Consider the following 60,948-nt stretch of genomic DNA (forward strand, 5'->3'; position numbering starts at 1 on the left):
ACCCATATTATCATTCATAGACCCACATCTCTAGCATGGCTCTAAAAAGACTTAAATGGAGAGTGTAAAAGTATTTGAAGAATCAGTTGTGGAATTTATATGTAGAGGTATGATTACTAAACTAAAGGTCACAAGTTAAAAGGAAGGCCATGACTTTTACCATCAAAATGATTCATGTTAATGCTACTCATTGATGTGCTGCCGACGTAATAGCAATGTGTCAAGACAAAGCAATATATCAAGAGTAACAGGACATAATAACTTTTTTTCTAAAACCTCAACCTCAAAATTTGTATTTTCTTCATGTCACCATGTCATTTCTCAGACATTTCTGCTTGAACACCAGAATTGAATGACTGGTTTGAGCTTGGTCAACAAAAAAGCTCATTACAACAAAACTGGTAGGGGAGGCCTGATGGGAAAGGAAAGACATCAAACATACAAAATACACATTAAATTCAGATCTATTAGGGACAAACTGGAGCAACCTGACAAAACACATAAAAAGGCGTTTGATTGTTCTATTTTTGTCGTGGTAGTTTTCTTTAAAAAAATATATATATATATTTTTTAAAAGGAATCATTACAGACAGACAGCAATATTATTGAACATGGAGATGTGACTGGTTGGCTTACTGTTTAAACTCACTGTCATATCCCAATATCACAAAGATATCTCTGCAACTTTTTTTTCAATTTGTAGTACAGTGTCCACATTCACATTAATTAATAGTATGTTCTTTTTTGAGACATGAAAACAAATGTAAATTGTTGAGGCAAGGCAGAGGACATTTAGAACTCTAAAATCAATCTAGCAGTTATATTGAATAATTAAATGACTTACTGGTGTGAAGTACAGGCTTTAGAGTAAATAACTTTAAGTTGGTTAGGTTACACACCTCACCATGCTGCTATGTGGGAGCTTGTGAAGCCCTGTCTCTCTATGGTACAGTACAGTATGTCTACCCAGAGAGGCAGCCGGCTTGAGAGGGAGAGAGGGAGGTGAGAAGTTCCCGTCGCTCGCCAACTGGTCAGATGTCCTCGTAAAAGTCCTGAAGTCCTGAATGTCATGTATGACATACAGTAACCATGGTGATGAACCTGTACATTTTACACTGTATTGTTGTTCTGTGTCTTTGCTCTCTGATGCTTTATAAAAACCAAAACCTAGAGACCTAAAGAAAATGTCTGGTGTAAAAACATTTAGGATGAAATAAGTGCTTCCTTGTGGCTTTTTAGTTTTAGGTGTACTGTATGTACAGTACTGCCATCTACTGTACATACTGGTAACAATTATTGATGTGGTAACTTTACAATTATGCACAGAGTTTATGAGGCAAGAAGGTCATATGTAAAGACACACACTGACATATATCTACGTTGTGAGGAGAATAAAGGTAGACCAACCCGTTTGCATGGTATCATTCAGTAATTTAATCTCCCTGAGGGCAAAGCAGATATCGCAGGATATTACCAGGAAATTGCAGACCAATATCAAGCCTGTTTCTGATATTCTCTATAGTACATGTTTCTTGTTTTTTATCTTTCATTATCTGATCCTGACATCTCTCACCCTTACTGACACCTGCTCTAAATACAACTGAGGTGCAGTCACTATGTGATCCTTGTATTTCTGGGTGGTAACAGATATGAGATTTAATAATAGTGCAAAGTGGATTTGTAAGAATCATTTTAAAGGGTATTCCAACAATCAAGAGGAGATACCCCCCTGCTATGAGTTAGCAAGATATTTAAAACTCTGTGTGTCTGTACATGTCTGTGGGTTCTTGAACAAATTAAGTAATCTGTTTTCTTGATATTTATAATTTTCTTAAAGAATTGTACAAATATCTCTCATCAGGAAGAAAAGCGTGTTTAATGTTCTGGAAGAGAAACTGACTTCATTTAGTTTGCTTGAAATTAACTGGATGTACCACAGAGCAGTGCACATTTGTGAATGGTGGTACTCATGTATTTCAGAAATTATAACTATAAAGGTTTTTTTTCTCTGAGAAGTACAGAAGAGGAAAATGTCTGTGGGAGGTTGTAATGAAGGCCCAATACTAACTCTGTGAAACTCTGTAAGAGTTCTAGATGCTTTTTTCTCCTTTTTGTAAACTGATATGCACATATCTGTGTGCATATAACAAACCTGACAGTGACAGAGCTTATTTCAAGCAACAGACCTACTGAATTACCAGGATTATTTTGCTAAGTAAGAAGAGATCCCTCACTACTTAATTTATTATTCCTTTGGTACTCCTATGGTAAATGTTGATCCACATATACCCAATAAGAACTGCACAAAACAAATATGCATTGAACAAGGTATTAAATCATTCTTGTGCATCTCCTCATTAAAATTCCAGAGCTCTATCTCCTACTCACAGTTCTACAGTTTGTAATTAATGTGATCTCAGCCTGATTGATCCCATATTACTGAGCAGCAAACAGTAGATCATAATTAAAGTCAAGAGAGCTGAGATGGGTGTTGACGAGCTCGTCGTTGGTTGTCTTCACAGTGGCTATCACCGGCTTATTGGCATGTTACACTTGGACTCTTTCTGCCTTGAAAGTACACAGGCTAAAAAAGTACAACCTTGAGGTAACATGCAGATGTTCTGAAGGGATTTTCACATTCACAGCAGCTGAACCTACATCAAATAGCTGATAAAAGTGATCTAATTGGTGCAAATGTAATATAATTATTATGAAAGTAGTGGGTGCATAAAATACAACGTTAATCAACATCTTGTGGTGAAGTATATTTTCAGAGAGAAGATAATTCATGCATGTGATTGAGACAGATAGTTAGGGACAGTGTGTGCAGTAGTAGATCCATCGTGTCCAATAAGAGTTTTATTGATTGCAGTTGCAAACCAAATATATTTATCAGTTAAAATGAATCCATGCAAGCATGTTTTGTCTGAGACTCATCAGTCATGACTGTGGATCAGATGCAAGCTGAATATCTGGAATGAGCGGTAAAACCTGGCAGTCTACAAGCTGCCTAGTACAATTACATCCATATTACTGATAATAGATAAATATTACACCATCATAATATAATTAAAGACAAACTTCTTCTATTGCACCTGAACAAATAAAACCTCTGTGGTGCACACAATTACCGTTAATTTGAAATGTAAAATCAATGAATGACTGAATGATTTGAAAAGAAAGTAAATATTTACAGGTAAAATACAAAAAAATACAAAAAACAAACAGCATAATGCTATCATTGCCACTTTCAGAATAGCTTATCTACAGCAACCTGCAAATCATAGCCTTTTGTTACACTGCTGGCCAGGAACATGTTTGTGTATTTCTGAGATTGGCTTCTCACTTTTTGATTTTGGGAGACACAAAACTGCAAGCTCTAATGAAAGTAATTGTCATCAAGCCTTCTATCTGCTCTCATAATGAGTGTCAAGAAACGCACTGTAAAATCACAACCTTTCAGAAAGACAAAAAATGTCACAGTTTCTATTGCAAACTAAAAAAAAAAAAGAAACCTGTGTTGGTCAGCCAATGGCCCATTCACCACCAACTTAGGTGGAGCTAATAACAGCTGCTTTGATTTTGGTAATGTCCTTATGCTCTATGGGCTATGACACTCCAGGTGTTGGTGCTCATCAGTGTTACAGTTGAGCCAAACACAGATGATAATCACAGAAGCCAATAGGAGAGCAGACAGATTCAGTAATGTGTTTCGATCAACGCATCACTGAAAAGAAGACAACAGCCGACAGCTTTCATAATGGATGCTGCTTACATATATCACTAACATAATGTAATCTGATATATGTTCACGTTTAGCTTTTTACAGAAAATGTCTGGTGATGTTGCAACAAACTAAATTGATAGAAAAGGAGAAATGGCATGACACATGTAACGTTTACACAGGGAAGGTATGATTTATCAGTTTATCGTTTGACTTCATCTGATGATCCATATGAGATGAATGGAGTGGATACAAGTTAACTGTGACTCTAATGATGTGTGAAGGCTAAAATGGGTTTTTTTTAAAAAGAAAAAACAAAGAAAAACTTTGCTCTTGCTGATAGAATCACAGAAGTACTATTTGAGCAGTGACATCCAGACAAAACCATAAGAAGTATAAATTGCCAGCATGACACACACACACCTATTAAAAATACTTTTTTTTTTCTTTTTTTTTTTTTTTATCTCAGTTCAGTGTGAAAGTATTATTTCTAATCTTCCAAAGCTTCATAGAACAGCGACTCAAAAACATTAAGAGGAACAAAGAAAACTCATTTTGCTGTTTCCAGCTTATTGAACTGATATTTTGAGCCACATTTGTTGTCATTCATACCTCCTAAAGGGTGGTGATGTGTGCTAATGAAGACCTTTTTTTGTCCTCCCAGCGAACGCGTTGTCAGGGAGACAGATCATGTCTGTATAACATCAGTATGGCCCTTTTGTACGTCTGGTGGACGTCCAAGTTGGGTTTGATATCAGAACATCTGAATGTCTCAGTAGTATCCTGTTTAGATCTTTGGTTAAAATATCCCCATTCAAATTCAGTTAAAGTGCACCAACATTCATTGTGCTCCATACCAGTAAAGCCAAAGCATTGTTTTTTAAGAAATAATATGCAATTTCGCATAATTTTAAATCTTTATTTTACCATATGTGTGTACAAAATAATAAACAACATCCATAGAGAACGTTTAAAAGAAGTTTTAAAAGCCGTCTCTTTAACGTTCAACATTGATGTTGAGGTGACATCAATAGTGAATTCTCAAAAGACATTTGTAAAAAACTTTTATTCTACTCAGTGGACGTGATTTGAAAGTTTGGCAAAGATTTTAAACCAAAGTCTTCTTCAACCTCAGCCATGCTGGTGTCTCGGTCGAAGAATGGGACATGAGGATGTGGTTAGTTTTCTACATATTTTCACCATCTATCAGGCTAGTAAATGCTATATTATTGGGTAAGTGGTATGTACATGAAAAGTTAGGACCAGGGGAGAGCCACAGTGAATTATTAGACAGCATGAAATGTATATATTTGCAGTGTCAACCATGATATGCCCCCAGTAAGCTTTAGGATTTGGAAGCAGCTGTTATAGAGTCATCACATGTCCATGTGAGAGCAGCACAGATGCTAAGCAGCCCAGAGATGATAGCAATATAAAACCCCATCCAGAACAGGGCTTACCCCTATACAGATGAATTATTTGTGTTCTAGTGATTTTTATCTTTCTCAACAGGTAGGCTGTGGATAAACCCACTGCCTCTCATTTTCAACTAAATTATGCCCAGGGTAACCTGAGATATTGGGTTTGGTCATGCAGGGCACGGTGTGAAAAAATATCTGCATAAAATATGGAATTTATCAGGCCATTAGAGCAATGGTAATGAGAGTTAAAATGGAAGTGCACTTCAGTGGTTTTCATTTTAGGGAGCTGGATTATCGGAAGAGTACTACATTTCACATCAAAAGTTACATAATAAATAAATTAAAAAAAGATGAGAACTTTGTTCCTGACTCACTGAGAGTGTCATCAGTGACTTGTTATGGTTGTGTTAAAAGCTGTATGCTGACAAATGAGTCGTTTGTTCTGCATTTCTATTGCAAGATAAGAGGATGCTTTATAACAATGTTATCATTGTTTTACACCTTAAGCCATTGCCAAAAATTATTAAAACACACAAAACTCAAAATGGAAGTTGCTGAAATAAAAGCAAACCTTCTTCAGGGACTTATGGTTTACTTAGAGATATTGTGTTGTGAAAAAAAAAATATTTTTAGATAAAAGGTACCCACGAAGAATGTCTGACCACATGAGCAAAGGAGGGATGTGATATACATTTCTTCCAACTGTAGTGGTCTGTAATATGCTGAAACAGGTAGAAATGTTCCAAAATCATCCTGACCTGCAAATTAAAAAAATATTGTGGTCTCTGAGGAACTTACCAAGGATCTCCCCATCTACCTTTGTAATTTGCCTAATCAATAAATTCTCTAGTAATTAGGAGTGACCTTTTTTTTTTTTTTTAGACAAAATGTCCCCCAATGCCTTTAATATTGCAAGATCATTCTTAAAATGTTCCCTGAAATGGAACTTTGGATTGGACCTCTTTCTTATTTTCTTTTTACAAAACCAACATACTTACTGTGAAAAGTTTGGTCTTTTGGTACTCTATCTGTCCCAAACATAGGTTTATCCCCCCTGAGCATGAACCTATTTCTTCTATAAAGTAAACACACTCTTGCAGACCGTAAAAATAGGACAGCACAGTGAGATTTCTCTCCCAGCAGGGGCAACGTAATTGGTGGTGACATGTTTGAGGGTTGTGAAGACATGGCACCAAAGAGGTCACACACAGAATTTCTTCGATCTTTTCCGTATTCTGTTTGGATAGAGAAGTGGAAGCGTGCCTCGTTTATTTTACAACCACATCTGAGCAGGTCGTTGGGTTAGTACAGAAACCTTAAACACTTGATGAGAAGAAAGAAAACTGCACATGACTCGTGGACCAGGGGGGGCAGATCCAATCTAAATGCTTCAATGCAGGGGCAGGACCATTGCTGATGAACGGATAAAAGCATAAATAGGGTTGTTATTATTGTTGTTGAGTGTTAATTGGGATCAGAGGTCATTTAATGAGAGCTTCCATTGGACCAAGCTTGATTTCAAGAACAGGCAGTAAAAGGGGACATGAAGTGGTTTCAAAGCCAGAGGACTCATCTGAGAGGTTGGCATGGTGAAAATGTGCTTGTTGTGCAGGTTGCATCTTCGTGTAACATAGATAGCTTTATGCTTTATACAATGGCAAAGCGCAGTCTATTTGTGGTAAATACTGTACCTATTAAAGCAGAGCTATTTTCAAACACAATGATCAGTAACTGAGAGGCAAAATAAATTGAAGTAACTTACCGTACAGTGATGTTGTTATTGCAGCCCAGTCTGCAGCCCTTTTCTGGAAATAAGCTATGTTCACAAGCTGGCGAGGAGTCTGTCTTTATGATGGCCTTTAACTAACCTATAAGATAATAGCAAATTATCTTTTAGCAATAAAAAAAAAAGCTGTAATTTACAACTAATTAAATATTTGATTAACTCATGATTAAGAATGTTTATATTTTCAGTTTTCAGCTACAGAAAAAAAGCAAAAAAGCTCCATCAGAACTTTATGGCTTTAAAAAAGAGAACTGTGTCTTTATTGTTTGTTTAGCAAGAAAAATGGTTTTAAGAAAATTTCGAACATAATATAGAGAGATAATATGATTGAGCAGCGGCTGTGGACATTTTGATATTTCTTTTGTCAAATTTGAAAGTGCTATAAATAATCAGAATTACACTAATAAAACAACTGCAATTTGCACTTCTGACTTCAGTAATGAGCCATCTGTGGCAATCATCAAAAACAATCTATACATACATAGCACTGTGTATATGCAAACACTGCCTCCAGTGAGTGCACTCTTATCGCTGACTTGCAAAGAGACAATATATTATTTAAGGATATAAATAATGCAGTCTGGGGGGCATTTTGTTTTCCTGTTTTTACCTGAAAACAATTTTTTTTCTAATAAGGAGTTTGAGGTATGGTTTATTTCCATACTAACTGCTCTTTTTTTTTTTTTTAATCTTTTTTTTGTCTCAATGAATTTATTACAGTGACACCTGCTAATACCTGCTAGTACCTCCACCTAATTCACACTCACAATAAAATGAACTGTTTCAATATTAGGCTTAAAGGAAAAAATGTCCCATTATACATTGAAAAGAGTCATAAATAGTATTCCTCCTATTCTTTAAAATGATAGCTCTCAGTCCAAGCAGCTCCTCATCTCATATGCGATCACTTAAACAGAATCCTTCAACACCCCTTACTAAAGCCACAGCTTGACACCAAACCTTGAAACCCTTCACTACAGTAACCCTTCTGGCATTAAAGCAATTTCAACTCCACAGCAGTGGGGAGATAAATATACGCCTGCTGTGATATGTACAGCCCTTCAAAATATCAATATATATGTTCTCCTCTGCAGATGTCCCACTTTGAGTAACAACTCCACACACATATTGACCTCTTTTGTATGTCCTGGTGATTTTGTTAGTTTTGTTTTGGGTTCATGATGGTTCATGATGGCTGCATGTCACCAGTCACTCATCTGTATGTCACAGCTTCATGTGTCTCAATGACCCCTCTGCTTCGTGGTTTCAGAGCTGCTTTGATCCATTTATCTCCATATGTGAGCCATTACGTTGCTCTAAGGCAGGGAAATTGGCAAGGATGGGTCAAGATGTGCTTAGTACATTAAGTCCTAAATTATTCTTTACACCTACAGTGATTAACTGGGTCATGGCACAGTGGTTATCAGCGCTGATGTCAGGTCCACACTGACACAGGTAAATGTTCCTGTTTCTCCATACAAAGAAATGGGGGTTTTCAAGAGTGAGGTGTTTCAATGTGAGACCATGAGTTCTTGTTTTCAAATTCAGATATCATGCTCTCCTTTAAAGTTCCGCCCTCGCACTCAAATAGTCCGTGCTTCTGCGCAGATAAACTGTGCATCATCAGTCATGTACTCCAGCATGCACAAATTATCTGCAAATTTTTGCCACAAACTTCGACCTCCCAGCCAAATGCTGAAATGGGCGCGAATACAGCGAGCAAAAAAAATCCCTGGTTTAATTCTCTCCCTACAATCAAAAAAACCAAATGGACAAGGATAGTGCAGACCAACGTTGCATCTCATTCTGTACATTAATAAATACATTTTTGAAAAGTAATTTAAGAGCATTACAACCTCACATGCATTAAAATATATTTCGTACTATAGCTTTTCAGCTATTCGAATGAAGATTACTTTAAGAAGGAGTGAGCAACTGTAACATTGAACATTATTAAATACAAAGCAGCAAAGATATAACTGGATCAATGCAAAAACATTGAATAAATGCGGTTGTATTCAAAAACAATCCATTAGAGCTGCATTTGATGCTCAGGTTTCATGTAATCCATACACAATCATACAAAAGATTAAAACTAGAGGAAAGAGGTCGCACAGGTTCAAATTAAAGTGAACCCAGCTGTAATCCAGAGGAACATATTAGGATGAGATACAGGATATTATCAAGCTTGCATTGCAGACTGTTTCAATTTTCTTGGCTTGTGAAGAATAATAATTTCAAAACCAGCATGACAACAAATTCCAAAGCTCGGGACAACAGGGCATAACCTCCTGTGACACAGCGAAGGAAGCACAATAACAGAGGATGTCATCTCCTTTTCCTCAAGCTAAATATCTGCATTAAGGGTCAACACATCACAGGCACTTCTGACTGAAGTACAGCAGCTTCAGCACCAAGGCACAACTAATGATTGTAACACGTCACGTCTGTTTCTGTTTTCACTCGATTTACTCTCCTTAAGGCCCATCCATCCACATCACTTCGCCTCATCACAGGCAGGTACGAGTTGTCAGAGTGCCCAAGTGTCACCTGGAGTTATGTAAACACGAGCAATGAGCTGCAGCTTCTTCCTCTCAGCAGCGTAATGTGACAGTGATTTGAAAGGACTCACAGGGTAACATTTGGTGTGAAAAGAGTGGGCTGACTATTCTTTCAAGGATTGTTTTAGAAAGTGGAACAGACAGTACATCTCAGTTCCCTGTGTTTTGCCACTATTTGCTCACATTCATACAAAAGTTATTAGTGCAACAACACTACGGAGACATATGTAATGTAATGCATTTTAATGAGTCATAATTTGCATGAAGGTAAATAGCGCTATTTGCTAAATACCACACTATTAGCTATAATGGCCCTTAGTGCTGCTTGTATCTGTTTTGTTTAATGTAATTTGAGGTTATTTATGTTTCATTATTGAACCTTTACTGTGCAATTACACATGGCAGGTTCCAATAACGACAGAACTGTTGCTTTGTATGATATTAAACATCCATTAAGAGGCGGGCAATGCTTTATTGAAGCAGGGTTTGTTTCTGCAGCCGCAGGCGGCTAAACTCTCCATCCCTGTCACTGTGTCTCTGCCATATGGTAACGCACACTGCTGCTGCCACAGTAAAGCAACCATCTCACTTTTCCATGCTCCCTGTCTCCGTTTGCCAATTGCAGTGTTTCTCCTTACACAGCCATCTGTCCCCGGCTTGTGTGTTTTGTGCTCTGTGTTGCTGAGCAAACGTTACAAAGGCCTCAGATACAGTGTTTGCCTCAATCTATAAGCCATTTATCACAAGGCACTTTGTACATAAACAAACCATTACTTCTTCTATGGGAAACACAAACAAACCATGAATAAATATGTAAGTAAACAAATAGATGCATGAAATCTGTTTTGGGATAATGAACTTCCTGTTTACTGATTAGTGGGACTGTTTGACTTGAAATGACACTGCCACCAGTGTAGTAACCACAAGGCAGCAGGTTCAATTGTTTTAAAGAAAAAAGGAAAAGGAGGACAGCGCTGCAGGGCAGTTGACAGCCAGTGTATATCAAACCGTTTTAAAAAGGACATCCATCTGGCTATTGCACATACATTACATGCATCCCAAATTTCTCTCCCAGAGATAAGCAGTGATGCTGAAAGCAGAAAATGGCAAACCAAAGTGAAACCAAGCAGCAGAGACAGAGAAATTTCACAGACAGCTTAATTCATCAGGATTTCTTTTTGTTTTTGTGCATCAACATACAATTTCAATATTTCACATTTTCACAATACTTTTACGCATCAATCAGCCTAATGGCACTTATCAAAGGGGAAAGTAGCAGCTCTGCCAAAGTCTAGGATTACAGCTATTTGAATTAAACAACGATTGTGTTCTGCAGTGAGACGCATTCGAGCCTAAAGCAATGCAAGCACTGTTTGTTTTCAATTAATCTTGTATGTTGTGTTAACTCCCATTTAAATCTGCCTTTATACACAGCCAGAACAAGCAAACTGATGCGCCCATTGTATGGATCAATCGATCGGCCACAACGCTGCTCACACTACATGTAAACATAATTATCAATTGTTCAGTTTTATATCACAGCAGTTTCATTCTAGACTTGAAACCACAACATAAAATATAAGACAACTAGATAGAAACTGAAGATTCTGACATCCAGATGATCATTTGACACATTTGTGATCATTCAGGTAATTAGGCATTGTGACACACCTAAAAATGCACATCAAATGTCTAAAGAAACCAAGACCAACAGAAAACTGCCCCATTAAAAAGGTCCGAAGTCAAAGTCCCCAATTCTGGGTTAAAATGAAGTTTAATCTGACACCCACTCACTAACTGACAGACAAAAGAACTACAAAGCTACCAAGTTGTGCTCAGCCAAAAATTATGCCATCCCTCCTCCTCTCATTTGATTCAATTCAGATTATTTTTTTCCTGCCACATGACATGGCAGACAAACAGCATTTGGTGTAACTCGTTCCCAAACCTCTGTCACACAGCAAACGTTGGCATGCCATGTGCGTCCAGCAAAACCACTATCAATGATGCTTGTTTGTTGGAGGAGCCGTGCATGATGGAGTCCTCCACATCTCCAAACCAATATATCACCGTATGAAAGGGATTTATACATAAAGGTGACCACTATTATACTGCGTCATGGCAACTTGCCTAAAACGAAAATGTCAAACAAAACCCCAACCAGGTTTCAATATTTACTTCGCAGAAACATAAATTATGCCTGTTATAACCTGAGTTTGTGCTTATGTGTGTTTGAAAGACTCAAAGCAGTGACATTTAAGCAGGATGAATGGCAGTCCATATGTTTCCTCAAAGGGCCACAGGCTGCGCATTGTAAGCATGAATGAAGCCAGAGCCAAGAAGCATTCATGTCAGACAGACCGAGATGGACAGAGAACATCATGCAGCAGCCTAGAAGGGCACTCTGACCTCAGACCTCAGCCAGGGCCAATAATCTACTTGATATGCAAATCTGCAACCGCAACCATCATGTATGTCGGAATTTATTTTTTGAACATTATGTTAAAATAAGCTGGAACCTCATATCTCAGCTGTTCCTCCAGGTCTCATCTATGTAACGTCTGTCCCTAGCAGTGCTCCATAACAACTGCTTGCTGCATTAAGTTTGAGCAAGTACATGTGTATCCGAGAAGATTGCTGATACCTGTGAATGTGGATTGTGACATGAAGTCATTGTATTTCTACAATTGCCTATGTTTTGTCAATATTGAACTTTCTCCTGGATTTTAGGATGTGTGGCATTTGATAGGCCAAAGGCCCCATGTGTGCAATGGTAATGAAAGGGCATGATTCAGATCTACTGAAAAATTGAATAGATCCTTCCTTGGCTCAGGCTCAACCTTCCCGCCAAGTTTTACTAAAACCAGGCCGTAATTCTACTCACCAATAGACAAATAGACAAACAGAATAACAGACAAACAAACAGCATTGAAAACATAACATACATTGTGTTGGCACAAATATAGAGAGGAATGAGGAAGGCTAAGAAGCCATGAGGAAGGAGAAGGTGTCTGTTTAACTTAATTAGAATAATAAAGACACTTCAGATATAGATGCAAAAAAAACATCTGGTCTTGTAAGTAGTAGTCATCAGTTAGCAGTGGGAATTACTGAATCTCTACTGCCACTGTAAAACAAAACTGCATTTAGTGGATCATGCATTTGATCTCGCACTTGTTTCTTTGTTAAAGGCTCACTTTTAAAGTTGACAGTTTGTAGTCAGGGTCAGTTTACTGAAATGTAACGTGGTTATTTTTTCTAATGATATGTAAGAAGCAAAAAGCAACAACAAAATGAGCAGAGACAGGTAACATCTAATTTGGATTTCACCCAGTCCATCGCTGCATACATTACATACATGATGAACCAGCTCATGTCAACTGAACTATTGCCTAAACACGGTCCTCAGATTTCAGAAGACTGTAGAACCAATAAGAACATAAAACGGTCTTCAAAAGGCTGCCTTATCTGCAAGATGAAGAGCAGAGTAAGATGAAGTAAAGGGATACAAATCAGCAAAATATCAGCTTGAATAGAGAACATCAAAGTCAATTAAAGCCTCTTTTACAGCCACAAGATTTAGTTTCTGAATCTTGAGCACATGAATAAGAACTCTTTTCATATTCTGTCATACAAAAATCAATTTCAAATCTTTCATTTACTTTTACCTTTTGGCATACAATTTTACACTTTTTAATTATTACTACAATTCCATCCTGATCCATACAATTTACTAGAAGGTCAGAATTCAGAAGACTAGAAAGCACATCCATAGTCCATACACATATATTCAAAATATATTAAATAAAAACAACAGAACGAGCGAGGCTTACATTTGCAAAGCTCATTACCTTGTAGCTTGCACTAAATGTAAATACATCATCCTCAGGCATGATAAATACATTCAGCCAGTCGTGTTATAAAATGAGAGTTCAGGCTGCTTAAGGGCTTATTTTACTTTTATAAGCAATCTGAATGTCGACAGGTGCTTCAGTTGAGGCTGGTAGATGAGAGGTCTATGTTATGCAGATGGCTGTGCATTCTGTTTACACCTCTCCTCGAGAACAGAGTTGCAGATCTGCCTGCCCTGTCTGAACGCTAAAATATTAAGTGCAGCACAGTCTTCTTCACACGTGCACGCACACACACATAAAGACAGCCCTTTGAAGTAAATCATTCTTTGCTGTTGCCTTTAAAAACACAACTGCCTGTTGCTGTACCTTGAGGTTTTTCTGTCTGGAAGGAGAACAACAACACATTCACCTGCAGTTAACAAGCAGTAAAATGGGTCTCGTGGTACCCAGCGAAGACAAGGGGAGTAAAAAAAAAAAAAATATCGATACACTTGATATTGATACACAATATTATGTTTTGTACATCGATTCTCAAAAACACTTTATCGATTTGTAATTAATAGCTTACATGCAAGGATTTATGGCAGACAATGGTTAATTTTTTTTGTATATGTTTAAACACCCAACAGCTGGATAGAAGTGTTGTTTCCTATCTTCAGCCATTTGATTCTTCCCCTCTAACAAAAGACCGAAAACTGAGACAGGAAGTAACATAACAACGCACTGCTAACATTTATACAATGACAGCCTTCCTAAAATTAAATTTTTAAAAACTGCAATACATCACCTTGCCTACAGAATCTCAATATAATGAACCCTAACCTCTGTAAAATTATACTTATTGTATCCCCTGATTATTGCCAATACACAGTCCTGAAGACATATTAAATTAAATTACAATAAAAGAGAAGAAAAAAAAAAATCCAAAAACAAAAGACATACCAATTTATACAGAGCTTCAAGACTTCAAAACAGTTCAGCTGGGATGAAAGTAGGTGTAACAGCAGCTAACTTCAAATATATCTAAACATTATCATTCCCTTGTCAGATTTATTTTTTTACATAGATCTGGAGTCAAACATTGTGCTGTGCACAACATTTACGTACTGGTTTGATATCATAAATTTGTAGCTTTATCAAAATTTTGATTTTACCTGGCAAGTTTTTATCTACTTTGAAAGAAAGAAGAGAACTGGAAGCAATTGTTATTCACTCAATTAATTCCATTGCAATCCAAAGGCAATTTATAAATACACTGTACTCTGAAAGATGTGTCTTTGTTTTCAGCCTATTGTTGATTTCTTTGAATGTCAAACACTATGCAACATTTATTAAAGAAGAATCTGCAAACCACAGACAAACTCATTACATACTGAACTTTGTAAGGAGCCCAGGGTATAAGGAGACAAATATTTTTACCTTGGGAGACTAATAACAATTTGAAATGATAGGTAATTTACAAAGACGATGTCTTGCTGATGTTTTGTCGATTGTTCCGGGATAATAAACAGAAATTATTGGCATTTGAGGTGACATTCACTAAACACTGCACCAGGCACAAACGAATAGACATTTAATAATTGATTTTAGATGTAGAGAAATGGTAACTGTGAAGTCGCAGCTGCAATTTTCCATCCTTTAAAGGCAGCTCTGCACACCACTTAAGGTGATGTCTAGATCAGTGGAGCTGGAGATGTAAAATGACAAGTGAAATAAAAGCAAAGTCATTGTTTGAACCGAGGGCCATTGTTTTTTTCAAAGAGTGCTGATCCTGGGATTATAATGATTTTTTTGTTGTTGTTTGTTTGTTTGCTTTTTTTTTGGGGGGGGGGGGGGAGGGGGGGGTTGACAGACACTGTGCAGTGATTCATGCAAGGCACTGACAGCTCATTCAGGCAAAGCCCACCTGAGAAATCTTATCCAACGCCTGCCTCCCTCCACGAGCTACTTTATCTACCATCTCTGGGCTCTGCAAAGAAGAGTGAAAACCAATTGGTTTCATAAGATTAGAAAGCTGCACACAGTGACCAGACGTTCCACTTCTCAGTTTATACTCTCGCAAACATTTGTGAAGCAGGACAGTGGTCATATGAACGCTACCTTGAGAAATAAAAAAGATTCACCACAGAATTGCCACAAGTGATAATGGTTGAGCCCAAATGTAGATTACCGCTCACGTGTTGGAAGCACACCTGGGCGCTTCCTGTGTGGACATTATAAGATGAGAATGTAAACTTTTGGGCATTAATATCATGTGTGTAAAAGGCTCTTAATAATTCAAATCTGCTGCATTTAAAACTAAACCTACAGCAGTACAATAGATTATAGTAAAATTATAAATATTCAGTTTAATTTGATTAAAAAAATACTAAACTATGACCAAAATTTTACATTAGGGTTGATCATTTCAAAATCGTTTTCTTGTTGTTTAAAGAGGAACTCTGCTGCTTTGTGTTTTATTTAAGGATCATATCCACAGCACCTAAAAGGTTTTCTGTCTGCCAGACATATAACCAGCCAACCAGCTATTAAATCTTGACAGAGAATATGAGTCAGGCAATGTCACAGCTGTGACGAAGAAGTTTATAAAACTGTCTCCAAAGTTCACCTTGAAAAGTGGATGAAAAACAATTCTAAGGATCTTAAATCAATATCAGGACGAAAAGAAAATATTGAGAACATGGGAAAAAAAATGTGGTCTTCCAGTAGTCTTTGATGCTAACCCTAAAGACATTCTGCAATAAAGACCCTGGGATGCCAACCTACATGCATGTAAAGGTTGTGAGCCAAGCTAAGACATGGCACTGATCTTTAAGTCTAAAAATAACATATACAAAGGTTTCATCTACATTTTAATTACTTTTTTCAAATGGAAAAATAAAATGTGTATTCACAATTAAAACAAAATGAAATTAAGAAAGTGAGACTTGAAACACAAGAAAAACAAAAAGTGCCACACCAGAAAAGAAATACAAGCCACATCAAAACAAACAGCACAAATATTGATTTCAATCAATGACTTTAGATGTTTTGGTCTCTAATGTGTTACTCATAAAACACACTTATGTCTCTCTAATCTTTGAAGTTGTGAAAGTGAATTTGATGAAAGAGATATACTGCTGGCAATTGTTCCAAAGAAAAGGTAATTATGGATTGAACCTGAGACTTTTAAGTAGTCAGGAAGGCACGATCTGTGGCAGACACAATCAATCACAGTTAACAGCTCTGAAATTAGCAGTTCTTAAGCTCCACTTCAACAACAACAACAAAAAGTGAGCAGCTGCTGGTTTTCATGCCCAAAAACTGGTCATGACAAGCCTCCGAGGAGCACAGGCCAGGCCAGGAACTGACCAGCTGATATACACAAACAAGTGACAACAGGTAGAACAGCGGCTGTGGAGAAGCCACAAAACTCAACTCTCTTAATATTAATATTGTTATTACATAGTATGATCAATTATAGAACATATAATTACATCTGAGCTGCATTTGTGAAACAAATCTCATGCTGATACAGTCGTTTTAGCAATAAGGTTACACCGACTGAGCGTTCAAAGAAATAAATATTAAAACGTAAAATTGAATCTGCTACGCCACAGAGGTTTGCACCACACAGACAAAGGTAATAATTTTTACTGACACCATTACTCCTATGGCAGTATCATCTCAACGTCACCCACAAGTTCTATCATTTATAATTTAATTTTATGTGAAGAATTGCAACCAATCAGATTCATATGTAATTAATTTAAATTTAACATGCTGTTTTGTCAAATGTCACTGGAACATCTATTATGGGAAATGGGAAATGGGATAGTAATTATATTCTCCATCAAGCACTGATTTTCTCTGAATCTTAAATGATTCTTCATCAGCCAGATATTTGTTATTGAGACATTACATTTCATTTAGCTGACGCTTTTGTCCAAAGCGACTTACAATAAGTGCATTTCAACCATGAGGGTACAAAACCCAGAACAACAAGAATCAAGAAAATACAATTTCTTCAAGAAAGCCAAACTACAAAGTGCTAAAAGTAAGTGCCATTTTAAGTGCTACTTTAAGACCCACACTGTTTGTTCCTCGTTAGATTGTAACCTGCAGCTTCACATCTATACCTGCTCGATAAACAGCACAATGATATCACACCTGTGGTTCATTCCAAAGATCATTTGGCTTCTTTGAAGTGCGCTTGTATGAGGCACTTTTCCGTTCTGTGTGTTAGTAGATGGGGACATCCCCAAACTGCAGGTGAAAAAAATCTATTTAAGTGTATGCTTTAGAATATTCTGACTACTTTACCTTGCCATCAGAAAGCCCTTTTCGACAGGAAACTGAAGCCGTTATACCCCTCTCTTCAGAGCCACCAGACTCCCTTTGGTGGTGTTAGTCACACAGTAACACAAACAAACTAACTGACAGAGGCAGCGGTAAACAAGCAGCTCCTGTGTGTCTCAGGTAAACTTACTGCTTCTGTCAAGGGAGTCTGGTGGCTCGGAAGAGAGCGATAAAACAGCTTCAGTTCTCTGTTGGTGAGAGCTGTCTGACAGCTAAGTAAAGCAGTGACAATATTCTAAATATAGTGTACACTTAAGCTGAAATAAATTTTTTAGGTTGCCCTTTCCTTATGTGGCTATGTTTTGTTGTTGATCCCGTTGACGCCAGTTGTTCAGCTTCTGTGCCAGTACAGCTTCTGTTTCTCCAGACTGTGAGACATGCTGACCCCATCTACTGCAGGTAATACACATAGTATGGATATGAATCAGTACTTCATACCATCCCACTTAAAATTAAAATTAAATAAAATAAGTCTTTAATGCCCTGCAGAAATTCCCCAGTCACAAAAACTACAGTGGCTGACAAAAAAAAAAAAAAAAAAAAAAGTAGTGATTATATATTATCACTAATGTATATTTTCAAAAACAATTCTGACTAGTAAAAGCTATGAAAAGAGGCCATAGAGTGAGCAAAGAATATAACTTTCCTGCTTTTTCCAGCTTTCAGCTGCATCTCTTCATCAGTTTGCTCATGTGTTGTGAAGATTGCTGAGTTGACACATTGCCTAAGTAAGAACTCATGTCATGTTAGCAGAAGTGGTTGCACATCTGCTGCCTGTGCTCAAGGACCATTTTTGGCAAATGTTGCTGTGGACTGAGAGATGCAGTTGAAACCTCTAAAACAAAACAGACATTGGATTTCTTATTTTCCCAAACTTCCAAGGTTAACAATAGATCTTTACGCTCAATGAGACATCAGTGTTTTAAAGGCAGGTTGCAAAAGCAGATATTTTATGAACAAATTCATGCAACACGAGAGTGGCATCAGGCCCATTTCTGATTCTTTGAGCTTTCTCTTTGAATAAAGCAACTGGAAAAACACCAAACACTAACAGATCAACATCCTCCAGAATCACCACCCAACTGTGTCTCTTTGGTGCTGGAGTCCACATCATCAGGCTTTATCACAGCAGCCAGACTCATTTTATGTAAATAAACAGCAATGTGTAAAGAGTACAGACAGATGGCTTTCATTGATAAGAGTCAAAATGATGTGGCAACTATGAATTGTTGTTTTTATACTGTGGTAGTAGAAAATAGTTGTTACTGACTGGCTGACAAATTAATTTTGACTATCAGAACATCTCAAACACAGTTATACCCTTCCTGAATTAGTGTGCCAAATATATCTAACTGCAAGTAAACATAGCAACAACATCCATTTGTAAAAAAAAAAAAAAACGCTGCCTGCCTCGTTCTGTGTTGAGAGGCAGATAATAACAGGTTGTGCGGTATAACAGGAGGGCTGTAATGATAGCCAAATAATAATGTTCTATTGGTGAGGATTTTCTACTGCTCTTTATCATGTAATTGGCTAAAAAAATAATAATTTGGGGCAATGTTAGTCAGGTAAAACCCACAATCTGAGTATGTCACGCTGTGGGACATTGAAATCAGACGTTTTATAAATCTATTAATCAAGACTGATCAGCAGATTAGTTGCAGTTCTAAGGCAGAGGAAACCAACTGCTGCTTCGTCTTAGTTTTTCCTGCATATTTTAAGAGACCTCATCCAAAACAATCATTTACATAATTATAGGTTTGCCAGTCCATTTAGCAGGTGGACAAATCAGCTAGTTTTTTTTTTAATTAAAAAACTGACAGCACCGCCCAGACGGTAAAATGCACCACCAAAACAGGCCTTAGGCTTTGATCCATTGAACCAAAACCTACCAACTCCAGTCTTATTTGTCACTTAATGAATCGAAAAATGAGAAAAAGCCTGCTTGAACCCACTGACTAACATAAAACTGTTGTTCTGTGTTAACTTATTGCTTCAATACCTTCTAAAACTTCTGGTTAAACTGTGTCTCGCATGGGAAGAATCATTACAAAAATGCCAAAAGCATCAGGAGTCTTCATGAAATATTTTGCAGCTGCCTCGGGCTACTAAATGTTTGTCAATTTGCCCTGGCAGGATGTATAATCAATAGTTTCAATTCAGGTCCTGAACCAGAGAGGTGCTTGATCATGCCTTGGTAATTACAAAAGCAAAACGAGAATAATTTTACAAAAGACAATAGGGCTTTCGCACCATCGGTGCTCGGGCCCTAAAAAGACCTGAACTAGCCAGTCAAGATTACTCTCTGCACATCATTCAGCGCCATGATATACTGGCACACTTTATTTATTCACTCAAAGAAGCACTGCTGGTACCTGAAGGTCTTTTTAGTTTGTGTTATCAAACATCCAGAGAAGGTCAATGAGAATACAGTTTTATATTATATGTCAATGTTAAAATGTCACAGCAAAATTTAGTTTAGTTTAGTTTACCCATATTGTATTTCAAATACAATCAAGTTAATGGGACATTGATTGTTTCTCGTGGCAAGATAGCTAATAATAAATTATCTCGCTCCCTTCCGAAGCTGTTGAATTTCCCTGTGACCTTTTCACTTGCTCTGTTTATGGCAAAACAAAGAGTGAGAGAAACTCCATCATTTTATTTTTGTTTAATAGTTAAAATCTGCTTTTTTTTTTTTTTTTTTTTTTTCTGTGTTTTGAGTTTCATGGGCTTAAGCCAATTTTAAAAGGCAAGATGAGCAGAAAAACATCTGCAATACAGTACACAGAGTGCCTCTTTTCCCCTCAGCTGCTGTTTATGTAAAACAAGGTGTGTGTGTGCTTTTAAATTTCTAATGTAATTTCAATTATTAATATTTTTTTCTAAATCTGAAAAAAGTGTTTTAAGACAAATTAAAGGCTACATCTACAGCAGACACAATGGATTTGGCCTGAGTTTATCCCTAAATTGTCCGACCCTGACTGACTTCACAATCGGGATCAATTTCTGTCAGATCAGTTATCGTTTTAATGTGTCATGAGCAGTACAACAATGTGAGGCCATGCGGGCCTCTCAGAGCGGAACTGACGAATCAGCAGTCCTTGCTGTTGTAGCAAAACATCCACCTTTATCCAAAACAGCCGTCTCCATCCAGCTTGAGTAGTACCACAGTAAAGACATCATAATGACAAAAAAAAATGTTGGGCAGCATGTTACATGCAACATCTAGGTTAAATCCTAAAAGCCTTGAAAAAAACATACATCTCTTTACTGTAAAGGCTGTTTAAAGCTTTACTTTTGTCTTTTTGTCTTTGCATTTGTACAGACAACAAAACAACCAGTTGAGTGATATTGAAATGTCTTACCTGTGCAGCTGATTGGATTGCAGTCATACCAGTACCACTGGGTGGGCCGTAGAAGACTTCTGCCAAAGGGTGAAGGGCTGAGTGTTGATGTTGATTTTGCTGGCCCCTTTGAAGAGAGGATGCTCCTGATTGCAGTGGATGCTCATAGTAAACGGCCAGACGTTTTCATCACGAGAGCTACCACAGTAGAGAAAACCATTGAGAAACTTGGGCGAAATGTTCAGTCGATTTGGCTTTCTTGAACAACTTGTGAATGATAATGGGGCCCCAATATATCTCACAAGAGTTCAAGAGATTTCTGGAGGTCAATGGAGTGCAACACATCTGCTCTGCTCCACACCACCCATCCACTAATGGATTAGCAGAGAGGTTTGTTCAGAGCATGAAAAATGCTTTGAAGGCTTCACAGGGGAAAAAAGGCTGTCTTCACCAACGGCTAAACAACTTCCTGCTTGTCCTACAGAAATGTTACACACGCAACCACTAAAGATGCACCAACCACACTTCTCCTTGGGAGACCGCTGCGCACTAACTTTCGACCTGCTGAGACCTACCAAGACTGAAAACATTGTCCAGCAAAAACAACAAGCTCAGGTTGAGCGACGCAGAACCAGAGCAAAACAAAGGGCTTTCCAACACGGGTGATCAGGTGCAGGCACGAAACTCCCAACAACGGACCAAAATGGGTGCCTGCAACCATCATAGCACAGACGGGCACTGTGTCTTATACAGTCAGGGTCACGGAGGACGTTGTCTTGAGAAGACACATGGACCTACCATGCCTGTGGAAATTCCACCAGTGACTTATGCTGAAACTTTCAAACAGGTCGCTCCAGCTCAGACCACTCTGACCCAGGAGGCATAAGTGAGAAGAGTATGTGATATATTGTACCGCGCTAGTGTGGGATTAAATAAAAACGAGTCAGTTCCCGTTGAGCAGTTGTGGAATAAAGAAGCATTCGACCTGAGGCGTGTGTCCGTATTCTTAATGTTGTACTGAAAGTATAAGTTGGAGCGATATGTCAGAGTATACATCAAGTACACGTGTTCAAAATACAATATTTCATCTATAGGCTCAAATGAAGAAATGGACCTAGAGGCACGAGTAAACTGGAGTTACTATGATATTTTTGAAGTTAATATGCTTTGAGAGGCAAAGGGAAAATATATTTTTGGAGAACATTTCCTGGCTTTAACAACTCAGTTTCAGTCTCAGGTTGGTTAAACCACTGACACACAAGTCAGTGTGAATGTTGCCCTGGACTGTACACCTGGATTCTGGGAGCTCCGATCCTCACGTACCCATAAGACTTGTGTTTTCAGTAAGTTTGATGAGACAATTTGAGTTTGCCTGTTTTTAGGACTTGTTATCGACTTCGATGTCATCTTGTCAATATATGCAGCCAGCCTGTCGTTGATCGGTCTACGACAGTCACTGCGTGCGTCAGTAAATGTGCCATTAAAGTGCATCCTCCAAGTAAATCAGATCAATCTGTATGCAGGACTGGATATCTGCATCATAGGAGGCAGACTCTCTCTTCTTTCAGAGGTGAGTCGAGTCCAAAACCTCCTCGGCGCTGTTGGTGTGCGTCCTTTAACATCTCCGCGCCCTCCAGACTGGAGACAGTCTCGACGCGCATCACACCACGACCACATCGGAGCTTAATCCTTCTCTCGTTTTGTGTCCTCGTGTGTCATGCACAATTCATTATGGGATTATTTAAAGGCAAAATCACATTACCGGGAGGTTTTTCCACCTCGATGCCGATGAGAAAAACTTGAGGAATATTGGAAGATGAAGATGATTCTACCTTAAACACTTTCATCCAAACAGAAGCAGCGTATTTTGTGAACAGTGATCTTAAACACAGTTACAGGTAAGACGACAACCTACGAATTTACTTTTGAGTGATTGGCACAGGTGTACTGTTGGATGTGCAAAAATAATGCAGTGGCAATGTCTTTATTCAAATTAGCCTACTTTGGATTTTTGGAACATGTTTTAATATATAGGCAGTCACTTCAGGGTCTTGTTGATTTAAACGATTTTACTGTTACTGGTTGTGTATTTACACAAGTGCAATTTACACAAAGAGTTTCATAACATCGTTAATGACTGACTTGACCTCCCTCTTACTGTGCTCGCCATAAAAGGAATTTGCATGATTTACTGAGCATGAAATAATTTATTCAGCTGCATATCTATCTTCTACCTGTTAGCTACTAAAAGCAAAGGTTGGAGTAGAAATCATGGCCTTCAGCAGTGAGAAAGAAATATAGCTTAGTTGAAAAATTTAAAGTGCATGAGCAATTTATTAAAATTGCATTGGTTCTGACTGCAAACCACATTCGTTGCTTTCTTCGGAGGGCTTGTTTCAACTGAGATAATACCTGTTGCACAGTTTACACAGTGCCTCACATAGCAGTCTTTCAACAGTTCACAAGGAAACCTTTTACATTGGTGACAAATTATTACTAATACCAACATTTTTCAGTGATTTTTGATTTAACTGAAGTTATTCTATGTGTTTCCTGCTGATACATTATGCAATACTCTGTCCATGCACCTGACTCAGATAACATACATCTAGTTGTCACTGTGCTCAAACGCCCCTTTTTATGAACATTTGATCAGCTCTTCTTCAAATACAGGACTGCACAGTCCAGCAAATCCTGCTGGCAAATCCTGGTATAATAAAACCTCTTATGTTATTGGCAGCAAACTAAGTTGTCACACCATGTTTGTCTTGTGTATTGGCAGTGACAAGCACTTCATTTTGACAGTGGCAAGACTATTGGCAGTGCAGTGATTCCTCTCATTCTAATTACTTAGGCTGAGATTAATTTACATCCATGCATACCCCCTAATAAATTGAAAAGAAATGTGTCAGTAAAGAATAGAGTGTAACCTGTCACAGCTGATCCTTTCGCTGCACGTGAAGTGCAAGTATTCCCCCCCGGAGAGCTCATCATGACTTTAGGGTGTGTGGAGTGATTTCCCTTGGTAGTCATAGGCTTAACCAAATAAACTCACAACTAAGGTCTGGCCTCATGTCAAAAGCACTGCCTAAAACGGTGTACTTCTTTAAATACCTTATCAATCAGAGCTGGTCTCAAGAGAGATGATCAGGATGTAAAATCCGTTAATTCCCCATAGGAACTGCTAGCCTTCAGCAAAACTAGAAAAAGGAAGCAAGCAAACATACTTGTAAAACGCTGAGAAGACAATACTGCATTGTGTCACTCATACGAACAGTATTGTTGCAAAATGCCATGTGATAGCTCTTCATTACATTCAGATCAATTTGGACGACTCGCTAACACCCATCAGCACGTGGTCGGAATGGAGAAAGGAAGAGGGATCACATTCAATATCTGATGACAATGATGACTATAGGGAAGAACAAAAATCACTGTCAAAACCCATATCAAGTGAAAATCAGCCAGACCAGAACTGTCATGACTGGAAAAATATTTTATAACAGAGAGGTATTTTTTTTTTAAAGTACTGGTACTGACGGAGCTCTTCTTGTGTACAGGTGGGATGTCATAACGAGTGGGAGAGTCACTGAGGTACCATGGACACCTGGATCTTCCCATCATCCCCTCCGAACCTGTCGGAGCACCTCATGTATGACAGCTTCCTGCAGGGCAATGAGTCCACCCTCCACGGGAACTACACGGACCACAGCTTCAACAAAACCAGCACGGTGGTCATCACCTGCATGTACTTTCTGGTTTGCACCGTGGGGCTCTGCGGAAACGCCCTCGTCATCTACGTCATCCTGCGCTATGCCAAGATGAAAACTGTCACCAACATCTACATCCTCAACTTGGCAGTGGCCGACGTGCTTTTCATGCTTGGTCTGCCGTTCATTGCCATCCAGTTGGCGCTGGTCCACTGGCCGTTCGGGCCCGTGCTCTGCAGGGTCGTGATGACTGTCGACTCTCTGAATCAGTTCACCTCCATCTTCTGCCTGATGGTGATGAGCATCGACCGCTATCTGGCTGTGGTGCATCCCATTAAATCCACAAAGTGGAGGAAGCCACGCATGGCCAAGACTATCAACCTGGCGGTGTGGGGGGTGTCGCTAATGGTTAACCTGCCCATCGTCATCTACAGCGGCGTGATTACGAAGCATAACGGCTGCTTCTGCACCATTGTGTGGCCCGAGCCTCAAGAGGCTTACTACACAGCATTCATGTTCTACACCTTCATTCTGGGCTTCTTTCTGCCCCTCATGGTCATCTGCCTTTGCTACTTGTTCATCATCATCAAGGTGAAGTCCTCGGGCATCCGCGTGGGCTCCTCCAAGAGGAAGCGCTCAGAACGGAGGGTGACCCGGATGGTGTCCATCGTGGTGGCAGTGTTTGTTTTCTGCTGGCTGCCTTTCTATGTCTTCAACGTCACCTCAGTGACAGGCACCATCAGCACCACTCCCATCCTGAGAAGTACCTTTGCTTTCGTGGTGGTTCTGGGATATGCCAACAGCTGTGCTAACCCCATCCTCTACGCCTTCCTATCAGAGAACTTCAAGAAGAGTTTCCAGAATGTTCTGTGTCTCAAGAAGGTCGGAGGGCTGGATGAGGTCGAGCGCAGCGATAGCCGGCAGGACAAACCTCGCATGATGAATGACCCGACGGAGACCCAGAGTACTGTGCTGAATGGTGACCTGCAGACCAGCATTTGAGAGGAGGAGGATCGGACTCTCAGTCACACACAAGCAGACAGACCTCTCTTTTAGAGACAATCATTTCCTGCTCTTCTTTCTGAGGGCACATTGGAAAGGACATTATTAAATATTGAACTTATTAAGGAGGAGCACCAACAGAAATGAAAAATCAGAAAGATGTAAAACGTGCTCCTCTTTTTGGCTTCCTCAGACTGTAAACAAATCCATTGATATATAACGTTTTGTAAATTAACGGAAAATGAAATCTTTCTGACTCCTCTGAGCCCTGAGTGTACAGACTCGGAGGTAAGATTGAACAGACATCAACAACCACTTACAAATGGTCTCTTGGTGACACAGATTTTCCCTAGAGAGCCAGGATTATAGTTATTGTTTACGGCCGAGGGCCTGTGCCAGGTTTCTCTATTTCTGTATTATGTGAAAATAACAATAGAACAATGAGCTCATATGCTGTAAAACAACATCTGTTGGGAAAAAGCTGCCAACTGCTATGATTCATCTATTTCTGTTCCTATCTCGTCTGCAGGTTGTTGTTTTCAGGAAAATGGTTTGACTGTATATAACTGTACAGAATATGGGCCAAGAGACTGTATACGAATACTTTTATATTTAGTGTCACATAGTTTTGAAGCTGTTAATCTGGCTTGATAAAAGCAATGACTTCTTTCTATGTTCTGAAGAACATAATGAACGCCACTGCTGTTGTGCCGTTATGTTCTATAACACAGCAGTCTCGTTCTTTTTCCAAATTCGTGTGAGCAGTTTTACTTGAAATACAAATGTAAATGTAATTAACTGTTCAGTAATGGTTATGTGTCACTGTAGACTGTGATACTAAATTATTCAGTACAAATCCTAAGTAGGGACTAATTTCACTTCCCTATTCCCCTCTCTCTCTATCCAAATACAGGAAACCTGTTCTGTGACAGTTAGAAGAAGAGGATGGGTCATTATTCTCAAAGTTGTGGGCTCTAACTTAAGCTGGAGCAAACAGCATGTTCAGTTAGTTCCCGTTTCTACAAGGGCTTGTCCCCTACTGCCTCACATGCCACCGCTGACCCATCGGTGGCATTTGGGAGGCGACATTTCAAGTGTGGTTTGTGACACTGGGCGACTGCGTGATGTTTAATTTGTGAAGGGCTAGAACACTTCTCCTCAAGAGGCCGTGGTGTTCCTTTATAATCACCACAGTTCTGCTCCAGGAAACCACAGCTCACCTTGACAACCTGTCTCTTGCCATCATCAGATCTTTGTGATTTATTAAATATTTACACATACATGTGCAGTTTCCCTCAAACACATCAAAGCTAGCGGTAGATTTGAATCAACGCACAAAGAATCCTGACTGTGAGTGCGCTTTACGAACATCCCAGCAAGCAACCTCTGGCAAACAAGTGAGCTAAATGTGTTACTATAGGCGTGTCGTCTTGAATATATCCACATAACTTCTCCGTGTATGTATGATACACAGACGCCCGCACACACACATTGTGAGCCACCATGCTTGACTAATCGAATTCCATATCCATTTTCTGTCTCAGCAGTATTTCTGAATTTGTTACCTGGACTGTGATGGCACCCCTCTCTATTTCTATAGCAACAGTGACCAGTGAGTGTAGAAACTTGAATTAGCATGAGAAAAACAGAAGCGGCTCCAGCGATGAATTCTGAATGTAGACATTGCTCAGACGACAGAAAAAAAAAAAAAAAAGAGAAGAATCAATAGAGGCTGCAAAAAGCCCACCATCGATGAAATGTGAAACTAAACCTCGGTTACATGAAACTAGACTAAATGTATAGTTTGTATTAGTGTGCCGTATAAAATGTGAGCCAAAGCAAACCAAGATATCTTGCATTATGTATCATAGTAGCAGATGTTACAGAGAACAGTGTTATTGTTTGTGATTAACTTATGCAGACATCTTATAACAATGCTTTTAGACATATCTTTTATGGTGTATTTTTTTTTTTTTTAAATAGCTGCATTTCATAAGATCACATCACTGGTTTTCTATTTGGTGTTTGTTCCGTCGGGGTTTTAGTTCAGTGTTTGTAACGATGAGTTTATACTGTGTCTGCAGAAAGTGTGCATTATGTATGTTCTTCCAGCTTCTGTTGTTAAATTACATTGGAAAAAAAAAAAAAGAAGCTTGAGGAGCAATGACTGTGTATAACTGTGTTGAAACTGAATAAAGAATAAGCAACATAATTAGTTTTTCGTGCAAATTTTTTGGGGAATCCCCCCCCCTCCCCCAACTCCACCCCACCTGAAACAAATGTGTGCTGAAAGGTACCAAATGCTGAAATTAAAAGCCAATTTAAGTACTTAAAAAAAAAAAAAAAAAATCTTTTAATTAAGGGTGAGATATATCTACATCAAATTAAATTTTTGACTTTCCACATCACATGTTCATCCAAAATAACTGTCATTTCAAATCACAAATAAAGTACACGTTTAAGTCACATGTCATGTAATATTTCAGGTGATGCCTAACTAAATTACCTTAAAAATGTGCAGCATTTTAGAACCATGGCATGAAAACAATTGTTTTGTGTAAAGCTCTTTAATTGAAGGAATACAATGTCCTCTTCTTTTTTCAGTCTGGAATGTGATTAAATGCCCTGATTGGCAACAACCAGGCTTCTTCTTTCCTTTTTTTTTTTGTTGTTGTCAAGACTATATTGTGCTTCTTGGTGTGACCACAAAGTGGCGCCATAATCAAATGCATAACTTCATCTGCTCAAATACCAGACACGCAACACCGAGCTGGTCTGTAAGTGTGTTTCACTGTGTTCAGTCTATCAGCTCCTGACAAACAGCTTGTATTTCCGTTTCTGTCCTCTCTTGTTTCACCATGAGGACACCGTGGGAGTAATACAGGAACTGTACAGCAGACTACTCACACAGATGGCAGTGCTCGGATGCACTGCAGGACTTCGCATCTGAAAATATACTGTCCCAATGAGTGAGTGTAAAGGGAAAGTGAGACAAAAGACAGCACGTACACACTCCAGTTTTGTTCTGAGTTTAATCACTGAAACGGATAATGAAGCTCTCCTCTTCCTTTTCGTTTCAGCTGTGTCCCTGAATGTCCTTGGGTGTAGCCTTAACTGCTCCGTGATAGTGTGACCATTTCACAAGTCTTTCATTTTACTTTTTAGAAATCCACCATTGCCTTCAAGCCGAGGCTCTGCAGCAGACCAAAGGATATGCATGTTTGTTTTCAATTACAGAGCAGCTCAACAAACAGGGGTTGTGTGTGGTGTGGTGTGTGTGTGTGTGTGTGTGTGTGTGTGTGTGTGTGTGTGTGTGTGTGCGTGCGTGTGTTTTTTTATGTGGCATTACTTTGTGATAGGTTAGGGCCCTCGTTTTTTTTTTTTTTTTTTTTTTTACATGAGGGGGTCATATTTAATTCTGTATTTATTTATTTTTATGCATCCACCATCAGTGACCACAAGACTCCGATGTGCGTGTGCATTATCTAAAGTCTGACTTGACGGCATACTGATTATAGAGAAGTACTGGGTTTACTGCACTGCAGAGGCAAGACAAACCACAATCCACACCGGTCTACACCAGCCACAGTTGCCATGGAGAAAATTAACACTGATGGATTCAGAGCCAGGCTGTAGTCGCATAGTGCCCGCATGTGTGCAATGTGTTTTACCCTCACACAATCGCCTTCCCGTCCCCAAACTACACGACAAAAATCATGATGGACTGCAAGCCTTGAGCCATTACTGAGGGCAATTTTTTCACATATTATAAGATCATGACAGCCCAGTCGCATGCAGTGTTGTTAAATGGGCTTTTTTTTTTTTTTTTTTCTGTTGCACAGAACATTCAAGGTGTTCAGTTCGGAGAGAACGCATCACCCTCACATATTATAGGACCTGATCTGCAGTTCACGGATTGAGTCTTCTCGTCAGAATGCCGTACGAAACCCGAAGCTCATATTCAACATACAGTTTCTAAACAGCAAAGGTGAGCCAATTAATCATCACCATCATTAAACCAACAATTCCACAAGAATAAAAGTATAATACGTCCAAAAACATTTCCAGTACCGGGACAGCGAGGGACATTTGACTGTACTGAAAATTAAAAAAAAAGAAAAAAAGAAACAGTAAACAAAAACTCAATATTCAATGAGATACTAAAAAAACAAAATAGATATTCCCTGCCCTCAACCAAACTTTAAAAAAAAATGAAACAATCAACACAGTAAATAATGGAACATGAGAACACTCAGGTCCAAATCTGTTCAGTTTCCATGGCAGCGCTTCCCAAGCAACTGGCAAAGGCAGCATCTCTAAGCTCTCCCTTGTTTTCTTTGCTCTTAAAAAATAGATGTATACTAGATTCATACAGTATTTCATAACTAAATTCACAAATGATAAGAATCATACTCATACCTTTAAAAATGTTCTTGCAAAGTTCATAATACACTGATTTATATATATTTTTTGCATTCAGTCCTATATGCATATGACAACATACTGTCCTCCATCGTGACTAAGTTAAATGCTTGGTCAGTTGAAATGAGAGCACCATGGGAGAGAAATGGAGGGTGTGTGGAGAGGTGTGTGTGTGTGCGCGTGTGCGTGTGTGTGTGTGTGTGTGTGTGGGGTGTGTGGGGTGGGGGGGGGGGGGGGGGGGTCAGAATACTGTAAGAAAGAATCCAGATGTGCCCAATCAACGTGACAGTCAGCCACACTCAGACTCTGCCCGTGCAGCAGGAAGGGGAGGGGGGAGAGTGTGAGGGGGGCCTCTTCCCTCTGCCCAAGCCCGGAACTGACGACGCCCGACTCTTCCTCACCTCTTCATTCAGTTTTGTCAAGTAGATGCCAAGAAGTAGCTCAGTGCTTGTTGTATTTTTTTTTTTTTTTTTTTTTTTTTCTTTTGAAAGGTTGCATGATTTTACACGTCTTTTTTTTTTTTTTTTTTTTTTTCTTCTTTTTCATGTTCATCCTCCAGAGCGACGTAGGAGGAGACTGGTAGTCAAAAAGTTTCAGGTAGGTTTGTGTGTTTGCGTTTCATCCTGTCCGCAGTCCGTCCACTCTCTCATTAGAAGCAGGGGTTCTTCACGGTCAGTGGTCACAAAGACTACTCGTACTCGAGGAACTGTTTATGGTAGAATAAGAGATACCTAAAAGGAGAAAGAAACACTCAGTTCAAGTTTCGTACCATATGATATTTTGTTGCAAAGCTAATATTTGGTTTCCATCCTTACCCTTCACTATCGAGTACATCCTTGATGCTGGCCTTGGTGATTATGGCATCATCGCATTTGAACCACTGGTCTTTGTGCTGGCGGATGAAGCTGGTGTAGTGGCCGCTCTCTAATGTGCCTTGGTGGTTGACCACCGCAAACAAGGAATACCTGAAAGTAAAAGAGACATCATGAGCTGCCTAAACATCCTCGGAGCTTCTTGGAATTTGTCCTTTTTTGTGTAACTGACAAAGCCCCATTATTCTCACCATAGATGGGCACTTTATATTGTCCAAAACCCTACACTTTTGCTCTTTGGGAGGTCATTTTTCACACTACAAAGACCACACAAAAGAGCATCTTCCATGGTGCCTTTTGTCTTTACCACAAAGACAACCTGTCAGTTTTATTAAGATGGTAAATTTCCAGTAAATGTTCTGGAAAATGAAAGCCTTTGTAACTGCCGTGGATGAAGAAAACTAAGCAGCTTTTAATAGGCTTCAAATTGATTTAATTAAGGGGGAGGGTCACAGCCGAATGCTTCAGGTCATTAGCATGTGCTGCTGTGCTGGAGTTGAAATTTCTCCTGTGATGTCAGTGCGGCTGTACAACCGCTGAGAGTGGAGTGTTCATAAATCAGTTTGCTGAAATAAACATTTCCCAAGGTACTCACTTATTGTCGTTGTTTAATACATCAACTGACTGTTGATACTGCCCGTTCATTCTGCTCTCTTTACTGTAGAAGACAGAAAAAGAGGACAGAGACGTTAGAATTTGTATTGTTACGTGCATGTGTAAACATGTTAACCTGGCACAAACATCCACTAGGTGGCGGAGTAATACCACTCATGGAAGCACACGGTTTCCTTGCCTCTACCTCTAATGATCTTTCTGTCTGTGAACGGAGATAAATGGATGCTACGTCCAGGGGTGGGGCAAGACTGCTGCTGCATGCTGTACTGACACCAATATGTATATTCATAGGGGGCATTTCATAAAGCTGTATTGGCAGAGATGCAGACGCGTGCAGTTGTAAACATTAAAATGTAATGAGCAAATTGGGGCGGTGCAACTGGATTAAAAGGGAAGAATCTGTTTCCCTGTGTAGATGTGGAGGCTGACGATACAATGTTCACTGTAATATACGAGAGGAGAAGGTGAGGGCATGCCATGTGGTTAAAAACAAAGAAAAAAACACAAAAAAAAACAACACTTGATTGCTGTGGGAGTCTCACCTGGATGCCATGAAGGGCGTCATGTCCAACTCTAGAGGGAAGGAAACATATGTAGTAATCTTCCTCCGCAGTTTAGCCGAGTGCTCAAACCGCTGGAGTTGGCCAGAGAGGGATCAAGAGAGAGGAGAGGGTGGAGGGGGGGAGGGGGGGAAAGGGGAAGGGGAAGGAAAATGGCAAGAAAAAGATAGGAGCAGAGGGGGATGGGAGAAGAAACATAAGTTAGAAATATCAGGCATCACTGTTGCAGTGTACAAAAACAAAACAAAAAACACACCTAGTGAAAAGTGGAAATGCACATTTTTCACCCTGGCTGAGACGTATTTACACATTCAAACAAGTTAATAACAGGCTTAGATTTATCCAAGACAACCTTGTTGCAGCCTGTTCCTATGAATATCATAAATACATTACAGGTCTCCAGTACTGTATGATAAATAAAACATGGACAGTGGAGGACTGTACGAGTCTTTAAAATCAGAGGTGTCCTGGGACACCACGCGAAAGTGGTACACAGTAAGAAGTGATGCCCCAACAACTTTATTGAATTATGAACACACCTATTCACAAGCATTGTGGCAGATAGCTGAATCTAGATTTTGCCTCCATCAGATGGAAGGCTGCATACACACAGAGCAAAATAGACCAAATACAATCGCATGGAATTATATTCAGATATTGCAACATGGTAAAGATGCACTTCAGATCGTAAAAACAACATCGGAATTAACATTTTGAAGAAAAAGCTCAATTTGACTGAAGACTTTGCCTAATGACACAGCCCTATTCACAAGGGTTCCGTTTGGTACGCATCTATTTTGGAGTGATGATTGACCAGATTAGATGTGTGATAGACAGAAGCTCAAAGTGCCACTAAATAATCACTGATTCACATTGATAATTGGCAGCACAGTATCACTGGCTGACTCACTTTGAGATGGAAACATGCTACGATGGGGAGCTTCTTCATGGTCAGCTGTTTGGTGGACTCCTGGTAACTATGGCAACCACCACACTTGATTTTGGCACTGCTTCCTAGATGCTCGGGCCGCGTAAACCTGCAGAGTGAGGGAGTGGTATAAAAAGAGAAGGGAGAGGATGCGTAAGAGTGGAGAACATGTGGTCAAAGAAAAAAAAAAAAAATGGACAGGAAGTGCACCCTGGGAGGAAGAGGAAGAAAGCGGCGAAGGTTTCTGTGCGGCACGTTGTTTTGGTTGTGTCACATGTCCCGTGAATGTGCACGCCAGCGCACCTGTGAAGTCACAGATCTCACACAGGAACTTAAGGTGAAGATAACTGAAGGCCTGCATAATGAGCCTGCCTGCAGGATTTTGGTGCAGCCACTCGGTATGTCAGTTCACCCAACCCATAGGCCCTGCTGGTATTGCCAACGCCTCTATCACCATGGCAACTGCACCAACCAGTTCTGTACCTTTAAGAGACTTGCTGCAGCAACTAGGGGTGTGCAAGGAGCTGCAGTAAAAAAAAAAAAAAAAAAGTCAGCGAGAGGGGAGGTGAGAAAAAGAGAGGGGGAGGATGAGACAAATGTGAGAGGTAGAGAGTGAGGGCACGGGGGAAACGGAATTAGGTGGAGAGGCGAGGGAATGAAATAAGATAAGGAGAAGAGCAAAAGAAATTGCCAGAACGAAGAGGCAGTGGAGGAGATATGAGAGGTCACATCTGCTCTGTCAACCTGGAGATGGGAGGAGATGAGATCCCGGGATAACATGGTTGTTGTGTCTGAGCAGACACCATATGCGACCCCTCCATACAAGTCGAGAGGACGAATGAAATTTGTTTGACTACAAACTGAAGGAAAACAAGTAGCGAGTTGCAATGACTCATTTCCTCTCAAAAAGTTACGGACATTGATTCATTTCTATCTAACAATGTTTGAATGTTATCAGTGTTATTGTCCATCAGCACAGAGGAACACAGCTTGTAGAATCACTATATATATCAATGCCGTCCTTCTTCTGGGGTTATTTGTACAAAAAAAAAAAAAAAAAACTTTGATTGAGCGCTCCAAAATACTCCACAAGCTAAATGGCTAAGAAAAGAAAGGCAGAAATTAAAGACAACCTGTCTGGTGTGTTGCCAGCAATTGCTGAAGGTGTACCTGCGCAGGCAGTCTGTGAGCGTGGTGGATCCCGACAGGTGGCTCTCTCCGTTCACTGTGCTGCCATCCCCTCCGGGGCTGAGGGGCCAGAAAGGCGTGGACGAGCCGGGCAAGTCCAGACTGATGTCCCAGAATGGGTCTATCGTCGTGGAAACCCCGCTACAGAAACAAAGAAGGGAGTCCGATGGTGATGTTTAATAAGTAGTGTGTAGCATTGTGTGTCACTTATAACAGGTCATGAAGAAAGGATGATGACACGGATGGTAATGCGTGAGCTTACGTTCGCACAGCCTCTGTAGATTCCCATCGTGTTTTTGTTTGAGCCTGCCGGGAGATTGAATGCGTGCATGCGCATAATATCCGCACTGATACTCCAGGTCCATTTGCAATTCAATGAAGTGTTACATCAGAGAAAATTGGCTTTGCATCAGGAATTTGTATTATTACAGCGTGGTGACCGTGATGGACTGTAGTCCGGGCAAAATGGGAGGCCTCCAGTGGAGAATGCACCGAGTATACATAAATATATATGCATAGGGATGGGCTGCCGCACGTTATCACAGTTCATTACACAAGTCATGGTGTTGAAATACCCACAAGTACCAGTGGGAGGCTATTAAGACAAACAGGCATGCATTTATGGTGATGTGAAGTGCAACTCCATCATAAATATGCCACCATTATGGTATCACTTTTATCTAAAAGCCTCAGCTGGTGAATTCTGTTGCTTAAGGCCTTACCCATTAGTATCCAACAAGACATTTTTAATGATTACGAAAGGGGTCGATTTATGGTCTGAAAGATACACTAAACAGCATCACTAGCTCTACATCAGCAGTCTCCCCTTTCACTGTGGGAACGGGTAACGTCGCAGTGAGCTAGGCTCGGCTTGCCCGCTAGTCTGGGCGAGGTGCTTTGCAGTTCAGTGCAGCGTGCTCGTGCTAATGTGACAGGACAGCTCTAGGGGGCAGGCAGGCAGGCAATGCTTGGATTGTGCCGCTGTCTAGACAACCCCCATTAAAACTGCTCTGCAGGGACCGGGCCTGCGAATAAGAGCAGTGGAGAGGACACAACCAATGGTCCACCCACTGCGAAAGGATGGGTGGTGTCTACATCGATCAGCCCAGTGAGGAGAGGCGAGTACGGCACCGGAGGACACCAGGAATAGATGACGGATGAATGAGTAAATGGAGGAAAAGTGAGAGGGAGGGTGTAGGTGGGGATTGTGATGCTCCGCGAAGATGAGTGGAGAGCAAACACACCAGACAGACATACAAACTTACTGGCAAACTTGACAGGTAACGTCTGATTGCAGGCCCCCAGTGAAGATTTGGTCAATGATGCAGTTACAGTGGTTTGGATTGTTGGCCTTCTTCCCATTGTCATCTCCTGCAGGCCACAGAGAACAGAAAGTATAAATACGCACACACCACCATCCCTACTACTACTACCAGCAGCCTCTTTGGCACCTCTGTAGGACACCGTCTGGCCCTCGTTCTCACTTTGCCATTCACCTGCAGCGGCCACCTCCTGCCACTTCACTACTCACTGGGTTCTCTCTATCCTATCCATGCAATCCTTACTGCAGGGTCTGTGGGTGAGTCAGCATGTCATTGCACTGCAGCAGGGCCTATTGACATTCCTCACACTGCTTGCTTGCTGTCCTCTTGGTACACAACATTGCCAGTCTCCTTCAGTATGTTTCCAGTAAAGTGAGGCGCCGTGCTCTGCGGGTAGATCTGAGTCTCTACATGCGGGATCAGAGACACAAGGTGGCTCAGTCCCTCTCGCACACTCTTCTCAATCTCAACTCGCACTATTCTTAGCTGCGTTTCCCATTGAGCCAAATTGCAAGCCCGGACGGACAGGAAATATTTCCCGAAAGCACATGTAAAACCGCCAAAGCGAATCCTCCAAAGTTCATGTTTTTAAGGTGGTGGTTTGATGTTTGACCTTGAAAGCCATCGTGACCGGTCATAGGGATTCAAGTGAAGCTTACTGATGGTGTCTCCTTTGCAGTGCCTATGTAGTACATCCAATGCTGCGATGAGGAACTCATGGGCATCTTGCTGCTCGTAGCCTGCGAGGTGACGTGCATGAGTCCACACCAGGTGCAGCAGCCGGAAAGGAATGTGGGGCGAACGGTGGCCCGAGTAGAACTGAGCGCAGGGAAGAAGAATACAAGAAAACAAGGTTAGCCGCTTATTCCAGGTGTTTCTAGTTGCATTATTTTACCTCATTCTTTGATACATCTTGATATATCTCGTTGCTACATTACTCACGGTCACCTATAATTCATTGTTGAACCAAATGTTCCGTGAGTAGAAGTGATTATCTGACTCTTTTTGACCACTTCTTTCTACAGGTCTCGTCAGAGGAGAATGAATTCCAACACGTGTCACTGCACAGCACCAGGTCTAATGACAACACATCCACAGGGAGGGGAAGTGTGAGGTGCAAAACAGAAAGAAAAAAAATCTAAGGGGATGGCTGGAAAAGGGGAGGGCTTGGAGCAAAACATCCATCTGCTAAATGTTGCAGAGTCTCTGGGTTGCCATGGGAATTGGAGTGAGTGACAATCCAAGTCAGGGTCAGAGGATGCGGGTGAGAAAGTAACAGAACTGAGCAGAGCGCAGGAGCCGGCGGGGTGCAAACAGTACAATGAAGTTTCAACGAGAGCTCATTAATGCCAGAGAGGGCTGGTGTTTCTCGACACGCAGATGTTGCGCACACCTCGCTTTATCCTCCACGGTTCTTTCTGAAGACCGACTGAGCTGCGAGAGGGAACACGGCACGCTGACGTCTCTTTTTCAATCTTACAGACTCTTTCCCTTCTCGGCGGTTTGAAGGTGGCTGACAAAAGAACGACGCTACAAGGAGGGGAAGAAGAGGGGGAAGCGAAAGGGGCTGATCAAAGCAGGCCGCCCCTCTCACTTTCAAATCTGAAAAGCTCTCTCTGTGCGTGTGCGTTTTGAGTTTCTGCGTGTGGGCGGTTGTCTGCAGAGTCAGAAGACAACTTCAGGTGATAATGTGGATAAAAAGGCATTCATTTTTATGACTGACTCTTGAGTTTTCTGTCTCCGAGACAGATGAATACTCAGTCAATGTCTGCTTCCCAGGTTGACGGAGGTGAGCCTTCGCGCGTTATGTGGCTGAACGGTTCCGCCAACTAAAGACACGACAGGGCTCTGCATGTCTGCGTGTGTTGTGAAAGGGGAGGCAGTTATGACTCAACTCATTATACATCATAACACCACTTGCCATCTGCGAGCCCATATACACTGGGAAGTGAGAGGGTGTAAGAAGAAAGTGAGGCAGTGTGGGAGCAGACCAGGCAGCTATTACGTAACACTTTCAGATGATGAGTTTGTTAAACACATAAAATGACAAGTTTTTTGCAGCAAAGAGCTGGGAGAGGCTAGAAAATGGCCGTGCCACATAATCCGCTCTGACTGATCAGGTTCAATAAAAGGTGTAATTACTGCATTCGGCTCATTCATTTGTAGGTGGCTCTGTACATTCCTTTCAGGCAGGATTTTGTTTCCTCCTCTCTGCCTCCCTCTTTGGACTCAGAGAAAGAGTGCAATAGTGACTCAGTCCTGTGCAGTGGGTTCCACTCCAAGAAAACATTCTTTATAGAGCTTAAAAAAAAAACAACCTGAAATTATGGTGGTGGTGGTGGTGGTGTGCTAATCACTCCTTCCTTCTTTTCTTTTTGGGATTTCATAATCTTATGTACCAAGTTCTCGCATGCAAACTGTGCATCATACCTCCTGAAAGAGCTGCGACATCTCACACACCAGACAGGAGTTTGATTGCATCTCGCACTTGTGTCTGTCGGAGAGAAAGAAGTCCCGCAGCAGTGGTGTGTGTGTTAGGGCCTGAACAATACAGTTCATGAAGCATGTATTGCCCAGGTTTATCAACCCTCGTAAACCTGCCGGACAAGAAGAGAGGAAGAGAAGCGTGAGAACAACATGGCAACGTGAATGGCGGTGATTCTAACTCGTACTGCTGGGAGCAGAGGATCTTAAGTCCCCAGTAAGACCTGATCTCTCTCTGTTGCTCTGGGCTGAGTATTAACGGTGGTAAACTTCCTTATGAGGAAAACAACAAAAGTGGATATGTAGCCAAAAGAATCACACATATGGGTTTGATACGTTAACGAATGAATAAATCAGTTTAACTCGGTTCAAGCAAAACAATACCTTCTTACAGGTTCTGAAATGAGACGGGTTGTTGCTATTTTGTCTTTTTTGATAGTAGACAAAATATATATATATTTTTTTGTTGTTGACAAAATAAGAACCTAAAGACATCACCTTTGGGGCTGGCAAAATTAAATAGGAATTGTTTTTAAAATTTTCTGTCATTTTATATGTCAAAATATTGATCAGTTAATGGGAAAAATAATTTCCAGCTTAACGAATATTGAAAACAGAAGGTCATTGCAGCCCTACATATAACCACACAGCTGATGGATTCAGAAAGCATTCAGACCCCCTTTTCCTTTTGCACTTTAAGATTGAACTAAAATTGACATTGTTAAATCGATCAACCCCCAATAACCCAGAATAAATGAGTGAAAATACATTTTAAGAATATTTTGTAAAATTGTAATCTACACTTATAAAACAATTCAGACACTTAAATCAGTACTTTGTAAGAGCTCCTTTGACAAGCAATTACAGCTTTGAGTCTTCTTGGGTAAGCCTCTACTTGCACACCTGGATTTGGGCATTTTATCTCGTCCTTCCTGCCAGATCCTCTCAAGCTTCGTCAGATTCGATAGGAAGCGTCTGTGAACTGTCATTTTCAGGTCTCTCCACAGATGTTCTGTGGGTTTTAAATCTCAGCTTTGGCTCAGCCACTCGAGGATAGTCAGGGACTTATATCAAAGCCACCCCACCATTGTCTTGGTTGTAAGCTTTGAGCCATCGCTGAAACAGTCACCCGAGAGCATTCATCCCTCACTCAACTCTGACCAGTTTCCCTGTCTCTGCTGCAGAGAAGTGTCCCACAGCACAATGCTGCCACCACCATGCTTCACCCAAAAGAGATGTTAATAGTCAGGAGATGAGCAGAGCCTGGTGTTCGCCAGACATAGAGCTTGGAGTATTTTCCCAAAGAAGTAAAAAAAATATTTGTCTCGTCCGACCAGACAATCTTTTACCTCATGCTCCGAGAGTCCTTTAAATGGCGTTCGGCAAACTCCAAACGGGCCGTCGCATGTCTTTTATTTAACAGTGGCATCCGTCTAGCCACTCTGTCACAGAGGCCAAATTGATGGAATGCTGCGGAGATGGTTGTCTCATCAGAGGACTTCTGAAGCTGTTAATTATCGAAGCATGATGCTCCTGGGAACACTCAAAACTTTAGAAATGGTTTTATATCTTTGCCCTTCACCACAATTTGATCACAGAGCTCAACTGAGAGTTCTTTGGACTTCATGTTTTGTTCCTGATATGCAGTGTGAATAGTGGGAATATCTAGATACATCTCAAGGATAATTGAAGCAAACAAGATGCAGTTGACCAGTTTGGAGTGCCACCTAAAGGGTCTGAATACTTTTGTGAATGACATTTCATTTTTTGATTTTAAAATTTGCAAACATATCTAAAAACATTTTTTCACTTTGTCATAATGGGTTAGAGAGTGTAGTAGGTTGATCGACAAAAATGGCAGTTATATCCATTTAAAATGAAATCTACAACATAATAACGTGTATAAAGGTCTGAATACTTTGCGAGTCCACTGTAAACCCTGCAGTACACGCATCTAAAAATACATGAGTAATTACTAAACCTCAAACCTATTGACAGTTTCTGATTTTAAAAAAATGTGCATGCCTGGACAATGAACAATATGGTGTTGGTACAGGTCTGCCAACAAAACTGTGTGTATCCCAGAGAAGAAACCAAAGCTGTGAATGAATTCATTCAGAAAGAGAAAGGAAAGCTCTGTACTGATGGTCAGAAGAACAGGTGAGACACAGCGGGGTCTTGGGTCTAATCCAATTGAACAAGGTTTGGTTCTGGAAGAAAGCGCTCAGTGAGAGCTTAAACACTTCAGACTGGTTCTGGCGCACACACAAAGACACACAAAGACACACAAAGACACACAAAGACACAGTCTACGGCCCAATCAGGGCGACCAACGAAGCCGTTTGAAGATACAAGGAAGTGAGGGATGGCAGGAGACAGGGGGCAGAGGGAGGGGTAAAATCAGTACATGGACAAAATTAGAGACACAACAGCGACAGCAGGAAAACAAACAGAGCAACAGATAACTGAGAAGACAGAACAGAGAGAAAACAAGTTGTGGGGGAGACACGCAGACAAATTCAGGCCTGTTGTGGTGTGCATCTATCAGAGAGGGAACATTGTGTTCTGCCTCTCCGAGTGCACTGCCCGTGGGGCTGCCCGGCCCTGTTGACCTTGGGTATCAGACTTAAATGCATGAGTGACCCCAAGTACACTTGCGCCATAGGCACATGTGTACACACACACACACACACACACACACACACACACACACACACACACACACACACACACACACACACACACACACACACACACACAGCGAGGGAGAATCCCCACAGCAGCCCCCCCCCCGTCTCGGGATGAAAAGCTGTGCTCATTAAGACATGCAGTCTGAGCAGTGCAGTCTATTGCCCACCTATGGTACAGTTCGTAGTGATTTTCCTCCGCTTTGGATTGTGTCGTAATAATTCTAGCTCCCTCTTGGTCGGCTCCCATGTTGTGTATTTCTCCCCAATGCCTGTGGATACAAAGACACACACACACACACACACACACACGTGACAGCACTGTCTGACGTAGCAGGCGGCCATATTTCCAAAGCTGCACTAATTTCTCTGACAGAACACAGAAAGCTATACCTTGCAATTTCCACGCTTTCCTCTGTTCTTCTTTGGCAATCTGCTCCATGTCTTTGTCGTATATGTAGTCTTGACACACAAAACAATATATTCCACCGTATAATAAGTCTATTGCTGGAAGGAGGGAGAGAGAGAGAGAGAGAGGAGAAAGAGAGATTACAGTATAGTTACAAACATTGTTCCAGCACTGCGATACAAATTGAGGTTTTACTTTAGTGTCCAACCTTGCCGGAACAGCCAGCATCAAGACTTTCTCTTCCCAAGACTTATCACTCACTGCAATATGTTACCATTTCGTTGCTTGCACTGAACAATTATAGGAGCTGTGAGGGAAGCGGTAATAGAATAGGTGTATTTGTCTCCCACCCCCACCTGTGCTTCCTACCAACACACACCACCTTCTTCCATTCTCAAACGCCACAGCAACAATACCTCAGCTCTGTTGCCGTGACAACCTATTTTTAGCTTGACCGGACATTTTTCTGTTTTTGGCGCTACCTACACTGAGAAAGTGAGCTAACACATTGTGTCGAAAATCGGACTCGTGTATGTTCTGTTGTCATTATATTTCCATGTATTTGGTTTGTGCTTTATGTGTTCCTGTGCATTTGCAACATACAAATAAATAATTACTTGATGAACATGAGAATGCTTCTGTGTCGTGTTTCTTTTTTCTGGTGAAGCACAGCCACATTTAGCAATTCTGCAGTGAATAGGATGCAACAGCACCCAGTCAGAAAAAGAAAAATGAGAGCAACAGAAGTGGCCGCAACAGAGAGCAAGAGATAGACTACAAGTACTGCACAAGACATGGGAAGGGATTCATCAATCTTGCTCAGCTGAGAGAAGGACAAGCGCAAAGAACGAGACGATGACGAGGTGGGAGCAAAGGAGACGAAGATATGGAAGTGCACCAGGAAATCAGGTAGACAGAAAAAGGGATAGGACGAAGAAATGAAAAAGGCCCTGAAAGTGAAGCTGTTTGGAATAGGACGTGAAAAAGATGCAAAGGGAGCCCTGAGAAGGGAGCTCGCTATCTAGCAGTCGAGCAGACAGGGGAGTTTGGATTAATTTGATTAGAGGTAGAGATGAACACAGTGCCAATGTCAGAGCAGCTCCTGTGGAAAGCTCAAAGCTAATTAACACTGTAGCCCTGCAGCTGAGGTATGTGTGTGTAACTAAACTGTTGAAATGTATTCAATCAATTAAACTCATTAAGGCAACTACCAAATCCCCCTATTGCCTCCACTGTTTCCATATTTAGCTGTCCTCATCAGGGTGATATCAAACTCTTGCTCATTAGTGCCATTGTCTTATTTTACATAATTAGCATGTAAGGTTGAAGTTAGGCTTCCGAGTAGCTGCAGATTAGCAAAGTCTACCACTCCCTTGTTGCCGCATGAAGGGGAGTGTAGTAGCTTAAACCCATGACATTTGACTGGCTCAGACGCTCCCACCAGAATGGTAATGTGCTGCGGTGAGAGGGCGCTTCAGCTCCCAGACTCCTCAGAGGAGGAAGCTGCCCAAAATGATATTGTTAGTTAAGCTTTATTTATTCAGGAAATCTCATTGGGATCGAAAAAATGTTGCCAGTGAGATAAGAAAACAAATTACACATACACAAATACAGCTGGATGATATGACCAGAAATATGACACAATATTTGTTTTTACATCTCCTAGCGACTGCTCATTTTTACACTTATTTCACTGGGTTTTTTTTTTCCTTGTTTTGGCTCAACAAATTGCAGATATGTTGCCCTTTTAGCTGTAGCCTGATTGTGCGGATGAATGTCGACCCAAATGCAGAACAGATCCATTTATTGTTAATTACTTGTTAGTTTATCATCATTATTGAGGGCTTTTTTTTTTTTTTTCATAATAATTATCTAGATTATGTTTATCATCCAGCCCTCTACACGAGATCTCAGCAATGAAAATCATTCACTTAAAAAAAAAAACATCACACGCAAACACAAGATCGCAATCATTAAAACATTCACAAATATGATTAAAAATAAATGTAAGCTCGTAAAGCTTCAAAGTCGGATTGTCTTTAAAATCGTTAGAATGGTGCATTAGAATCGCAAACAAAATCTCTCCTGTAATCTGGTGTTATCATTTTTTTTGGACGGATGCAAACTATCTCAGAAACATAGATAGCAAAGCTTTATATATGAAGACACATGAATTTTGGATGTCAGAGACTGCCAGCCGACATTTTAGTTTAATTCGTAATGGTGGGGGAGATAGCTACTGCAGTAATGAATCAAATGGCACTACGCCGGCCAGGGTGCTGTGGTTTGTGGGTAGCGGCGACAGCAGCATGAGCATATAAGGTATCGCCATTATCCAACGTAGACAGTATGGTGGAATGTATCATGTTTCTATCTGTTTTCAAAGGAGAAACGAGCTCTGTTTGGGACTAAGAATTGTATTTGAATTTAAACGTTTTGAGCAAGATGACTTCAGTGGAACAATCTACTCATTCGATAAAGTCCCATTATTAGCTACATTTTCCATGAATTTTAGTTCATGGATTGGACTGGGAACATCTATTGTAGCCTCCAGTACATACTCTTGTGAAATGCACACATTCCTTTCGGAATTTGGAATAAGTTTAGACTTAACGGGGAGCTCTGCAGGTCCTTGAAGCAGCTACAGGTAGCCTGGTTTGTGGCGGGGCCGATAGTTGTTAAGGTCAAAAATGTAACATCCGATACGTAAATCTGAAGTCACAGTTAAATCAAATATGTGTACAAGTTACAGAGTGATAACAGGAGTACTGAGGCGCGAGAAGGGTAGGTAAACGTCATCCTCACCAGATCTCTTTCGTTATTAGTGCATTATGTATCTCAGTGTGTGACAGCTGGGAGTACAAACTTGCTATTATGTACTAAGTGAGGTCTAGGAGAGGGACAATTTTGTGTTGATGGAGCGTTGCCTTTCACATCAAATATTGATACATGCACATACACTGTAATCCTTCACTGATAAGTGCTGATACTGCAGTGGGCCACAAGGTTGCATGTGAATGTGAAGACAGACATGATGGGACTGAGCCTTTAATGTAGGATGAGGTAATGGATTCACATTATCATTTGTCAAATACCCCTTTATCTCTATTGTGATTTTTGATTTACTATGTGATATAGTATATATTATGTAGCATACAGTGAGCGAGTGACTTACCTAGATTGTGTCGTTTGTTTTTTGCGTGCTCGTGGATGTGTTTCTTCGTAAAACAGCCGAAAAAGACGCAGTAGAGACAAGAGTGGAGTCGGTTCAGGTGGGCGCCACACATGTGACAGATACACGACTTGGCCTGCAGAGAAAGAACCAGAGGAGGACGGGTTGGGAGAGGACAGAGGAGAAGGAAAAAGAAAAAGAAAATAAGAGTTGTTGTGAGAAAATGCTCTGCAGCGGGACAAACCCCTGAGCTGTAACGTAGAGTGGTGTAAGCATACAGGGTGGAACTCCCTGCCAGCTGAAATAGATTTCTATCTCGCAGTCAGTCACACAAACACTTCAAAGGACACGGTGCTTGAATAGACCTGATACGGTGACAGACTAAAGATCGCTGGGCCTGTTGACAAATTGAAAGCAATCGGAATAACAACAAATTTCCACACCGAATCTTTCACTCTCTAACGCATGCAGGCCATGATGGGATTTAATGCTTGGCAGGCACACTGGAGGAGGCGAGCAGAATCCGTCTGAGGAAAACGCACGAACAGCAGTAGGAGGAGTGTGTGATTGGTTTGACCGGAGAAATCAGAATGCCTGACATCACTGGCAAACCTGCAAAAAGCCATACAGGGACTGCACTAGGGCACAAGTGCCCACCTTATGAACACATCAAATCACACTATGAATACGTGCAAACTTTATGGCAACCTCTAGAAAAGGGAGCCATGCGAGAAATTGTTAGTCTTTGCGTGACTAGCAAGTGGCAACCAATTCTGTTCACGTAATCTTTTGCTCCATCGTCTTACTACATTTTCCGATAGAAAGTGTAGACATTGTTTGATAAATAGATCAACTCTAGGGCCAAGTGCAATGCAGGAGGGTCGTTGTCTGACAGTATGATGGACAATATGACAGGAAAGACCTTCATCAGCTGCTCTGCTGGTGCAAAACGATGCAAGCGTTTAAGGAATTGGTAAGTCAGTATGAGGAATATTTTTGATTCCACTTTTCTCCTGGAACTCTAACAAATTTACAGCGTGGAATTTGCATAAATTCAATGGGTTCATTGTCATCTTAAAGACAAACAGCAACGTTTTTCAGCATTGTCTACGCTCAGTGCCTCGACTGAACAATTGTTTTTTTTTTTTTTGGTCAGGTGAGGAAATGAAAAGTTCAGCAGGGAGTCATCAAGCATGCCTTCTTTGTGAGGGAGTAATTGAATGAGGAGAAAGCGAGAGAACAGAGAGCGATCAAAGCCTGGCAGAATGCAGAGCTGCCGCAATGAGTTCCTCACTCGGAGAGAGAGCACAGACGGTCAGGAGATGTGAGGCAGGTGAAAATACACAAAAAGAAACTACAGAGTGGAGAGATTTACCAGTTTTCTGTTTCTGGTACTTTGTGGGGAAACTAGACAGACTGACACACTCCTAAATAAATAACTAAAGCAATTGGACTCAGCAGTCCGGCTCAGTATTGTCTGCCCGTCGCTATGTTTGACTCGATATGAAATAGTGTAACCTGAGCTTACTGTATCAGAGAAATAAAAACAGATTGGAACAGTCAGTCTCGCATCCTTGTCCCGGGATGACACGACACGCATAACAGTGTAGTATCGCAGCACAACGATAAAAGGTACTGCATACCTGAGACAATATTGCAATCCTTATCCCGCTAAATAACTCAGAAGATGACTGAAGACCTCAACATCCACAGGCAGAATTTTAGATTTGTTTTATAATTAAAGTTTGTTTAGGAGCTTGTAGTTCCCAAAACAAAAGGACTTCAGGGCTTCCTGTACTGTTATAGCACTTACGTGCTGAGAAAAATGCTTTGGTGCTGTACCGAAGCCATTTGATTGTAGTCTCACTAAAAGGTTGGTTTTAACAATGTTTGGGGATTATTATTTCTACGGCAGACAATGCATTTTTAGAAGATCGTAGAGATAATAGTCAAACATTATGTAAAAATGGATCGTTTTTATTCTAACAACGGCTCACTACCCTCTGCTTAAGCCCTCAAGAAACCTAGAGAAACCCTGGACTTGCAGTATATACACTCTAAAATGTCTGGAAGCAGTCCTATTAGAATATTGTTCTTAGCTATACATAAATGCTTTGTGTTCCAATAAATTGTACGCTTTCAAACACATTTCCAAATGAACATTCTGTTGGTGTGACTTTTTCTTATCAAGATGCTTGTAATGCAAATTTTAGTTTGAAAGGGTGTGAAAAAAGATTAAACTTTCCATCCCTAATCCACATCTTATTTAGATACTAACGCTAACACCAATTGTGCTGCATATTTTCTGCGCAAAAGAGAGTGATTTTGACCAGAATAAAAGTGGTTACGTTGAGACCCGAATCTCTGCAGAAGTGGCTTGTCTGTGGGAGTGGGCGGAAATGGTTAGACATTCTGTCGGAGCAGGTGGGTGCAAGATTGAAATAACAGTCCCAAGCAGAACTATTGTTAGGACCATCCAACAGTAGGTACACGCGTGACTCACTTGTTCATTGATTTGCATCATAAAATGCTCGGGATGCGCGAGACATGGACCTCCAAATGCATGTTACCATTACAGTGCCACAGAGAGAGGCAGCAAAACTCACAGTCAGGTCTGTGTTATGGCAGGGCATTAGTAGGCATGGGCTAGATTGTGATGACACTGCAGTGGAGGGGATATTCAGGGTCGCGGACACTAAGCTCTGTTTTTATTCAAATTGGTCCGTTATCCAGCCGGCTCTGAAGGGACAGCACCGAAGCAGAGATGGGGAGCTTTTCCAAGAGGGATGAACGATGAGTGACGGACAGAAGGAGGAGGAGGAGAAACAAAATGTTTCCATCAACCAACAAGGCCGACATCTACAGCGGGATTTTTGAACTTTTAAGGTAGCGCTCGTGTCATCAGCAGGCAAAGAGAACAGGGGAGCACAAAGGAGATCAAAAACATTTTTAAAAAAAGGATAGATGCACTAGTGAAAGGTAAAAAGACCGGCCACACTTTGCAGAACCATAGCCGAGTTCAACTGAAAGCCTAAACGTGTGTCTTTAACTGCCTCTCTAAACCTATCCTACCAAAGCAGTGATGCCCTTAATCCCCATTCCTCCAATGCACCACAACACCAAGTGAAAAACATGAAACCCTGCCAATGCCACGCCTTGCCCTCACCCTCCCCTGCATCAACACCCCTTCAGGGGGCAGAAAATCTATCTCTCTTCTCTCCCTCTCACCATGGTTCACAGGCTGTCTATTCCTCATTGTCAGCAGTCCTGCATCTCTCTGCGCCCAGGGCTTTTAATGTTCTATTAGATCAGCTATTGATCAGCCGCTGGCTCAGATGACTGGAACAAGTGTTGGACAGGTAGCGAGCTCGTGTTCGTGCTGCGCTGGACTGCATCTCCCATCTGGGCTGCGCTCTTTTGAGGCCAGTTAGGCTGCACTCCTTGTGCAGGGAAATGACCCACCATTGTGCAATGCTGCTGATTGATGGAAGAACAGATTCAGAAAGGTATTAATGGAGTGAACAGATCTGCAATGCATCATTTACGTGATCATAAGATAGCATTTAATACTTCGTGGGTCCACTGATGCTACGAGTCATCAAAAACAAACCCTGGTCCAACGCTGATAAATCCTCCACTGTTCCAGATCTAGCTGCATACATATAAATCCACAAGTGCAATCCATGCCAGCCTCACACTCCTTTCTTCCCCTTCTGTTCTTAAATGTGCCTGCGTTATTCCTCCTTCGGCATTTAGGTTAACGCGTTCGTACATTCAAACATAGCCGGCACTGTGATGAGCCGTAACTGAGGAGGGAGAATGACGACAACAATTGTGATGTGGACAAAGTCTGGCTCTACTGAGCACGCTCTTGCTGCTGCAAAGAACCGAGCCGGGAGGTGGGGTGGGGGGGTGGGAGTCAATACAGAACAGAGAGCGCGCGGCCATACGAGAACAGTGACTCACCATGCTGCCGAACACTCATGAGCCTGTGCATGCTTCTCAACACACAAACGCTCCTCCATCAACAAAATTAACAATGGCTCACATGCATACTGCACACTACAAATATGCCTGAGAATACATACAGAATCTCTCCACAAACAAGCACAGCCACGCAGACACTGTCGGACATTTGTTGCGAGGCGCAGAGACACGCGTACGTACATACACACAGATTCTATATTTAATATGAAGAAGCCGGGGGAAGAAAACCGATGGTGAAGCTCCAGAGCCGTGCTGCCGACTGACCCCGTGGGGATGCAGCCTGTCAGTGCCTTGGCAGGATGATGTTGTAGCCCCCCACCCCCTCATCCCCACCCTCCAAACACACGATCTGCACATGACTGGCCTGCAATATGCACTCGCTGTAAGCTGCCCTGGAGACGTACACAATATGAATTGTATTCCATTGTCTTTTCACATCTGTCCTCCATCAGCTCATTGTAACCTCTGTTGACAATGACGTGCTGTGCGGTCGGTGTGTGAGAATGTATTCCCACCTCGTCCAAATGAGTCCTAGTTGTGGGAGACATGAGGGATTGCTGGAGTGTGTAGTTTAGCCTCATACTGTCACACAGTGCTATAAGGACATTATAGCTAAAACCCTAAGCCCCAGCCTATGGATTCTAGCTTCTTGCCATCTCCAGGAAAAGAAATAAAACTGAATAAATTCTGGACTGAGTCGCTCTCTATACTCAGAGGTTTGTTCACGTGAATGCAACTAAGATTACTCAATTAGGGAGAAGCAGTCCGTATTCTTTGTTGATTTAAGATTAAAGGATGCAGCAGAAAAAAGAAGAAAAAAAAAAGAAAAAAAACACGCAGCGGGATGCTGCATCTCCCCAAAAGTACAGTGAAATTTTTTTTTTTAGGCCACAATCTGGATTTTTAATTAGTTTCATCGTATTCAAAGCGGGTCTAGTAGAATACATACCAAACACAAATGGTTAGAAAACATGTATACAGCCTCAGAAAGTAACAGTGAATCATTGCAGATAGCCACATCGCACAAGAGCAACGATCCAACATTCATTAAATGCACCAGTAGATAAGCAAGGCTACAAAAAAATGTAATCCAAACACTGACAACGTGCATAGCGAGAGCACATCATGCATACGGCTGTGTGTTTGTGTTAGTCTGCACAGATGGTGAGCAGTCTAGCTCTAGGTTAACAAAAGGCTGCATGATCTGTCAAACCTTGCAGCTACCAAATGCCTCCAACCACACTGCTCCAACACAAATAACACACTTATTCACTCACTGGCACATCGAAGGGGGCGTGGGGGGGGGGGTGTCGGGGGGACTGCTCATGTGACTAACACCCACAGCACAGAGGCCCGGAATGGCCCCCCAGGACTCCAATATCATCAGACCACAGGGTTATTTCTTCTTTATCCCCACTGCACCAATTAGAGTCTACAAAGCCTTAAACATTACCTATAGGAAAATCTATAAGCACTACTAAATAGAGGCACAGTGAGGCTATTAGAGTAGCACAGAGTCTTTAAAAATGAGATTAGATCAAGTAAATCCAGTTAATACAATTATCTTGCAAGGGTCTAATGCCACAATCTTCATCTTTCTCACAAGGATAGAGAACCATTTCCAGACAGAAGTCCCTTCCCAAGAAAAGCTGCCATTTAGATCCAAGGTTTTAACAATAGGGAATAACCGAGTGTCTATACTAAAGGAGATTGATTGCCTTTTGGTTCTGGGCTTGGTCAGCCACTGGGGAGTGATTGACAGCTCATTAGCCAGATGGTGGTACGAAGGGAGGGCTGGACAGCAGCCTCATTGGCTGGCTCAGGCCGTGACCAGCATGCTTTGTAGCAGTGGTGCCTTTCCAACGCCCGTTGGTCAGTCAAATGAGAAGTCTCATTTCTGGTTGAAAGGGTGGGCAAAGAAAGGAAATGGTCAGTGGGAGGGAAAGATGGAAGAGGGAATCAGTCAAAGTGAAGTCTTCTAGCAACGACAAGCTGAGAGCAGAGCTGGGCACAGCTGACAGCGATGAGCTGCATCAAAACACTAAGTCATGCTCATTTCTGTGGAGGCACTAAACTGCCAAAATTAAATAAAGAAATAAAAGACTCCGTAAATGGAAACAAACAATGGAAAATTAAATGGGAAAGTAAATAAATAGGGGAACTGATGCAAAGATAACTAAATACAGAAGCACAATAAACAGAAATATCCATTCATGTAAAAAAAAAAAAAAAAAAAAAAAAAAAAAGCCTTTAATTATATTAAATAATTTATTGAGTCATTTATTGATTGTTTGAATTATTGATTATTTTGGCAGTTTCAGACCTCCATACTTTTGGTTCCTGCAAACTCCAATATTCAAATTAACTGAGACTCATTGCAAAACACTGACCTCTAAAAACCTACTGTGTATAAAAGATGGACAACATGACAGCTCCCCAAAAGTAAAGCCAAAATATCTCAATCGCTGCCTGATATATGGGCAGGACCTCCGTGCCCCCCCCCCCCCCCCCCCCCCCACCACCACCACCTATCACTACTGCACAGACGGTGGTTCCGAATAACGAGCGCAACATGGCAGTGTTCCTATCTGTGATATTTCAGCTTCACTTTTGTACAGAGGGAGGAGGTGAAGAGGTGTTGTTCATCTTTTTGTAAAGTCTGTGGCACGTCTGTTCCAGTAATTTGTGCTATAAAATAAGACGCTGAATAGATATACGGGTCGACATTCTCTGTGGCTGAACATTTGGGAGGCAAATAGCATGCAAACGGTACACCACAAGGTGACACACCAGGCCCACCATTACTCTGGGAAGAATTTACAAACCTTCTGCCATTTGTTTAGTCTGAGTCAAGAAGCCAAAGCCACGGAGACTGACAGGCCAAAAGCCACATAAGACAAGACCTAGGAGAGACCGAGAGCATTCAGCCATAGAGGAAACAGGCCTGGATGAGGGCCAGAAAACAACATCTGACATCACCAAACCCACAGCGTTGTCTGCGACGAAGTGGAATGAGAAAACAGGACAGAGAAGAAAGAGAGGAAAATGAAAAGATTAGAGGCTTGGCAATGAATTTCTCAGTATCCAAGAATTCAGATTGAAACCTCTCTAAAAAGGAAATTATATTTTAGTATGGTAGTTTAACACTGCAGCCCATGTTTTCTGTCATTTTAACAACTAAAATAATATGATTATTAAAAGATAAACAGTACCAGCAGCTATTTTTCACACAAATCTAAAGGGATAATCAAGAGGCAACATTAATCACGGGCTGAACTGGTTTTACAAATAGAAAAAAAAAAACTGAAAAGTAAGGAAAAAGAAGAAGCAGCAGCGTGGGAGTGAGCGCAGAAGAGGAACAAGCAAGCGCTATGAAGAGTGTAGGAATAGATCCCAGTGCTACAAACGTATGCTGATGAGTCAGGGAGCAAGCCTGTGATGTGATGGAGACAGATCTGACAAAGAGATCTGCTCAGAGCACAGAAATCAGCTGCTCTCTGGGATGGGATGGGATGGGATGGGATGGGCCGGGATGGGCCGGGATGGGCCGTGCTTGTGTGCTTGTGTGCTTGTGTGTGTGTGCGCTTGTGTGTGTGTGCTTGTGTGTGTGTGTGTGTGCTTGTGCGTGTGCTTGTGTGTGTGTGTGTGCGCGCGTGAGTCTCAAATGAAAGACCAGGAGGGGGGAAGGAGCGACGTAAATGTGTCATCCTTGAAGATATATGCATCTTACCACTGAAATTCACAGCAAAATCTACCCAATGATTTCTCTCTCATCTTCCCTCATCACAAGCAGAAAGGGGGTTTGCACTTGTGGGACGGGGGAGGGGTTATGGTTTCTCTGATTATATATGACTGATCGAAACTAGAAAATAAAAGCCGAGCTCAGTCGACTCTCTAATCATGACCTTTTACCCCTTTAATCAAAGTGACAGGAAATTCTTCAAAGCAGTTATTGCTGTAAAAAGATTTCCAGCCCACCCTGCTTTTATCTCATGCAATTTCCACTCGACCAAAAGGTAAACACTCTGGTTTAACTGAATCACACAGTCCTGCATTGTGACAGTCTTTTAGTAGAGCAGTAAGGTAAATGGAATCCATCCTGGATCACGCTATCCCCTCCACCACCATGGCCATTCACAAACTTTAAATTATAAATATGACTGGAGTTGAGGCCTTCAGTTGATTTCAATCTAAAGAGGATGAATTTAGCTGTTAAAAGCAAGGTTATGTTTCCGTACACAGGATGCTTTGACATCTTTCTGTCCAAGTCTGCTTAAATGGCATTTAGATATCTGGGGAATATTAATCTCATTGAAGAGAGGAACTGCTCAAACAAAGACACCGAGGCTCACGTGCTGTACCCAACAAATAAACCCACTGAGCTCAAAATATCACACCTTGGGAGAAAGAAAAGAGTAGTAGATCAGAACAATAGTTTCTCTTCTGTAACCTGAAACAGGGACATTTTGTCTCTAAACTGGGTGTAGCCCCTCTGGCCACCTGGCACGGCCAAACGAGACCTTTCGACGAAGCACAGAATATAACGAAGCACAGAAGCACTAAAGAAAATAATGTGAGAGTTATTATTCTAGAATTAATCCCCACTTTCACTTTGCTGTTTGCAAAGTGAAAATACAACTGCATACTTGTTTGTTCTTGCCATCGTGAGGCATCTTTAATACACTGCTTAATTTGAATTTAATCGATTTTTTGAATGATTTAAATATAGTTTATGTCTGTGCACGGAGGACAATGAAGACATGGTCTGACAGGCCTGATGAAGACCACAATAATAACAAATTTGTCACCAAGTTAAATCTCAAATTTATAGCCGACATTTATGTGTCAGTTGCGGAGTGCACAGTCGGCACACACTCACACACTGTGTCAGGGTAAACATACATGTTCATGAGGTTAATGGGGCATTCCCTCTAAAACCAATATGCTGAAAGAATTATTATCCTGATGCCACCAAAATTAAAGACAGCGATTCTCAGGCCACACTGCGTCCCGACGTCTCTCCTGCAAACTCCTAAATCTGACATTCTGTCAGCTATTTGTCAGTAGGTGACAGATTTCCCACCTGTGTTCCTGCACATCGCCAGGGAATTTATTTTAGCTCAAGGTAGAGGATGAAAGGTTGCAAGAAGGATGCAGAGCAAAGACTACAGAAAAGGAAAAAAGGGGAAAAAAAAAAAAAAAAGAAATGAGGAAAACAGAAGAGCTGAGAAACGGCAATTAAGGAGACAAGGCAGTGGCTAATGAAATCAAGTCACTAACTGACAATGTCTTTCAACTTCCCACTGTGCAGAAGGTGCCTCTTTTAATGTTCAGTCTTTGCCAGTGTTGTAAGATGAATATGCAGTAAGCAGGGCAGTGACCAGCTTTTGTCTAATCAACAATTCAAGCATTCAGAGTGCGCCTCAATGCCATTGTCATCTATTCAGTGAATGATGTTGCCACAGCAAGGACAGATGCTGGTTTTATCTGCTCCACAATGTTCAGATAACAGGATCTGATTGTTAAAAGAGTCTTGGCCATCTAGCACATAACTCAAGGCTGAACAATAATGCCTCGCCTCACCTCGTGAGAATACACCGCCTGCACCACCAGAGCCGCATGACACCTGCTCTGCATGTCACATTAGTTGGAAGGCAAAGAGGCTCAGTGCGGAGGGTGAGGCACAAGACTCCTACATAAACATAGTCCATCCATCCTGGGCTAAAATTAGGCAGGAGAGGTAACAACTTCCGTTTGCCATTGTTACTTTTACAGCCACCTGTACATCATCATCATAAATGTTAGACATCTGTTACAAAACATGCAAAGCTAAAACAATGGGCTTTGTCAGTCATGCGTAAACATAAATGGAATATTTCTCTACCGGTTGTAGTTGCGTTTACAATGTCAGAAATACAGCATGGCCTGCTGCTAGTTATGTATGAATACTTCATGATTCCAAGGCCATCGGTGTATTGTGATTCCAGCTTGGCTCCACCCACTTATCACCAACGTAAATTCGGGTCTGGTAATACTTAAAAATGTTCAAAAAAAAAAACTAAAAAGTTTCAATGTGAAACTGTCACATATTCTTGAGGACTACGAGAGCGAGCAGGCTTCAGACCTGGAGGACGACTGTTCACGCAGCGTGCCACCAAGTACGGAGATGGTTGGGGTTTGGTAGAAAAACAGTGACGAGAAACTTCACCGTCCCCATCACATTTGCCGCTGTGTTTGTTTTAACATGGCAGAGACATAAAGACTTTTTGTAAGCGTAAGAGGCTTTCAAAACAGATACAGAAATGTTTCTCCCAAAAGTAAAAGACCAGCCAGGTTTGCAACAGCTAAAAACGGCCAGGGTGAGAGAGATGGGCTATACAAAACACATCTGATGAATCTTATTTTTGTGACTGCATAGAGACCGACTTCAGCTCCTATCGACTGCATTCTTGTCAGGTAGAGCGTGTTCAAGAAGACGGTTAAAATGTACCTTCATTAAATGCTAATCAAATTGTTGCAGTGTCACCCACTACATCGTCCGACAACCTTTTAGGGCCGTCTCATATTTTGATTTCCGATGCCCTCTTGCAGTTTTTTTGTTTGTTTTGTTTTGTTATTCTGTTGTACTTTACGCTGTAAAAAGAATTAAAAACGACAAGATAAATGCCGTGCTCACACTAAAGCATGTCACTATCACACTGCGTAAGCATATTTGCCCCGACGTGCCCAAAAGGTAAACCGAGCGATTGCTTTCGGTTGTTCTGCTCAGTCCACCCTCTCTCTCCAGGTAAGTCTTCTGGCTGTAACAGCGCATCACAGCGGATACAAAGACGGGGCCCGATTCTTCCCGCTACGTTGGTTTACATCTAATATTCAGTCCATTAAATGAAGAGGCACTGAGGCGGGCGGGCGGGTGAGCGGGGAGGAGGAGAGAGAGAGAGAGAGAGAGAGAGAGAAAGCAAGCCAGCTCTTTATTCATCTGAACTACCTGCATTATGTCAGTGAAGAAGAGGAGGGGATAAGCATCAACTCACCAGCTCCGTCCATCCTGCATCACTCTGAAGCACCTATTTTATCACAACGACATAAAAAATGTATGACATATACATAAGAGAAGCATGGATTTCTTGTGAGCAAGCAAGCAAACAAACAAACAAACAAACAAAACACACTGTTTTGTTAAACCGCAAAATTAAACAAAAAAAAATATTTCAACGTGAGCATTATGGCATTAAAAACCAAACAGAAACAGAAAAGTTGACAAAAAAAAAAAAAAAAAAAAAAAAAAAGAAAGTGAAAGGGTGGGAAAGTAACAGAAACTGCAACGCGGTACAGTGATGACATCACATCGTAGAGAGAGAGAGAGCTACTCGGGAGCTGTGGAGGCCGAGCAGGTGTGGGATGAGCCCAACAAGAAATGGGCACCCAAAAAAAATTTAAAAAAATAAATAAAAATTTATAAAAAAAAAAAAAATGCAATCAGCAGAAGCCCCAGCATTCAAACTCTTGGGTGAAATGACCGGGCCCGAAGAAGCATTGTGACCCGGGATGCTGAAGAAGAAGAAGAAGAAGCGGTATTGTGTGGACCCGGTGTGTGTGTGTGTGTGTGTGTGTGTGTGTGTGTGTGTGTGTGTGTGTGTGTGTGTGTGTGGAGAAGACACAATGGTGTGTTCACGTTCACCACAACTCTCCAAAAAAAAAAAACTCAAGTTAAGTCACCCAGCTAACCGCTCAGCCAAGCTAGCCGAAAGACTCACGGCCAACAAAAAAAAAAAACAAAGAAAAAAAAAAAAAAAGGTTAAATGGTCGTTGCTTTACTTAATAATAATAATAATAATAATAATAAAATAAATAATAATAATAAAAAAAAACCTGGAAAGAAGCAACCAGTCTCCGCAGTTCACCAAAGCGCTAGCTAACTTACCGGTGATAACCTAGCTGGGCTAACCGTAAGAAGACCACAGGAAGCACAAAGCTTCAGTAAAAGATGTTGTTTTTTTGTTGTTGTTGTTGTTGTTTAAGCAGTAACAGTGATCGTGTTTCACGTGGGACGTCAAATCTCCCCCCACACACACCCCCCCAAAAAAAAAAAAAAAAAAAACCACCCATGATTTCACCTGTTTCTGAAGCTAACGTGTGTGTTTTGTTGTTTTTTTTTTTTTTACCTTGCGTCTCCGGGTCTCAGCAGTCCCGCTCCAGACAAAGCACTGGTATATGACTCGGAGGTTTTGTTTCCAGTTGTCCACCTTATAACCGTTCACGTGGGAGCACCCGGCCGGACTCATGACAGACAAAACATGCAGTTCGGGTTTGCGAGGCGACGGCGGAAAGTCTCCCGGATCATTCGCTCGGCTAGGCTAGGCTAAGCGCGAACCGTCTCGTCCCGAGGAAAAAAAAAAAAAAATGGGGTTTCCGTTTGGAAAACGGGGACAATCGGTGTAGTATCCGAAACGCTCCTCGGGCATCTGACACACAACAACAACAACAAAAAACACACACAAAAAAAAACACGGTCTTTGGATGAACTGGCTCGAAATCTGTTCATGTAGTCATCTGACGGAATTATCACTCCGCTGGAAAAAAAATTTTTTTTTGTTTTTTTTTTTTTTTGTTGCTGTTTTGACAGTTGTCTTTTTGTTGTTGTTGTTGTTGTTGTTTGTTTGTTTTTTTTCCTTTAACGTTAGCTCCACTTCCACTCTTCGCGATTAAGTTAGCTTTCCTTTCTCTGTGTTAGCCTGCTAACACTCCAAACTACAGCTTCGACAATGCCCGCCCGGCGTGCGCCGTGATTTGCCAACGCGGGGCGGTGACGTCACCGCGTTCGCGTTTCCGCACGTTTGGGTGCGCTTGGTTTGTAAACCCGGCTTATCCCGTGTGGCTGGATTTTTTTTTTTTTTTTTTTTTTTTTTTTTTTTATTTAAACCAACTGGCTGCGCGGATGACGTTGCCCTGACAAAAACACCTCCCACCCAGGGTAGTCGGGAATATATAACCGATCCAAAAATTTACAACAACGTTATTCTGAATGGTGCAAACTATATCTATGGGTAAACGGTTATGCTTCTTCTGAGATATTATTCAGTTGTTATTGCCTTTACATTATGTCAACCATTTTTAAATACTGCTTTTGAGCGATGTCCTCTTTCTCATAGATGCACATACTTGATATTTACGCTTCATTTATGTTGTCGTGTCTATTTTTAAACGCAATTTAATTGTGTGACATCTAAATGAACTAATGAATACATTTCAATTTGAACATCTGCAAAAAAAATTCCCTGTAGTTATTGGAGGGTATTCCTACTGTACAGTGAAACCCTTTTAGATAAATCAATTAAAGCCTGCCACCTAGTGGTTATATGATGTATGTGTGTAGTGTGTACTTGAAGCACATAAAACTCAACTTCAGTCAACTTGGTTCCATGAATATGACAACATAGATGGATATAAGTATGTCAAAGGAACAACGGCACATACAAGCTTCTCTGGCCATAAGACCTCACATGCTGTATGTCAGTTAGGACTGATGTGAAGGCAAGACCATTAGTGTCAACTCTTCACCTGCACAGGGCTAAATATTACAAATGTAAATCTCTGTGTAATTAAATGCAGCAGTTGATTTTAGTATGAATATGAATAAGTGATTGCACAATGAGGAATACTGGCTCCCAACATTTAAAAGTGATACATGCCTAAAGGCATGACTAACTCGAGTTCAGAACACCTCCTGTTATAACATTTAATGAGGTCTGAACAGAAACCTGCAATTGAATGAAGAGTCTATTTGTAACTACAAGGGTCATACTGCAAGGCAGGCATTGTCAACAAGACAACAATGAGGCATAGGATTGCTGTGGGGCCTTTAACAAAATTAATTTAGTTTTAGAAAGTAACAATAATGGGTCCTACCACAATGAAAACTAGTGGTAGCAGGCTAAATTAGTATAGAATGATGTTGCCTGTTGTAGTGGGATGGGTGGTGGAAGTAGTTGTAAAAGGTTCGATGTGGACCTAAGAGGACGAAGACTCGGAGCAAGCAGCTGGTCTGAGTTTAATTTGCATTGTTCTTCTCAGGTTAGTCCTACTCCAACACAAGAACACCCCCCCCACACACACACACACACACACACACACACCCTCACCCACCCCCACCTCCCCGAAAGGAAAAAAAAAAAAACATCTTTCTTGTGGAATAGAGTATTAAATTAAGTGTAAGTCCTTCATTTTTCACTTGGGGGCAGCATAAGTATTCATCTGAATAGAAAAATGTTGACCTCTCATGAAGTACATTTTCCACTATTGAAGTTTTTAAATGGTATTCTCTGTTTTTAAAAAACATCAATTCAGTCATTTAATAATATATCCACTTTTAGGAGTGTTCTACTTAATTATAAATACGTTTTTGGAGAGGTCTGTAGAAGTCTGCTTTTTCCCCATCATGTAAAACATCTCTTACTTTGTTCTGTGCAGAAAATGTTGGAGTTTGACAATGACTGCAGTGTATTAAAGCATAATGCATCCGTATTATTGCCCATTGCATGTTTTCACTGTGACTTTTGAGAACACACTTTTTTTTATCATCAACGGTCGCTTGTCCGGGCATGGCAGAAAAACTGACCCAACAGGTTTGTCTAGACAGAAGAGTTAATATGTCTCAGATGATACTGTTTATCATAGACGGGTGGAGACACAAATGAACATGTTCTTGTCTAAGAGGTTTTAGTGACAGGCCCTCAGCATATTGGTGGAAAGCTCCCTAACAAGATTCTCCCAGCAAGGGAACAGCATGTTCCGAGGGAGTCCGGTGTTTTTTTTTTTAATCAAAACTGGGGGATCTTCTCAGTTGTCTACAGTGTATAGCATTAAATAAAAAATATACAATAAGATGACAGGTACATAACTTATAACATAAATTACAATGCTGAGTGAACGTGTTAATGTAATCTTTTTTCATGACTCAAATATTAATGGCATTTAACATTAATAGAGTCCCTCATCTGGAATGGATTTTTTATTTTTTTTTAAGATGCAAGCACACATACACCCATAAACAAATTAAGTGCTTATCTTGCAAACATTCATAACCGTTTTTATGCCGAGCTTAATTGATTGATTTGTACAGGCAATAAAGATACTGTTCAAAGCCAGCATGACTCCCATCCAGCAAAAACACCAGCTGTAATGCAATTAGGTCACCAAAGAGGCCCGTGAAAACCAGTATATTGTAGAGGCTCTGTGGAACTGAGCTTGCTTTCTAGGAAATAGGATTGCCCTTGTAGACACTGATGAGTATGAGTTATTATTTAATGTGTTTTTTGATATGATGTCACCTTTGGAAATTAAAAAAAACAACTGACAGAAAGTTTCTGCAGCAAAGTTTTAAATTGTGCCTCAACTGACCAAACACATGGGAAAAAGTGGATGGATGGAGGGAGAATTTAGGTACTGAGTGTGGAAGAGTGCAGGTCAAGGCACTCTGAATTTCCCAGAAAATGGGCTCTGTCACGACTCTTGCTTTATTTCACTCACAGGATTTCATGACCAAATTACCTCAAATATGCATGACTAGGAGGCATTGTTCTTAAAATTTTGGAATGAATTTTTATCAGCAGCTCACTGGGTACTTTTTTTTGGTACACATAAAGACGGTTAAGAGAAATCTCTTTCCAAGAAGCTTAATGGACTCTGGACTCACATGATCAGAATACAGTTCCTATCAACCAAAAGTTCTGTTATGAAAGAGCAATTAATTGGTAACATCCCTGAATGTTCTATATTGGATAGGAAAGTTTGTCTTGTTGGAAAAATATCAACTTTATTGACACGGCTTCAGTGACTGACTGGGTTAAGATTAGATCCCAGATTAGCAGACAGGACATCTGCATCCTGCCAGCTCTCTGCCTGAGATGCTGGGAGATGACACATCTGTTGGAAACTGTCAGCTGCCCTTTCACGTCATTACAGAGGCTGGATGGGGGCAAGGCAAGCCACTGGAGAGTGCTATGGTTCAACTGGAAGTGTTCTAGTGTCACCCAGGCCCAAAAGTTATCCATAACTCCCTTGTACCTTATAAAGCACAAGTTTACCTTGTGCAGCACGAGATGTTCCCCAGAAAGACGACAGTGTTTAACTTCTGGAGTTCATACATGGGACTGTTTGCCCTTGTTGGTCATGTGGAGTATGATGAAAATAGTTTTTCATCGAAAAATTTGAAAAATTCTGAGAAGAAAATAGACAAATATTGGCATGCAGCTTTTCTGTGTAAGCAGGCTTTCTTCTGCTGAGATTGTTAATCAAAATAAAGGACACGTCGACTGCAGACTTTCCCTGACAACACAGAAGAACAGATGAATGAATTTATATTGAAGGCAGTGGTGCTTCAGTATAAATAGAAACTGAGGAGGATTAATACAGCATATATACAGAGCATAATAGTAAATAGCAAACTTCAGTCAACCCTGTACCTCCACCTGCTGTTGATAAGATGAACTAAGTATGGAATAGTGTGAGTTGAATTTAAATCAATACATTTCCCCGAATGGCACCTGAGGCCCACTGT

At 41.0% G+C, this 60,948-nt stretch overlaps 2 protein-coding genes across 4 annotated transcripts; one reads left to right on the forward strand and one right to left on the reverse strand.

Annotated features, from left to right (window-relative positions):
* Window positions 1–22,562: 22,562 nt before the first annotated feature.
* Window positions 22,563–25,873, forward strand: LOC138197986 (somatostatin receptor type 2-like). Its single transcript, XM_069149071.1, has 2 exons — window positions 22,563–22,929; window positions 24,592–25,873. The coding sequence occupies exon 2, from the start codon at window positions 24,631–24,633 to the stop codon at window positions 25,741–25,743; it is 1,113 nt and encodes a 370-aa protein (XP_069005172.1). The 5' UTR covers window positions 22,563–22,929; window positions 24,592–24,630; the 3' UTR covers window positions 25,744–25,873.
* Window positions 25,874–28,756: 2,883 nt separating this feature from the next.
* Window positions 28,757–57,162, reverse strand: LOC138197985 (ubiquitin carboxyl-terminal hydrolase 22). Of its 3 annotated transcripts, XM_069149068.1 has the most exons (14): window positions 56,555–57,162; window positions 55,424–55,456; window positions 44,406–44,538; window positions 41,215–41,328; window positions 40,992–41,093; window positions 38,081–38,247; window positions 36,310–36,469; window positions 35,594–35,699; window positions 34,311–34,469; window positions 33,123–33,249; window positions 32,195–32,286; window positions 31,633–31,695; window positions 30,981–31,130; window positions 28,757–30,896 (listed from the first exon to the last, which is right to left on the reverse strand). In XM_069149068.1, the coding sequence occupies exons 1-14, from the start codon at window positions 56,672–56,674 to the stop codon at window positions 30,854–30,856; spliced, it is 1,569 nt and encodes a 522-aa protein (XP_069005169.1). In that variant the 5' UTR covers window positions 56,675–57,162; the 3' UTR covers window positions 28,757–30,853. The 3 variants fall into 3 exon arrangements, with proteins under 3 accessions (XP_069005169.1, XP_069005170.1, XP_069005171.1); XM_069149069.1 differs by lacking the exon at window positions 55,424–55,456; XM_069149070.1 differs by lacking the exon at window positions 40,992–41,093.
* Window positions 57,163–60,948: the final 3,786 nt, after the last annotated feature.

This window comes from Embiotoca jacksoni, unplaced genomic scaffold (assembly GCF_022577435.1).
Source record: "Embiotoca jacksoni isolate LCO1_2020_lvr unplaced genomic scaffold, fEmbJac1.0.p SCAF_15, whole genome shotgun sequence".
Taxonomy (NCBI): domain Eukaryota; kingdom Metazoa; phylum Chordata; class Actinopteri; family Embiotocidae; genus Embiotoca; species Embiotoca jacksoni.

Coding starts and splice junctions, on each gene's coding strand:
- LOC138197986 (XM_069149071.1), top strand. CDS start 24,631: ATGGACACCTGGATCTTCCCATCATCCCCTCCGAACCTGTCGGAGCAC.
- LOC138197985 (XM_069149068.1), bottom strand. CDS start 56,674: ATGAGTCCGGCCGGGTGCTCCCACGTGAACGGTTATAAGGTGGACAAC. Junction 55,457..56,554: donor CTGAGACCCGGAGACGCAAG/GTAAAAAAAAAA, acceptor GTGATAAAATAG/GTGCTTCAGAGTGATGCAGG. Junction 36,470..38,080: donor TGTCGCAGCTCTTTCAGGAG/GTATGATGCACA, acceptor CCCTGCGCTCAG/TTCTACTCGGGCCACCGTTC.